The sequence below is a fragment of the Ovis canadensis genome, chromosome 3 (assembly GCF_042477335.2).
Source record: "Ovis canadensis isolate MfBH-ARS-UI-01 breed Bighorn chromosome 3, ARS-UI_OviCan_v2, whole genome shotgun sequence".
Classification (NCBI taxonomy): domain Eukaryota; kingdom Metazoa; phylum Chordata; class Mammalia; order Artiodactyla; family Bovidae; genus Ovis; species Ovis canadensis.
Window position 1 is genome coordinate 28816097 of NC_091247.1, and position 71527 is coordinate 28887623.

General features: G+C 45.9%; 1 protein-coding gene across 2 annotated transcripts; it reads right to left on the reverse strand.

Annotated features, from left to right (window-relative positions):
• Positions 1-17243: 17243 nt before the first annotated feature.
• Positions 17244-56942, reverse strand: APOB (apolipoprotein B). Of its 2 annotated transcripts, XM_069580259.1 has the most exons (29): positions 56707-56942; positions 56342-56380; positions 55203-55318; positions 53466-53611; positions 51052-51205; positions 49895-50050; positions 49089-49213; positions 48311-48396; positions 47117-47336; positions 46164-46391; positions 45826-45943; positions 45558-45704; positions 44227-44438; positions 43728-43965; positions 43005-43181; positions 41394-41585; positions 40348-40515; positions 39462-39673; positions 36630-36812; positions 35329-35450; positions 32747-32957; positions 32010-32185; positions 31697-31884; positions 30863-31008; positions 29739-30112; positions 21291-28865; positions 20420-20534; positions 20118-20304; positions 17244-19166 (listed from the first exon to the last, which is right to left on the reverse strand). In XM_069580259.1, exons 1-29 carry the CDS (start codon positions 56777-56779, stop codon positions 17526-17528), a joined length of 13725 nt encoding a protein of 4574 aa, XP_069436360.1. In that variant the 5' UTR covers positions 56780-56942; the 3' UTR covers positions 17244-17525. The 2 variants fall into 2 exon arrangements, 1 of the variants encoding a protein (XP_069436360.1); XR_011255125.1 differs by lacking the exon at positions 20420-20534.
• Between the last annotated feature and the right edge of the window lie 14585 nt (positions 56943-71527).

Here is a 71527-nt window from a genome sequence, read left to right on the forward strand (position 1 = left end):
AGGGGTGCAGACCTCTTCCAGACTGGTGGGTGGTCTCAGTGGAGAATGGCTTGGTCCAGTGGCAGCAGCTCTAGTGAATGACTCTCAGAGTGCAGACATTTGGCTGGAAGGCCCTCCAAATAGTCCTGTTGGTCTTGGCAGCCAGGCCGTGTGTGTTCCATTCATCAGTGTCACCTGTGAAATTCCCAGGAGCCCCTCTAGGTGGAGTGAAGCAGAGACAGTGTGTGTATGGCTGGAAGTGCATTTCCCAGCAGTCAGGGTCCCGGGAGGCCCTGGAATGGAGTTCTTGGGAGGTGGGAGGGGGTTTCGTTCTGGGACATGTTACTCAAGTGAGAGACACTTCCTGGAGAAAGGTGAGCCTGGGGCTGGTGCTGGGTGGGAGTGCTTTCTCCAGCAGAGATGCTTGTCTCCTCAGACCCTCCAGGCCTGTCCTTGGAGGCTCAGCTAGCTGCTCTCCTGGCCCCGAGAAATGAGCCATCTCTGGGAGTAACCCTGATAAAAGTCTGAGCTGGGAGGGACATGAGAGATCCAGATACCTCACAGGACTCAAAGGAAGTTTGTGGCCCCAATGGAAGGAGTCAGAGGCCAGCAGATGACCTGCTGCTGCAGGAGGTGGGCAGCTTTGCAGGCAGAGACCCCCCGGGGCAGAATGGAGAGAGCTCTCTCCTGGAAAAGCAGCAGGCACACAGCAAGTACTCAATAAGTGTCTGTTGCATGAAAGAGCACAGCCCACCTGCACTTCTGGGCCCATATCAGCGTCATGTGACTGGAGGAAGAGGCAGGGAGGTGAGGTGGGCCCGGATTTGTGCTCTGGTAGAGGTGTGTGGGCTGACCTGCACAGCTGCACCTTTGAGAGCAAAGTGCTGTGACATACTCTTCAGAAAATTCGAGAACTGTTCCAGGAGCTGCACCCCATGGGGAGTAACAGGCCAAGTGAGGACTGCCCCCACCCCTGCCCCATGGCCAGTGCCTAGGGGGCCTCACCTGGAGCTGGCAGAACCAAACCTTCTTCATCTATTTTCTGATAAGAGGCTGAACCTGTGGACTTAGCAGGAACTTGGAAGCTGTGGGCAATCAGGCCATCACCCTGGCCTGCCTGTAATTGTAGGATGTCTCTCCTGGGTGAGCTGACGTCTAACAAGGGGAACACCCAGCCAGTGTGACAAAGACCTTGTTCTCAGCTCCCTTTCTGTAGGACCAGCCCGCTGACCATGGCGTGGAGCTTCAGTCTGCTTCCAGGTATCAAGTGGCATGGCCCTGGGTTTCAAGGGAGCAGCTGAATGTACCATGGAACAGGAAAGGGAGAATTTCAGGAGCAGCAGTGGGTGGTGGGCCTGGAATGGGGCCTCTCTGGCAACTAAAGGGAGGCATTGAGGAGGAAGATGTGCTGGCGGGGTGGGGGGGTATGCATGGGGTACATCTGTTCACGTGTGTGGTCGCATTCATGCAGATGCTTATATCCACTCCACGCATGTTTGTGCCTGATGCCTGGGTATAGGTGTTGAAAAATACGCTGAGGCATACTAAACGTTTTAACGGTTTATGGGAGCAGAAGCTGTTAGAAGAGTTCCACCAAGAGAAGCTAGGGCGAGACTTCTGTAGAGAAAAGGCAGAAGCAAAGTGAGGACGTTATTTGATTGGCTTCAGCTGAAGCGTTTGCCGTGTTGGGGAGAGCCTAGTTGGCTGCTTGTATTTGGTTGCTCTTAGGTTTTGATTTTGGTTTGCTTACATGGGCTCCAAAGGCATTGGAACCACCTTGGCATGTTTACTTTTTCATATAGGCATTTCTGCATTCCTGTGTCCTGTGTTGCACAAGTGCATAGGGCCCTGGTCAGTCAATGTAATGGGTGTGCTTACACACCTGTGTATGTGCTTGGGTTAAGGTCACCAAGGGCCTGCACTCCATCCAGCACTGCCACTGACCAATCAGAACGGACACTGTCGGTAACATGGCCGTGGCTGGAGTCCAGGGGAGGCCCAGTGGGCCCCCTGGAGCGGGGGTATAATGACGGGGGCAAGAGGGAGGTGTGTGAAGAGGTATCCTTTGGTCCAGATGTAGTTTCACTCTTTTAGCTGGTGTGGCCTTCCTAATGCTAATGGAAAGAGCATCCGTTCTGCTGTTCCCCAAACTAAATTCCGTGAGTAATTAGGAAAATACATTTTGACTAAGATGAGTTAGATTTTCAACAAAGGGAGTGATAGGATTGGATTTACATGTTAGAAAGTGTCTTCTGTTGGCTCTGGACAAGTTACTTAATCTCCCTGTAACACTGGGATGACCACACCCACCTTTATGTAAAGTTGGTGTAAAGATGAAATGAGAGAAACCAATATAGGTACCTGGACTGGAAAGTTGTTAAAATTACTGATGGCATCATTTGTATTATAAAAATGGCCCAGTATCTGCTTCCAGGTATGGTTTTAGAGGTCACACAGATCTGGATTTAAAGCCCAGTTTTACAAGTTGTAACTTTGAAGTTACTCTGGGAGCCTCAGTTTCCCTGTCTATAAAATAAAGACCACAATGGGCTACTATGGATTTGTTGTAATAGTATGAATACTGTCTCGCACATAGAAAGTAATCTACTTCCATTAATATTCCTGATGATGATGTTGGTAAAAGAAAAGAGATAATCTGTCAGAAACTGAAGGCCTTTAGAAATTACCTGGTTCCTCTGTGATCTGGAGGAATGTGGCAAGGGACTGACCTCCCGAGGGGCCCACAGAGGCATGAGAAGCCCAATGGGCCTTCGGCTTGGATGGCTTTCTTCACTTTTCCTGGGACTTAGTGACCTTGTGAACTTTGTGACCACAGCTGACCTTGGGACTTTGTGAGACAGAGGTGCCACATAGGACTTTTATTACTTCTGATCAACTTATCAATGATCGCTTGTCACTGAGAACTTAGTCCTGTTCTTCATATATATATTGAGGCATCAGCCTCCCTGGAACCTGGGTTCCTAGTAACTTTGGTGGGCGGGGGGAGGAGGGCATGACAGAGCCCCTTCTTTGCTGGACACAGCAATAGCCCGGCTGGCTTACCCAGGTTGGTGGTGGGCCTGGCCCCATCGCCTGGGAAATGTCCTCTACATGTAGCGAGGCCCACATCGATGCCGTCTTTAAGTTAGAGGCCAAAGCAGAAACTCAGCCAAGACAAGGACTCCCAGTTCACTAGGTACCAAACGTTACAGAAGCTTATGGCTCCTTTTGGGGTTAGTGAAGGAGGGAGGGACTGATGGCCCAGGAGGCATTTTATTGGTTGTCCAGGAAGAGTGGGTTTCGGAAGTCAGATCATCTGATACTAACGACAGCAAGTATTCCATAGCCTTCACATTGCATCAGTCACCACTCTAAGTAACTGACACGTTCAGTTCAGTTCAGTCACTCAGTCATGTCTGACTCTTTGCGACCCCATGGACTGCAGCACGCCAGGCCTCCCTGTCCATCATCAACTCCCAGAGTTTACTCAGACTCATGTCCATTGAGTCAGTGATGCCATCTAACTGACACATATTGATGCCTATAATTTAACAAGAACCCTCTGAGGTAGGTATTTTTTTAAAAATTTATTTTTGAATAGAAGGATCATTGGTTTACAGAATCTGTTGTTTTCTGTCAAATGGGGAAGGCACCTTTATTATACCCGCTTCATACTTGAGGAAATGCAGATTCAGAAGAGCCCAGAGAGCGCAGGAGGTCAGAGCCCTGGCACACGAGGGAGCCGGAAATACATCTAGGTGGCCAGGCCCGGGAGCCTGTTCTGTGTCTTCCCCAGGAGGATGGGATCAAAGGACAAAGCCCCTTCCTCCCCCCTGAAGGAGATCCGGGCTGACTGTTGGGAAGCTGCAAGCCTGGGTGTTTCTGATGCACAGGAAGCTCTGGAGCGCCTCTCTGGCCGGCCACTCGGAAGCTGCTTGCCCTGCATTCCACGGTGGCCACGCGCGGTTGCCGGGAGAGCCTCTGGGAGCCTCATTAATCACAGCGTGGCCCCTCATGGGGACCAGCCCACTGTGCCCCACCTCTCCTCTCTCACATGCCGAATTCTCACTTTGAAAAGGAGCATGGCCTTCCCTTGGAGGGGGGCTCCTGGCCTCCCAAAGGTGGGGAGTAGGAATCACCTCTCCCTTCATGTTGAGCTTTTAGGTTTTGCTGTGTCCCTGCCAGGGGCCCAGACCTAGGAGGCCTGGTCGTGGGCTGCAGATTGGACAAGATGTGTGAAACCCAGGCCTGGCCCAGGGCACCCACAGGCCCCACAGCCAGGAGAAGGGAGGGCAGATGGCTCACAGGAGCATTGGGGGCCCTGAGGGTTGGGGCACTGGGTCAGAGAAGGCCTCCCAGAGGAGGGGGAGTCTGGGGGCTTTGTGGCAAAGAGGATGTCACTCACCCCTCTAAGCCACTGACACACATTAATGCCTATAACTTAGCAAGAACCCTCTGAAGTAGGTAGTATCACTATCCCCAAATAATATCTCCCAGAGCAGATAGGTGTGGCATGTCACTGGGAAGGGAGTGGCGGGGCTGGGGGGCTGCTGGTGAAGCCCTATGGCCCCACCTGCTGAGCCCTTCCTTTTCCTCCCAAGTCAGGAGGGATGAGCCCTCCTGGTGCCCAGCCCTGGGGTCCCCTGGTGCAGGCTCCTCTATTCACCCCTGTGTGCTTGCCTTACCCTTCTGTGTGCCCCATGGAGCAGGCCCCAAAGCACAGGGGGGGCACTTGAAGGGACAAAAGAACTAAGGACAAATTACCGGTTGGTGGCCCACCTGACCTTGGCGCCCTAGCAGGGCCACCTGGAGCAGATGGCATGGCCAAGTTGAGAGGACGTAAGTGCAGGCTTCCCCTCACCTTAGCCAAGTGCCTCCTCGGCCTGCACGAGCCCCAGATTCAGGTCTGGGGGCAGCTGGCCCTGGTGGTGCTGCCTTCCCCTCTAGGGTCCCCCCTATAGCCCGGGCCCCTGGTTGGGTGCCCTGGGGAGCGCTCAGCACCCTTCCCTCTCACACCTTGTTACCAGGCAGGACTGGAGGAGATGCCCTGAGGTGCCAGCAGTAGGCCTCAGCCCTGACCAGTCCTGACCAGCACCCCTCACTCGGCTTCTAGGGGTTGGGAGGCACCCTTGGCCCTACCTTGGTTTAAGCTGATCTCAGAGCAAACCCAGTCGCATCTCCTGGGAGCCAGGCCATGGAAGGAAGAATCCTTCTCCCTCATCACCAAGGGCTGATCAGAAAATTCAGGATCATGCTTTCCTGGTCCTCTCTGGAGTCTATGAATCCCTAGAAGGGAGCCATTCAGGATTTGCATAGGTGGCACTAGTAGTAAAGAACCCACCTGCAAATGCAGGAGACATAGACCCGCAGGTTCCATCCCTGGGTCGGAAAGGTCCCCTGGAGGAGGAAATGGCAACCCACTCCAGTATTTTTGCCTGGGAAATTCCATGGACAGAGGAGCCTGGTGGGCTACAGTCCATAGGGTCACAAAGAGTTGGGCATGACTGAAGTGACTTAGCACGCAGGCACAAGGACTTTTTAAGTTTGATTTTCTGACTGTGGGCTGCTGGGAAAGCCAGTGGAGAGTCTGCCCCGTAGGCAATGGGGTCCTTCCTCCTTGCCCCTCAGGAGGCCTCAATCAAACCCAATGACCCTGTCCCTGCCAGGGTGATGACATAGGGAGGAGGTGGCTGGATTCTTGGGGGTCAGAGAGCCTTGAGAGGTAATGCCTCCCAGGGCCGTTTTACATTCTCACCTCTAGCTTTATATTTTGTTCAGAGCTGTTCACATTACACTTCAGCACTTAATTCAACAGCCATAGAAAATACGCTCTTTTTACTTTTTTCATCTTTTTGACCTAAGATCATGTTGGTGCCAATTCCTTGAAAATAATTCATTACCTGTAGGCCCCTGGTGGGAAATCCCAGCGGTCACCCACACCGCCCCTCTCTCTGTAATTCCGTGGCCTCCTCTCGCTCACCCTCCCCTCGGGAGCCCTGGCCTCTGTGTTTATACACTAACGTTTTTTCTCACACATTCATTGTGCGGCTTTCCTTAATTTGGTGTCCCGCCGGGCACCAGCAGGAGGCCACTCAAACATTATGTCAGTGATCTCAAAATTGAACCCCAGGGCTTTCTTCTGCCAGCGGCCCGAGCAGATGTGTGGCACACTTTATTAACTCAAGTACCCACGAGTTGAAAATTTCATTAGTTTGAGGGGAGGGCTAAGTCCCATCCAGAGACCTGGTCTGGACAGATTCTTTGTGTCGACCTGACCCCTAGCAAAACGGATTATTGTTCTAAGTGAGACAAGCGACCCAATGTTCTGCCTGTTACACACACATGGTCTGTAACCTTTTAAAATACGAGTGTGGGAAAACAGTGCCTTCGGCCACGTCCCCGACTGCACATTCCTGACAGGTGGCAGCCAGACTCCTAGCAACGCCACCAGGGGCCTAGAATTATCCAGGGGCCACAGTGGTTCCCTTAGGGCAGGTACAGGCCAGAACAGGAAGAAGGGAAGGGGGAACCTTGGGGAACCTCCAGTGCCCCCAAGACTTGGCCCGGGTTGGGTTGTGGCCTTAGCCTGGGGTGCAGGACAGCCACCCTCCTAGGCCCTCTTGGCCTAGGTCCTATTTTCCAGCAGTAGTAGAGGAGCTTTGCCAGGGAGCATGGGAGACAAGCAGGGGGGCGTTGATTGGTTTGTTGTGTAAAGAGTTTACCAGGGTGCTGGGCATTAGGTGAACCACATCCCTGCACAAACCCACCTGCTCACCTGAGCCCCCCACCCCCATCTAAGTGATCTCATGTTCTACCTGTTAGGTGGCCATGCTCTGTAACCTTTCAAAGCATGAGTGGTGGTGGAGGGGTGGATCAGCACCTTCTGCCTCCTCCCTGATCACTGATTCCAGCTCAGGGGCAGCTGGCTCTAGGGGAGAAAGAGCTTGGTAAAGTCAGCAGCCCCTGACGTTCCCTAGCAAGGCCCCGAACTGTGTCCCGTGTGTGAGACGGGGCTGATCCTCAATGGCCTGATGAGTTGCAGGCAATAATCCGGCAGTCCAGGATGAAGCAGGGCTTCCCAGGTGGCATGAGTGGTAAAGAGCCTGCCTGCCAATGCAGGAGACACACAAGATGCGGGTTCAATCCCTGGGTCAGGAAGGTCCCTTGGAGGAGGAAATGGCAACCCCTTCCAATATTCTTGTCTGGAAAATTCCATGAGCAGAGGAGCCTGGCGGGCTAGAGTTCATGGGGTCGCAAAGAGTCGGACATGACTGAGCGACTGAGCACACCAGGATGAGAGGATGGATGAAGGGCCAGTCTGGCCAGGGGTGTAATCTCCATTTCATGATGTGGCAGGAGGAAGCGGGCAGTTCTGACCAAGGGACTCGGAGAGCAGGAATTGAGTGAGGCTTGGACAGGCAGAGGAGTGGGCGAGGGAAGGGTCCTGGGAAAGAAAGAGACAAGGTGCAGATCTTGCTTGGAGTTCTGGGGACACTGAAAGGTGGCTATGGTGGTCTACAGCATACTGGCTCTGGGCTGTGTGGCTCAGAGACAGGGAAGTTCCTGGGCTGAGAGAGGTTTCCACAGGGAGCCCGCAGGCAACCTTTCTGGTGGTACTGAGCTCTCCTGTGGGGCCTGTCGTGGGCGTCCACCTGTTGACCATCCCAGATTTGGTGGCTACAAGCCTTGAGGCCTAGGGACACGGCCCCCGCCCCCCCCCCCTGGGCTGGGGCTTGGCTCTCCCCAGAGGCTCCGTGACCCGGCCTCCCAGGGAGCTGAGGAGAGGGTGGCCCTGGCCTCCACCTTCTGACAGACATAAAACAGAGCTGGTTGTAAAAACTTAATTAAATGAAATATTTTAACAAGAAATTCCGAGAACAGAATGCCCTGCTCGTAAGCAAGCCCCCACCGAAATAAAAGCTGACGGGAAGCGTGTGTTTTGTCTGACAAGAGAAAGCTTCTGCGGGATCCACGCTGATGCAGAGAGGCAGGCTGTGCTGGGCGGGTGGGTGAGCCGGCCGCCTGGGTCAGAGCTGTCCGGGGCTGGCTTGGCGTTCTGGGAAAGCCCGGACCATCTTCTTCCCACAAATGCACAGTGCTCGGCATCTCCTGTGCGCCAGGCAGTGCGCGGATGGAGTGTGCGCCATTGTTCCTGTGCTCCTGTTGGAATGATCTTTATAAGATGAAGAAATGGAGGCTCAGGGTGGATACGTGACCTCCCAGACTTAGGTCAGAGGTGCGAGTGAAGGGGAGCTGCTATCAGAGCCCAGTCCGCCTGACCCCCAAATCCACTCTTGCTTCCACTTGACTTGCCCTTTCTTTCTTTTTCTAAATTAGTTTTTTTGGCTGCGCTGGGTCTTTGTGGCTGCCCACGGGCTTTCTCTGTCACAGCACGAGGGGGCTGCCCTCTAGCTGCAGTGGGCAGGCTTCTCGTTGCAGTGATTCTCCTGTTGCAGGGCCTGGGCTCTAGGGCGTGTGGGCTCAGTAGCTCTGGCACATGGGCTGAGTTGCTCTGTGGCAGGTGGGATCTTCCAGAATCAGGGATCGAACCCACGTCCCCTGCATTAGCAGGTGGATTTTTAAACCCCTGACCAGGGAAGCACCTGACCTGCCCTTTCTACCACAGAGAGATTGCTGGCTGGCCCGAAGAAGTAGGGCCACCTCCAGGGTGGGATGTGCCGTCATTCCTTCTCTTGGGGAAGCACAGCCAAACTTTCTCCCCACAGGGGGCTGAGAGGAGCAGGGAACTTCATTCCCACTCTGAGGAGAGGGCCCCGGGGCCAGTACGGCTGAGGCATCACAGTGAGATCAGACTGTGTCAGGCCCACTGGTCACATCATAGATGGAGACAGTGGGCTGCCCTGTGGGCAGATGGATGATCAAGGCTGACAGAGCTCAGGAGAGCACTGGAAGGTTCTGGAAAGCTTCCTGGAGGAGGAGGCACTCTAGGGGACTCTGAATAGTACTTATAGAGTCAGGGGAAAGTGTTCCAGACTTGGGGGAGGGAATGAGCAAAGCCTGGGGGTAGGTGGCAAAGCTCGCTGAGTAGCCAAAGGAACAGGAGGAGTCAAGATCCGATGACTGACCCCTAGGATAACCTTGCCCTCGTGTATCAGTGATGATGGGGCGCTGGGAACCATCTGTCTCCCTGTCAGTCTGGGGCCTCTGTGAGGAAAATGTACCATATCTACAAATCAAGTGACCCACTTGACTTTCTAGAATAGAAGTATTTCTGTAACAGTAGAAACAAATCCTTCCTGGCATAAGCTGGTATATTTACCACATGCCATCTCAGTGACCTCAGTAGGACCTGGCTGAGTACCACCCTGATTGAAGAAAGCTCTATAAAACCCTGAAAACTGCAAAGAACATTCATTTTAGGTAGAATGGTTTGCAGGACACGAGGACACTGCTTTACAAGAATCTTCTCCATCAGTTTCTCTTTTACTGTAAATTTAAAATATTCTTTGATTTATCAAAGTGAACACCTGCATTTTCTTGAACCTAGTGAATGTGTCAGAGAAGGCAATGGTACCCCACTCCAGTACTCTTGCCTGGAAAATCCCATGGACAGAGGAGCCTGGTGGGCTGCAGTCCATGGGGTCGCTAAGAGTTGGACATGACTGAGTGACTTCACTTTCACTTTTCACTTTCATGCATTGGAGAAGGAAATGGTAACCCACTCCAGTGTTCTTGCCTGGAGAATCCCAGGGATGGGGGAGCCTGGTGGGCTGCTGTCTATGGGGTCGCACAGAGTTGGACACGACTGAAGCGACTTAGCAGTAGCAGCAACAGTGAATGTGTACAGTGAGTCAGGAATGTAGTTGGTTTAGAAATCACCTTCCAACGAAAGTGACTTTTTTTGCAGAAGAAAAATTGCTTGCAAATTCCATCCTCCACCGTCCTCCACCTGTTTCTTTCCCTTAGACACCAAAAGGAAACGCAGAGAATATTCCATCAGGAACCTGCATCCACAGGACCCATCTCTCACCACAAAACCAAAGACTTGACTAAATCTCCCCTGTGTAAGGTTTTCATCTCAGCCTTTTAGGAGTAAGCAAATACATGCAGGCTTCCATTACCCATCTACCTTGTCCCAGGAAAACTGCATGAAGAATTCTTTTTTAAAGTTAATTTTTTTAATTTATTTTTCACTGTGCTGGGTCTTTGTTGCTGTGCGAGCTTTCTCTAGTTCCAGTGAACACAGGCTACTCTCTAGTTGTGATGCGAGGGCTTCTTATTGTGGCTTCTCTTGTTGCGGAGCACAGACTCTAGGGTGCGTAGGCTCAGTAGCTGTGGCGCACAGGCTCAGTTGCCCTGTAGCATGTAGGATCTTCCTGGACCAGGGATCGAACCCATGTCCCCTGTATTGGCAGGCAGATTCTTAACCACTGGACCACTGGGGAAATCCTGAGTAAAGAATTCTTGATAAACAGATTCTTTTAAAAATATGGTAGGATGAATCACTGCCCCATTTAATTTGTGAAAGGTAGAAAAAAATTTAATATTTTAAAGCTGGCTGCAGTTGGAGCCTGTTGGCCTAAAAAGAAGGCAAAGTGTTTCCTTATAAGAAGATGCCTTGATTTATCTTAAAGGAAAATAGGTCAAAGGACCTTTGGGTTATAAAACGGGAGGCCCTAGTGCCTCCCCAGACATAATCACAGAAAAGTCAAGTTGTTCTGCCCTCTGCAGTGACAGGAGTCTTCCTCTGTTGGGTAGGGCAGACAGGGTTTGGAGACCTGGGGAAAGTTGAAGGGAGAGGGGGAAAGAGCCCTAGAGTGAAGGGACAGCCATGTATTAGGGGACCTCGGGTGGGGTGCTGTGTGAGCTGGAGCTCAATGAGTTTCTCAATGTTATGTGGTAACATGGATGGGAGGGAGGTTTGGGGGAGTATGGATACATGTATATGTATGGCTGAGTCCCTTTGTCATCAACATTGTTAATTAGCTCTACCCTAATACAAAATAAAAATCTCAACAGAAAAAAAAAAAAAGGGAGACCTTGGAGGCTGGATAATGTGGGCACATCCAAGCAGCCAACACATGGTTGCATAGTGTTTCCGGCTTGTATTTTGTGTATATTGGATTTTCTCAAAGAGGGGCACGTCATTGTCCCATTCGATCCACAGCCTGGCTGTCAGTCCTGGAATGACCATGGGAGACGGGGCCAGGGACCTGTGCAGCTTCACAGAGGCAGTCAGGCCTGCAGCAAAGATGGAGCCAGGAGCCAGGCCTGCAGACCGCGTGGAGAAACTCTTGCAAGCTTGGAGATGGAGACTGCCTCACTGGCCAGATGGAGGACTTCTAAGGGGTAAGATTTCCACTGGGGGTTCCCAAGATATGGTGGCCTAGTGTGGAGCTTGGAGAATCTAAGTGGCCTCAGAGAAGTAGGGGGGGGTTGGGGTTGGTGTGTCCCATGTTTGGCTTATCCCCTTCCTTTGGTGTTATTGGGGAGTTGAGGCTTCATGTGCCTTCCATCCAGCCCCATGGCTTTCCCCCTACACAAGAGCTGAGGGGAGGCCCTTTACCCCAGCTTGCATCTCTGCCTGTTATAGAACAAGAGTCAGTCCTGCATGGTTTAGGGGACCGGTGATTGGGAAGGCTAGATGTCAGGGCCGGGGAGGAAAAGCTGAAGTGTAAAAGCACTGAATTTTGCATGGGAGCAAGAACCTAGAGGAAAGGGAAGAAGGTAGTCCAAAGTATTAGGCCCCAGTCAGTGAAGGTGACCTCCCATTATCCATCACCTGTGGTATTAAGATCGCTGACCAGAGGTCAAGATAACAAAGCAGGCAGAGGAAGTGATCTGAGACATCAGAGAAAGGAGGTTCAGTGGGAAATGCCACAAGAAATGGACCAAAAGAACTGGCTTGAGGATCAAGAGGCAAAGTGACTCTCCCAGGACCCCACATCTCATTTCCCTCCCTGCCCCTACTGTCCCCTGGGACCCTGGGGTGCCTGTGAGTCTTTCCCATCGGAGCCTCCCCCAGCCTCCCACTGCAGAGCCTTTCTTCATTTCTGAATGCTTAGGAGAGTGCCTGGCTTAGAGACGGGGCTTAACGAATAGCTGCTGAGGGTATGAAACAATTCTCTTTTGAAAGAGGAGGAATTTGTCCATCTGAAAATCCCAGGTTGATGCCATAAAGGGAACCACAAATTAAATGAAGTATTTAATATGTGTCAGGCCCTTGGAAATTTTTCTTCTCTCTCTAAATTTTTGAATAAAAAAGCAGTATATTTAAATTAATTAATAACATTAAAAAATAGTTGTTCAGTCGTGTCTGGCTCTTTGCAACCCCATGGACTGTAGACTCCCAGGCTCCTCTGTCCATGGAATTCTCCAGGCAAGAATACTGGAGTGGGTAGCCATCTCCTTCTCCAGGGGATCTTCCTGACCCAAGGATCAAACCCCAGTCTCCTGCATAGCAGGAGGATCCTTTATCACCTGAGCCACCAAGGAAATAGAGTAAATGGCCCTGAACTCATCACTCAGCATGAGTGAAAGCATGATGTAACTCACACCTACCTCTTGTGTGTCCTCACCTTTTGTGATGGTTAATTTTATGTGTTAACTTGACTGAGCTAAGGGATACCCAGTAGCTGGTAAACATTATTTCTGGGCATCTATAAGGTTGCTTCCAGATGAGATTAGCATTTGAATTGGTAGACTGAGTGAAACAGATGGCCCTCACCTCTACATGTGAGCACCATCCAATCTGTTGAGGCCAGGATGGAACAAAAGACAGAGGAGGGTGAATTTGCTCTTTTCTGAGCAGGGATGGCCATTGTCTCCTACCCTTGGACATCGGTGCTCCTGGTTGTTGGGCCTTTGGACTCTGATCAAGTCTTATGCCATTGGCCACCAGATTCTCAGGCCTTCAACAGACATTGTTGGCTTTCCTGGTTCTCCAGGTTGCATATCGTAGGTCATGGGACTTCTTGGCCTCCATTTTCTAGACAATTTCCTGTTTTATCTATCAATTCTGCTTCTCCAGAGAAGTCTAATACACCCATCCTTACCCCTGCCTCTCCACCATATGTTACCTCTTTTGAGTCTTGAGTTTACTGTTTCTTTCCTTCAAAAGTATAATTCCAGAAGATAAATTTAGTTTTAGTTGATTTTGACTTTATTGAACAGGTATCATGCTGTGTTTAATCTTCTGGGACTTACTTTCTCACTCCATTTATGTTGGTAAAATTCCTCTATATGCTTGTGTGTAACTGTAATTATATTTTGTTCACTTGCTTCTATCAAAGTGATGCAATCAATTAATTTACTCACCATGTGCCAGGTACTTCATGTACCTTATTTCATTTCATCTTCATTACAATTCTATAATGTAAGAGGGAACCACTGTATTCCTATTCAGAATACTTTTATGATTCCCATTTTAAAGATGAAACTAAAAATATCAAGTAACTTTCCCAAGGTTATATAACTCATGAGGAAGGAAGCCTGAATTTGGCTCCAGAGCTTAGCTTTCTTTTGAGACAAGGAAAGTAGTGGCTGGCTGCTGGACTCTGTCCTCTTTCTACTCTTCTTTCCATGAACTTCCAAGGCATTGTGTAGGAGTGTTCCAACATTCCAGGAGTGTTCTAATGACCTCAGCTCTGATCCATCTAGCCCAACCCTTGGGACAAGACTCCTGGAGCTGTCCTGGGGTCTCATTGCTCTATAGGGACCTACATGGCAGCCTGAATTGGACCCGCTTGATGGAAGAGAAGGAGTGGCGAGTCCACTTGAGGATCCAGGGGGAGCTGGGCTGCTGACCAAGCCACGCTTTCCTCAGTCTGCTCTCTAGCTGAGAGTCTGAAGTGTGAATGTCTCTGCTCCATGTGGTGCTCATGCTACACAGCTATGGCCCAGCCACAGCTTAGAAACAAGGATGGGGACACAGCTCCTGGGCCAGCCTACCTTCCAAGGCCATACTCATCTTTCTTGATTAAAACTGGGCCTCAGTGGTGCCAGTGGAAGTAAAGTTGACTCAAGGGTCAGAACTTAGTGCGTAGTGCCCTGGATATCACTGACGCAAGGCACTGCTCAGACTTGGAGGAGGAGTGAGCCAGTCTGTACAGGAGGAGGAGGGCAGGGCCCTCTCCTCCTAGAAACATGTGTACCTACTCCACCAGCTTTTACGAGGCCCTGGAATGTTATTTGTTGGTGACCACCCAACCATCCCACCAACAAACAGAGTGCTTGAAGGGAGTGCAGTTGACCTCTTAATGTGAAACAGTGAGACAAAGGGATGAGCTAAGAGGTAGGGTCTGTTTCTGCACATTTATCTCTGGTTATTAGACACTTTTAGAGGGAACATCTGTTTGTCCATCCTGGCTCCCATGTTACAGGCCCCATTTGAGGGCCAGCTTGGCCCCTTCTCTGACTGAATGGGGACTAAATCATAAATTAGAGGCAGAAAAGGGACCTAGAATAAAAAGTCAGAGGGGACTTTGCTCATCTCATAGGTAAAGAGCAATTGGGTCCCTCAACTGACCAGCCTTCACAGGAAAAGCAGAGAATGGACAGAGCTCCTGATGCTCCATGTGGTACCCACTCCCAAGAGACTTAATTATTACAAGGTTTATTCTGGGTACAGAGCAACTGGCAGGACCCAGGAGTCAAACTAAGTACACAGCTTGGTCATGCTTCCAAAGCTCCAGGGACCTGGGCTGGGTGCCATTATCTCATTTCTTCTTTGGTTTTCAACTTCAGATATTTGTTTTACGGGAGGAAGAGCTGGGTTTATAGTAATACTTTCCACATCATCTCACAGTATGTTCTCAGGACATGTACGTGTTGGCTCACTCTCAGGTCAATAGGGCAATTAATTATACAAGAGGAAAAACTCTGTTTTCTTGTTACGTTTCTAAAGGTAGGTATAAGAACACAAAATCAATACAATTGGTTAAAATAATCCCTCATTCCCATTTCGTCAGCAGCCGCAGCAGCAAACTGTCTAGTTCTCCTTGCCGCCATTCTCTCCTTGGCATAAACTTGCTTAAGTAATCATCTAATAATAAGGCACTTGGTTTCTATACAACAATAAAGGTTACAAAATTCTTTCACATTTTATTATTTCAACTGATATTCATGAACAGCCTTTCAAGGCAAGCAAGATAGATAGTATCTTTATTTTGTAGATAACAAAACTGAAGTTCACCGAGGGAAAATTAGTGGCCCAAAGCTCCAGACAAATAAGAAATGTAGCCATGAACTGAACCCAGAGCTGTATCTTGATATGCAGTGGAAGACAAAGGAAGAGGCAGGCAAAGTCCAAGTCACTCAAGAATCCCCTCTTCCAACTTCACTGAGCATGTTAAAGATATGCTAAGGCAGCCAGGGTACCTCATACAAGGGATACCAGTAAGGGACCTGGGAAGGTGGCACTGTGTGATTCTATGGTGATTTTGAATTTGTGTCTATTTTTTTCCTCCACTCATGGCCCAGACAAAGGTATCACCACATGAGTACCTTGGACTTCTTTCCCTTCAAATTAAGCCATAATCCCAGGCTTCCTTTCAGTTTGAACACTCAGTAGATTCTTGCTGCGCACAGCTCATCAGGGAAAGTCTCATAGCACTATGCTGGGAACTACTCACGTGATGTTCTGGGACCTGGGCCTAATTTCCCTCCCATCTCATCCTTGGAACTAACCCCTCATTTATTCTGTCATTCATTGATTCAATGATCTCCATCCATCCACCCACCCACTCATTCATCTGCCCACACATCCATCCATCCATCTATTGATCCACTGGCCAAAAGACTTTCTTTTAGCATCAGATCCAGATGTATTCTACCTCCCTGTGACTCTCTTTGGCTCCTCAGTTATAGACAGAAGAATCCTGCAAAGGTACCGAGAGGCTAATGTGTTTCTTAATGCTTGTGCATTTTAAGAGTAGCCTTCAAGAAGGAAATGTGAAGGCTTTATGAAAGAATGGTACAGGTTGCAGGTATTTGGGAATTAGAAGGGCCTTTTCCAAATAGGCCTCGTGTAGAAGGGGTGAGCGAAGAAGGCGATGGCACCCCACTCCAGTACTCTTGCCTGGAAAATCCCATGGACAGAGGAGCCTGGTAGGCTGCGGTCCATGGGGTCGCGAAGAGTCAGACACGACTGAGCAACTTCCCTTTCACTTTTCACTTTCATGCATTGGAGAAGGAAATGGCAACCCACTCCAGTGTTCTTGCCTGGAGAATCCCAGGGACGGGGGAGCCTGGTGGGCTGCCATCTCTGGGGTCGCACAGAGTCAGACACGACCGAAGTGACTCAGCAGAAAGGGTGAGAGTCTGCAATTTCCTGTTCTCCAATGGCCACACCCTTCCTCTGTCCTCAAGTGCCGTTGAAATGAATGTTATAGCCGCCCTTCCCGATGATATCAGCTTCTAGCCTTCCTTCACCAGAGCTCACCTTGGATGCTCTGGCTGGATGTTGTTGTTTAGTTGCTAAGTCGTGTCTGACTCTTTTGTGACCCCAGGGACTGTAGCCTGCCAGGCTCCTGTGTCCATGGGATTTCCCAGACAAGAATACTGGAGTGGGTTGCCATTTTCTTCTCCAAGGGATCTTCCCAACCCAGGGATCGAACCCATGTCCCCTGCATTGGCAGACAGATTCCCTACCACTCGGTCACCTGGGAAGTCCCTGACTGGATGTTAGCAGTGTTTAAGATCAGAGTTTGAGGTGAGTGGATGAAGCAAGGGAAACACTTGGGTTTTGATTACACTTAGGATGGTTGGATATGAACTTTGGAGAAATAAAGAAACTCAACAGCATAAATGTATGCTTTATGCCCATGCCTCCTCTCCTACCCTTTCCTCCTCAGCCATGAATGGGTCCTGGCCAAGCTTCAGGGAGCCTCTAGGGTCCCCACTTCCATGAGGTCCTTGGGGGCTAGGACTTCTTAGCCATTCCTTCTCCATTCCTGGCAGGTGAGTGAAATAAAGGGCCTGGTGATTTATCTCAGAGCCTAGCAGAGAGCCTTGCCTGGCAAATGCAGACTGATGGCTGAGGAAGACTGTGTATCACATAATGAGATGCTCCTGTGGATCAAATTATGTGAAAGCTTCTGCAAATAATTTTTCATTCTCACTTGGCAAATACACTCTCTGAGATCAGTTACTTCCTTTCAGGTGGCAAAATACGTCCCTTCTTAAATTCTCCTTTTCCCCTATCACTCAAAACAGTATGTGTTCCAGAGGTTTTGAAATGTCAGACAGTCGAATAAATACTCTCATTTCCTCTATCTTTCAATGTGAATGAATCACGATGAGTGTTATGATACACGATAAAGAATTTATTTGTTCTTACTCTCCCAGAGTTTAGCAAAATAACTCAGATCCTGGTTTTCTTGAACTTGCAAAAAATGTCATTCCCCAGAGTTCAGAGACTTTCAGAGAACTTATGTCAGTTTCAGTGCAGGTCCAGTTCATATGTGCTTCTGCTTGGGTCCAGCTGCCTGTTACAGGGCTGGCTTGGTCAAAAGCTATATTAATACATACGGTTTGAGTTTTTTCCCTACTATGTGAAAGTCTAATTGAAGAATTGCTATAAAAACTCAGAAGGTGATAGTAAACTCTCCTGGAGCAACCGTTATGTAGGGGCTCATGTCATTGACTGTGGCTGATTGTAGCTCTTGCAGTAACTCCATGATATAGTTCAGAAACATGTGGTAGTTTTGAATGGACAGGTCAATCAATCTTTTAGACTCAGAGATGAATTTTTCACAGTAATCAGAGAGCTGGTCTGAAAACTCCTGTAGTTTATATGTGAACTGCTGGTGGTAATCAGAAATGATTTCCTTCACTGCAACAGCCCAGCTTTTAATTACTTCCTGAGCACTGGTAGAAAGCTCTGTAATCTTCTCTTTCCCCCTTTCCTCTGCATTGGCAAGGATTCTAAGATACTCCTGCAAATATTTCTGTATCAATGTTTTAATCTGACTTGAGAGTTGGGAAGCAAAATCAGCAGCACCGACAGCGTATTTGGAATGGAAGTCCTTAAGGACATCTACTAGGTTCTTGATCAGGTTGATGATCTTTTCTTCAAATTCATAATATTTCACTGTCCAGCCAACCGTAGCTGGATCAAAATATTCTTGGTGAAGGGTCTGCACGTACTGATGGAGCTGCTGTAACTCTTGAGAAGCTACCTGAAGTTTGTTTTGGATTAGTTCATTAAACTCAACAAAGTTATAGTCTAGGTTTTCTTTCAGGAATCTAAAAACAAATGAAATGTATATGTCGAAGATTGTATTGATATTCTGTAGGGTTTGATTAATGAAATCAGCCAATTTCTTCTCCTTGAAGCGTTTAAGTTCCCTTTCTATCTCTTGGAAAGTGTCTTGTCGAGACCTCTGAAGATCACTTAGCATCTCTGTCATCATGGTAGATTGGAGGTAACTAAGTGCCTTTTGGATCTCTTGTGAGAAAAATATAGACATTTTCACATACTCCAAGACCATACTTATTAGTTGATTGTGCATTGATGTAAAAGAAAATTTATTGTTTAGGTCCTTGTATAATTCAGACTCTTCAATCAGGTATAGTAAATAGGAAAACAGTATATGTAACCCATTATGGATATTTGAATGTACCTGGGACAGTCGCTTCGCTATTTCCTGTATGACCACAGTGCAGAGCTCATCTGCAGTGTAGTTCCTGGCTCTTCCTGGGAGCTGGAATCTGGTTACACTCAGGAGATCAATGAGCAAGTCAGTTGCACGCTTGACTGTCACGTTGTATCCCTGAGTAACTCCTATTAAGCTGTCTGACACCTTCTTCTGGAGTCTCTGGAAACCACTGCGGTCCTCCTGAGCCAACAGTTCCTGGTACAGACTCTGGGCCTTGTCCTTCCATTGCTGGTAGGTTTCAGTGGTGCCTCTGGCCATCCTTTGGAGCTCCATGTCTACTTCATCAATCTGCCTCATGGCCCCTTGATACACCTGATCAGCGCTGTCCTGCAGGCCTCTCCTCAGTTTTAAAGAAGCATCTTTCAGATCAAGTCCCGTGTACTCTTGGTGGTACTTGTTGACATAGTCATAAAGGGCTCCCGTGGCCCTGGGCACACTGTCTTTGAGCGAGCTTAGCAACTCGGACACTGCTCCTTCTTCCCAGTTAGCTTTGATTTGAACTTCATCATCCAATTCCAGGACCCTCAACTCAATTTTGAATATGTTGAGTATTTTATCTGGAGAGGCCTATGACCAGCAGAAAAGGATTAAAGGAAAATGTTTTCAATTACCCTGATTACATAATACACTACATTAAAACTTCATTAGCAATTAAAAGTAAAGATCAGAGGATCTTTCATATTCTGATGGAGATTTATCTTTCACATGTCATATCTTTCATATGTGTTTGTCTTATGGTTAAGCAAATACACTCGTTAATTCCTCTTTAACACATGCCCCAGAAAGGATAAAATTATGTACAGCATTTGTACAGTGACATTTAACATCAAGGCTGTTCTAGGACTCAAGATCAGAAGAGGAGGAGAAAGTGGAGGAAGAGGGAGGAGGAGGAAGGAGAGAATGGGGAGGAAAAAAAAAAAACCCAGGAAAACACTAATTCAGAGAAGATGTAACAAAAATGAAAAATGTCCAGGGTCCATCTAAGAGAGACCTAGAAGACCAATATCAGGTGCCATCCATCCTCCAAGCCTATGACAAACTTTAATAATAGAACCTGATTATTTCCTCTTCTCTACTAATGGCATCTTTGATTTGGCCCCAGCAGAACTTGTATGGTAGGTGAGAGGGATTTGGCATATTTCACCTAACAGTCCTATTGTAGGGAAGAATTTTGAAGCCTCAAATACTCCAGATGCCCCAATCTGAAAAATGTACTCAGCATACAGCAGAGTTTGTCCATGATTTAGGTGATGAGGCAAAACTCTCATCTTTCTAGAATTACCCAAATGTAATAAAGTAATAGTAGTAATAGAAAGTCATATGTGCATTTCATACAATCAACGAAAGACTCCTAACACTTTCTGGAGAATAGTTCCTCAGAAGAGAAGTTTGACCAGTTCATTGCTTGTGTTTTACCTGGTTTTGGAAAGCCCAGGTAATACTTTGTATGGACTTCAATTTATCTGCCCATATTCCATGTTTGCTCTTGATAAGTGTAAACCACTATATGGGACTCACCTGAGGGCGGTAGTAGAGGTTCCATCCCAATAAGGTATCGCTAATGTTTTTCACGTCGATGACCACAGTGCCTATGGCTGGGGAGGCTACTGATGAGAAGAAGTGGTTCTCATTTTCTTGGTAGTGCAGACAGACATCAGTTAATGTTGGGCTGGTGATGTTAAGGTCAATCTTTCCATTCCAGTACCTGAAAGCAAAAACACCCCAAACCCCCCAAGAAACAGATGGGCCTTCACGAAAAGGAGGTGGAGATGGCAGACACCACAATGACTGGAAAAAAGATGAAATTAAAAGTTCCCTACCCAAGTCCTTGATATTTGCCATCTTCTTCATATTCTGCACTGAAGTCACGGTGTGCAAATGATGCGTTAGTCTTATACACTAACATGCCACCTTCGATTTTGTGTGTTCCTACAACTGTATGGGACAGATTTTATATTTCATTAGATTAGTAACTGCAGGATATAAATATTTTCCTTGTGAAAACAGAGAATTCTATCTTAAGTAAATGTCATATATGTTTGTAACATGCAGTCCTCATTTGAAAAAAAAAATAGGAGACCTTATTCGTCCTAAAATGATTACAGAAACACCTATTTTCTCTGAAACTATTTCTGTAGAATGTCAGTAGGTTTTCAACAGGATGGTTTTCACACATGGAGTATAAATGTATCTCCTTCCTGCCTCTTTTAAATTTTGCTATATAGAGCAGCTTTGCCTCAAGTCCTATCTAAATACATAATGATTTATTTACAACTCTCATTGAAGAAATACAGCATGTGCAGAGGGTGAGGGAGCTTCCCTGGTGGCTCAGTGGTAAAGAATCCAGCTGCCAATGCAGGAACCATGGGTTTGATCCCTGATCTGGGAAGATCCCACATGGCAAGGAGCAACGAAGTCTGCGTACTACAACTATTGGGCCTGAGCTCTAGAGCCCGGGAACTGCGACAACTGAAGCACATGCTCTGCAACGAGAGAAGCCATTGCAATGAAAGCCCATGCACCACAACTAGACAGGAGCCCTCACTAGCCACAACTACAGAAAACTCCAGGTAGCAACGAAGACCCAGCACAGCCAAATAGAAGCAAAGTCTTAAAAAAAAAAAAAAAAAAAAAGAAAGAAATACAGCCTGTGTGTGTGGGGTGGGGCGGGGAGTCAGGAAATTTCCTTACCATTTAGGTCATATTCCAGGAACTGAATGGTTGAGCTGCATGTGGAGTCAAGGAATGTTTCAACATGATCTCCTTTGTTTTTCAAACCAGCACTCCAAGTGGTGTTATACAAGGGCGAGGCCACTTCAAAACGTGCGGTCAGTGTTCCAAAGGAAGGAACAAGAATTCCAGCAGGTACAGAGAACTTCATGGAAGGAATCTCAAGAGTCTGCTCAGGCACAGTGATGGTCGGCAGCTCAAAGTCTGCGATGTTACTGGCAACCGCGTTTAGATCCAGAACAGTGCTGCCAACTGAAATACTTTTGGGAAGGGTGAAGTGGGACACAGTCAACTGAGATGCAGGCACAGTTATCTCAAAAAAGGGAACAGAGGAGGCTTCTGGTTTAGAGTATTGTATTAACACATCAACTCTGGGGAATTTTACTTTGGGTAGAGTTGATACGTTTAAGGTCAATGGAAGAGTACATAGCTTCTTGTAGATTTCTATTTCACTGAGGTCAAGTGTGTAGGATGGAAACTGAAGATCTGTAAAGGGGACTTGGAATGTAGGTGTGACATAAACGGAATTTTGATTATTTCGTTTCAGTCCAGGAATAATGAATTTATCATCCAATTCTTGCATGGGGATAGAGACAAGATAACCATTGGGGTTTTTGGTATATATGACGGCAGTTGCAGCACGGAGATACTGTTTCCTATTAAGGCTGGTGGTGACATCCAGCTTTAGGAGGTCCCATAAGCTCTTGTCATAAACCGGTAGGACAGTATCTTTGAGGAACCGTAGGTGCCCTTCTAAGGAGACTGCCATGTCAAAGCGAGCCACTTCTTGGTCATTAGAGAGTTGTATATTGTTCTGGAGAGACCCAGAATGAACCTGGACCTGACTTTTCCAGCTGATTTTCTGGTTCTCAGTGTTAACATTCAAGGAGACTTCCTGGCCAAGGTAATTGATTTTAAGGAGGGAACTGGGCTGATGTGCATGGACCTGAACAAGAGCTGATATTTTCCACAGGGAGAGCTCCAGGGTGGCTTTGCTTGTATGCTCTCCAGATGTTAAAATGAGGCCCCCTAGCTCTAAATGGTTTTTTATATTTTGTTCCCAGATGGTATATATGCGTTGGAGTGTGGTTTCTCCAGCAAAATTTTCTTTTACTTTGAGGTCCCAGAGACCATCTGCTTTGGAGGCTCCTTGCAGTATCACAGAAGATCTGGTGCCCTTGGAATTCAAGTAAGTGCTGGCTTCACTGGCAAGAGACCCTGAATATCCCTGTGAACCAAAAGAACCCTCAACACTTCCTTTTGTAGATGACTCAATGGAAAAGTAAGAGGTGAGGCTTTCTAAGGTGAGCTTGTGGGTAACTGCTCCCATAGCAGCAGAGAGCAGTTTGGGGGAATTGAAATTATACTTTAATTCAATGACTGAAGAGACAGCAGGTTTTGACTTGGTATTCCCATGAAGCTGTTGCTTGAAAGTCATTTTCAGAATTGGAATTTGGACTCTTGCTGTTGTCGTCACTGATGCGTCCATATTTTTCTTGGTGAAACTAATGGTACTGTCATGATTGCCCTCCACAAATCTGTTACTCAGGGACAAAGCTGCGGCTAACTTCAGTCCTCTTTTCCTCGTCAAACTTGAGGTGCCCTCTAATTTGTACTGCAGTGCGTCCATGACAGAAGATGATGAAGTAAGAAAATGAGCGACAATATCTGACTGGTTATAAAGACCAACATTGGTATTCAGTGTGATGACGCTTGATTTAAAGGAAAAATCATAGGTCATATTGCCCAGGGCTGGAATTAAAATTTTGTTTATACTACTCAATACCTTGAACTCTGGAAGAGAAAGCTCAGAAAGTTCCTTAGGGACATGAAGGGTTGGCAGCTCTAAGAATGGCAAGACTAACGTGTATGAGGGTACGTAGATGCCAGAACCCAGGACAGTGATGCTGGGGGTGCTGATCTCTTTGGGGATCATATACTCAAATGTTAACATCTTCACTGTGAAGGGAGACACTTCAATGTTGGCAACTGGAATAGCGTATCCAGGAATTTTATAGATCTTGGGTTGCTGGTTAAGGGATTTTTCAACTTTGTACTTATCAAATGTAGTTTTTGCTTCATTATAGGATTTGATAAAAAAATCTAGTGCCTGGTTTCTGACTGTCTCGAAAAGCCTGGAGAAGGAATTGATGTTACGATGGCTAAGTGCGTAGAAGGCATCCAGAGGAACTGGGATGGAGTGCTTGTCTTTGTTTTTCTTATACTGAGCTCTTACACTTAAATCAAATGATTGCTTTGTTGTTTTCAAGAAATCCTTCAAGCCTGTCTTTTCCCATAAGGAGATTTCTTTCATCTGGGGAGTTGTGAGCTTTGTGTAAGGTAGAGTCATTTCAGGGATTGTTAAAGGAATATTTAAGAAATCCAGGTTGGCTTCTCCATTTATTCCTATGTGGGCTTCGATGCTTTTCTCATTGTTGCCAGCAGAGAAATTTTGATGGTACTTATATTGATTGAACCTGCCACTTGCTTGCCAACTGGCTTGCTGGGTACTAGGACTCAGAAACAGTGCATAATTATTCAGAAAGTCTATCTTCCCTGTCAGTTTTAATGGAAAGCTAACTCTTAAGTTCCCTTCATTGTTTGTGGATGCAGTCATCTCATATGGCTGTGCTGAAAAGAAAAGAGAATTTTTCAAAGTTCCAACAACTTTCCCATTTAAATGAGCATCATGGTTGCCAGTTATCTCCGCCTTCCCCTCTTGAAGCAGTGCCAGGCCTTTAGCAGTTAGAACACTGCGACCCACATGCTGGCATTCAGCTTGTGACTGGATTTCAAATTTAGAGAAGTTGAGGAATCGAGACTCATACAGTATTTTTTGGTTCACTCTTAGGTGTTTGCTGTTGATCTTATTAGACAATCTGAAGGAAGTGATGGACTCTTCCACAGTAAAGCTACTTTGGGATTCATGTGTTCCCTCATCTGAGAATTCATGGCAGGCCAATTTCCAGGATGCTGTTCCAGAAGAAGCCCATGCTATGTGTCCAGCTTCCAACAGGGTCTTGAGGTCACTGTGCAGGTCAGCCTGGCTGGAGAAATCCAGCTGGGGGATGTTCAATTTGTGGAAGTACTTTGTGTTGCTGTCCAGGGTAAGCTGATTATTTATTTTGACGAGCACACCGTTACTGAGCTCCAGTGTATTTTTTTCTGTGTGTATACCTGCCATTGTGTTTGACTTTCCCTCGATAGCATTTCCAACCCAGAGCATCTCACTCTCATGCTCTGTCTTCAGGTACTTGCTAGAGAACCTCACGGATTCCTTCAGAACCAGTGGATTAATCGTAGGGTCTGAAAGTTGTGCTTTTGCTTGAAAATCAAAATTGAGCACTTCTAATCTGGATGCTCCTTTGGCGCTGATGGAAGCCTCGATCTCCGCCTGGTTTTCCGAAGCTGTTGCATTCTGAATGTCAGTATTTGCATCTAATGTGAAAAAGGGAGACTGGATTTTCAGAATGCCGTACAGCTTGCCAAAAGCAGGTATTTCAACTGTGTGTGAGATACGGGGAAGCTGGAAGTCTGGGATGTGAAGGTCAGAAAGTTGAAAATCTGTAAGGTTAAGATTTGGGATGACAAATTCTGGAATAGTGATTTCCGGTAAATGGAAGTCTGGCACAGTGATTCCAGCAAGAATGGCATCCACTCCGCTCAGATCCCCCAGGTACACTTCCGGGACTGGCCACTGCAGTTCACTGTTCAGCATCTGGTCAATGGTTCTGATGATCTTTATTTTTATTTCTACGAAGTCAATTGTAAAGGAAGGGACATGGAGAGCATTAAGGATGGTAAATTCTGGCGTGGAAAAGCTGGATGGGATTTTCACATCCTTTAGTGTTTTGAAGTTGATCTGAAAGGATGGGATCCTCAGATCTGTCAGGGGAATGGTGAAGTCAGGAGTCTGATATGTAGCTTCCTGAAGGGCACGGAGACTGATTTCAAAGGCAGGTATGGTCCCAAAGGTGGTCTGGATTTCGGGAACAGTGAACCCTTTTTCTACTAATGTTTTCAGGTTTTCAGCCCAGTCTTGTATCGAATACTGTTCTGCAAAGTCAGTAAGGTTCTTAGCAGCAAGAGCCCACCAGTCAGAAATGTAGGTGACAAGTGTGTTGTAAACCTGGCCCACTAGGAACAGGTACCGCTGGAGTTCCTGACGTACATCCATTTGATATACTCGGTCTCGAAAATCTTCCAGGGTCTCCTGAAATTTTGCTTTCATGTAAGTTACAGATGTTGAACTTAGAGCCTCCTGTAGCCGATCCAAGAATAAGGTGATTTTGGTGGTCTTCAGGTTTTCCAGATAGGCTGAGACCACAATCCTGGCATCCTCTACAAGCAGTCTGAGTGCCTTTGCTTTCTGTGGGAGTCCCAGGGCCTGAATTTCATCATTGATTCGCTGAGTCACCTCATGAATTTTGTTATTGGTTTCATCTACAAACTGGTGGTAATGAAATGACCTTAATTTTTTTACCAACATGTCAAGGAATTTGTTTACTTCTTCAAGGAATTGATTAAAAGACAATGCTTCAAGCTGCTTGAGAGCATTGTCGGTAAGCCCGATCAATTTTTCAACAATTTCTGCCATCTTGACTTGCTGTAGGACACTGCTTAGCTTCTGAACAGTCTCCTGCAGCTTATATTGTTGGGCCAACTGCACTGATTTATCCATTAAAACCTGGATGTGTTGATCTATTTTATACATCTCAATGAACTCATGGACCATGACTCTGAAAGCTTTGATTTCCTCAGTTACTTCAAAACCTTCAGAAAGACTTGTAACACGGTATTTGACATGCTCAATAATTTCCTTTATTCTTTGAAATGGGATTGTAGTTCTCAACTGATCTAAAAGCACTCTGATGTCAACAGCTTCAACCTGCTGTTTGAACATTTCAGCAAGGTGATGGATGTCTACAGTCTGAATCTGTACCTTGAGCTGTTGCAATTTTTCTTGTATCTGGATTCTTATTTGATACTTAGTATCCATATTTTGAATCCAAGATGCAGTACTACTTCCAACTTTGTTAAAATCAAAATTTTCAATAAAAAAATACAGATCACGAATTTTTTTTACTAAATTGGCACGGATATGATAATGTTCATCAAGAATTTTCAATTTTTCAATGATTTGATCAATAATCTTAGCAACAGTTGTCTTAAAATCATGCAAATCATAATTATCTTCAATATACTGATCAAATTGTATCACATATGTCTGCAGCTGAGACAGTTTTTCATTAAGGTTGATTTTGGCATTGTCTAATGCAATTTGCAGGTCATTTTCTGTCATTCTATAATTTTCTGTGAAAGCAGTTAGTTTCTCCTTGGCACTCAAAACTTGTCTCTCCCAATTGAACATGCTCAGATAATCACTAACTTGCTGTGAGAGTCTGTCCAAGGCTGCCATGCATTTCCTCATGTGCTGATCAATATGGGTGCGCTTCAGTTCTTTCTGTACAGCCCCCAGCGCACCTATAACTACTACCCGAGTTTTCTCAAAATATTTTGGCAGGAATTTGAAGAATGGGAGATGGATGGTGTGAGCATTTTGGTTCTTATCGTATTTTACAGAAGCAACAAGAGTGAATTCTTGGGGCTGACCAACAGAGTCCCTCATCTCTAAAGTGTCGATGACGTTGATGGACTTGCTGAGTACAAGAGGCACTGCAATAGGGAAGTCCAGCACAGTGAGGTCAGCCAGGGCTCGTCCACTGAGCTCAACACCAACTTTGTCCTTTGTGTTGTAAGCACTGAAGTCCTGGCTGTATTCATTTTGGTTCAACCGGGTCCTGAGTTTCCAGTTGCCTGTCTGCTCGGCCAGAGTGAGCAGGGCACTGACTTTGTGATCAAGAGCAGTGGTGACGCTCCTCCTGGACGTGAGATGGTGACTTGTGGATCCTCTGTAATCATGGGAGAAAGTAAAGGCCAGAGGTTCTGCTTTCAACAGGAATTTGCTGTACAGCTGCCCCGTGTGTTGTCCCCAGAGAACCAGCTTCCCATTGCCATTTGTGTGTGTGTCGATGGTCATCGTAAATGGGGCCACTGCAGAGCGGAATGCATTGCTGAAATGCAGGGAGTCTGAATTGTAGCTTGTACTGATGTCCACAGTTGAAGCAAGCCCAGCAATGTTCGTGTTGAGCCGATGGCTAAACTCTGTTCCCTGTACCTTAGCTACAGTGTCTGCTTTATAGCTTGCAGATAAGTCAGCATAAGAAAGAGTGTAGATGTGTTTTATTTCATCATTTTGGTAGGCTCCTTTTATGGTTCCACCCACATTCAACTTCAGAGGTTCTAGCCTTAATTTTCCACTGTTGGTCATATCCAGAGCATTGAATTTCAAGTCACTGTTTAAAGTAGTTACCAGAGAATAGGGCTCTAACTGTAGATTAAAATTTTGCTTATAAAACTTGTCGGAGCTATAAATGTTGTCAAGTTTGGAAGAGAAGTCCAGTGAGAACCCTACAACGTTCAGATTGTTTGTGTAGTCAAGCTTCATTTCATCATATGAACCCATTATGTCATTTGAAAGCTTGAGTCCTTCCTGGCTGATTTTGAAGTAGAAGATGTTTTTGCTGTCGACACCCAGAATCATGGCCTGATAAGCACTTCCCAGCGACACCTCTGTGGGGGCAGCTTTTCCATCTAGACTGAATTTCGCATGGTGTTCTCGAAAGCGGCCGTTTGATGTTAATTTCAGAGATGCCCCAGAGACGCTGACTGCCGCGTTGAGTTCATTCTCCAGCACCAGGGGACTATACTTCAAGCTGGTCGTTGCACTGGTGGACATTCCATCCCGGGCAATCCTGAGTGTTGCCTTGTGAGCACCACTATTAATTTTGTCAGTGCCCATGATGTCGGCATTTAACTCAAGGCCGTGAGAATTTAGAGATCCAGAAAGCAGGGTGAAGAACCTCAGTGACTTGTAATCAGCCTGATACTCAGAACGGAGCAATGCATTCTGCTTAGAGAAGGTCAGATCCACTTTGTTTGAAGTGGCAAAGTCCTCATACTTCCCGTTGGTGTCAGATTTCAGTGTCAGCTCATAGTTCTCATATTTCAGGGAAGCAGTATTTTTCACAAGGCCATCTTGCAGATCCGAGGTGGAGGTAATGGAGACAGTGCCATCATCGTACCTTCCTGTTATCTGGTTGGTGCCCTGGACGTAGGAGGAGTTAAACCTCAGGTTGGATTCTCCAGTGAGCTGGCCCGTGGCAGGATCTCTCTGATAAGACAGGTCATATGCACCTTTAGCATAGAATGCAGAGGCTCTGAACTGTCCGTCAATCTTGACTTCCTTGACATACAAATGCTCTTTCTTCTTTGAGTCCAAATGGACTGACGCAGAGATTTGTGGGCCCCAGGCGCTGGATGCATCAAATGTTAGCAGACCTTTTGAGGCCGGACTGTTTCCCCTTTTCTCTACGTGATTGAATTTGACATTTGAATCCAGAAATTTGTGGTGTAGAGACCCATCACCTGATAACGTGAGTGTATTCCTGTGGTCATACGCTGTTTTTCCAGATCCTAGCATAAAAATCAAAACACACTGATTAAATGAAGTCATGCATCTCCAGAACAATTTCTATGGTGAAAGGCTTTCAGTAATAAAGTCCCACTGGTCTGGGTCAGTTGTGCCACAGTCTCCTCTATCTGTAGTGTGAGCATAAAATCTGACAGCAAAAGGCCTTCCTCCCAGAAGCCCTCCCTGACTACCATAGACCTTGCTGGGTTTCCCTTTCAAGTGCCTCCACTTTATACCTAGACTGTATCACAGCATCTTTCACACTGAAATCTAACTGCTAGTTTATCTGTTCATTTTCTCTCTTACTGCCTAGTAGGATACTTGATACATATGTGTTTAATAAATATTTCCAAAAGAAGAGAGGCAGGGAGGGATAAAGGTAGGAAAGAAAAAGTATAGGGTTCCCTATTTGCAGGGCAGCAGTGGATACACAGACATAGAGAACAGACTTATGAACAAGGTGGTGGAGGGGGAGGAAGGAGAGGGTGGGATATATGGAGAGAGTAACATGGAAACATATACATGACCATATGTAAGACAGACAGCTATGGGAATTTGCCGTATGACTCAGGGAACTCAAACTGGGGGCTCAGTAACAACCTGGAGGGGAGGGGCGGGAAGGGAGCTGGGAGGGAGGTTTAAGAGGGAGGGGACATAGGCATACCTATGGCCAATTCATGTCGATGTTTGGCAGAAACCAACACAATATTGGAAAACAATTATCCTTCAATTAAAATAATAATAATAATAAAAGAACAGGGTTCCAAGTAGCAAGAAAAATATCTGTAAGGAAGTTTTTCCCTTCCTAGAGGAGGTTCTCCCACTGGGACATGCAGCGAAGCTGTTCTGTGACCCTCCCCATGAGCATGGCTCACCTTGCACGTGGTAGGAGAGCAGGTCGACCACAGAATCCGCCTTCACGTGGTACTGAGCCTGAAGGCTCCAGTGGTCCGTGCTGGTGTTGCCGCCAGTATAGGAGGCAGACCAGTTGTACAAGTTGCTGTAGATACTTGTGGAGAGGTCTAGCACACCCAAGAGGGGCAGCCGCAGCGGATACAAGTGGGGGATGGTAAAAGTGGGGATTTGGAACTCTTGCGACGGCAGGCGGAATCCCAGAGGCTGGAAGTTGAGGGCTGGAGTCTGAATCGTCTTGAACATCTTTAGATCTTCAGAGGATCTGCCACCAAAAGGCAACGGGATCTCAATTTCCATACTGTTCTTGTTCAAGGTGTATTTGATCCGACCGTCACTGAAATGAAGAGCAAAGACAGTGCCCACAGTCAGACGGCAAGGACTTCGCTGCCTCCTGACCTTTCAAACGGTGCAGGTGTCCTGTTCTCAATCCAGTACTGCACGCTGCTCAAGACCTGGAGTCCTTGATCTTAATCCCTACCTATCAAACACTCGGATTCATTCAAATCCCTTCCAAGAGCTGTGTCCTTATGACTGCCATCCGTCTAAGTCATAGTTGTGTGGGCTAGGTTGCTTCAGTCGTGTCTGACACTTTGCGACCCTGTGGACTGCCAGGCTCCTCTGTCCATGGTATTTTCCAGGCAAGAATGCTGGAGTGGGTTGCCATGCCCTCCTCCAGGGAATCTTCCCGACCCAGCGATAGAACTGGAATCTCTTACAGCTCCTGCATTAGCAGGCAGGTTCTTTACCATAAAGCCCAAGTCATAGATTTTCTTGTCTTTACAGTGACACAATCACTTACCTGCAAATGCGTTTCATAACCTGTGAAACATCTTAGGGACAGAGTACTAGAATCTCCTAATTACTTTCTTAGGATTTTTTTTTTTTTTAAACTGGGTTGGTGCTCACATTCTGACCTCATATTTACTAATGCAAAAATGCCATAGCATTTATGCTACAGTTACTAATAAAATGCTCACATCACTTCCATTAAAAATGTAAATTGAAAAAAGGCCTAAATCATGCTAAGTAAAATCTTCCATTTATGTCTCATGGTTCAAGAAATTTTTCTGGTTCATTTTTTCACCTTTTCAAGAAGAGGTTTTCTGGGATGTAGAAGTTTGGCAATTTCATTTTCTGGAGGCACAACTCTTGCAGGCCACTGAGTTGATCTTGTATATTCTGGGCATAAGGAAGACTCCTGGATGTCTCCTGGAGCCAGGTGCTTGCTGCCTACAAAATAACAGGAGTTTTAAAAGCAGTAGGTATGGACAGGCATCAAACTCAGTTCACATTAGGTGATAATCCAAATTTGACACTTCTATCATTAAGCAGGATGATATACTCAAAGTTAAAATATAAATCATAAAAATTATTTAATTTTGGTTGGCAGTAATTCATCTCTTCCTGTATTTTATAAAAGGAATGCATAGCATAGTCAACCCTCTAGCCAGTATGCTGAAGTTCCCTGTGATGTCTTAGGCACAGGTAACTCTTCTGCTTAGTATTCATTTGGTATTTAAAACATACAGCCTTATGTAACTGGGTAACTAGGCGCATATTAAGGGCTTCCCTGGTGGCCCAGTGGTAAAGAACCTGCCTGCCAATGCAGGAGAGGCAAGTGCAATCCTTGGGTCAGGAAGATCCCCTGGAGTTGGCAAACCACTCCAGTATTCTTTCCTGGGAAATCCCATGGACAGAAGAGCCTGGTGGGCTATAGTACATGGGGTTGCAAAACAGTTGGACAAGACTTAACACCTAAACAACAAGAGTGCGCATGTCAATGCTTCTTTTTCTCCCCAGGAATTCCCTGGAGGTGGGAAGCATACCTTGTCCATCATTGGATATTCTCTTTCACCTAATGTAGGGTTGACTATGTAATTATCACTGTGTATTTATTGACTGGCTGATGTGTACTCACAGCAACTAATTTGGAACCCATGTGCCGAAAAGTCAGGTCTGTCTGAGGAACTCTGCGATCCAGGAGAATATTGGCATACGTATGCAAGCTTTTAGGAAGAGCAGAGAGATCCACAGGGAAATTGGAAGTTGCTTTTTTAGTATCCACATTGGTGCCTGTGTTCCATTCAAATTCAATCTTCTCTCCATCTGAAAACACACATGGGAAATAGCTGTCAAGAGCACCAGGTCAGTCCCTACCTACGGCTGTCAGCACTGCCCTCAAGTACACGGAGCTCTTCTTGGGTGTGCTCACGTAGGAGAGACATACACACCATAACGCCACGCCACCTTCTTGGATATTGTTGAGCCGTAAGCCGTGGCAGAGGAGTCCATCTGAAGGAGCAGTTTTGAGGGAGACCAGAGGCTGAGAATCTCACTTCTGGCTTCCGCTTGCAAACGGGGTATGGAAATCACACCTTTGATTTTGCCTTCTTCCCTCCTGTCATAGCTGTTGAAAAAGAAAAGGTACATTAATGATTCCATTCATTCCAAGGAGATACGCAGGATGAAACATGGGTTCTATTTGTGGTGATGAAAACAAGATACACGAATGGCTCAAAGAAGTGACCAGAGATTAAACTCCTCAGCTTCTAAAGCTAACTCGGCACAAATTCAGGACTTTCCAGGGAGGTAGGGGAGAGGTTTTCAAAAACTGAATCCTGCTCTACCCTTTACTATCTCTGCTGTCTTGGCCAAATTATTTAACCCCTCTGAGCTGCCATTCCCTCATCTATAAAACAGAGAAACTCATACCTACCTTGCAGTTTATCACGAGGGCTGAGATAATTAAAGTGCCCAGCACAGTGCCTCATGAATAGTAATACCAGTGAATGTCAGGCCAGTCCAACCAGACATGAGCAGAGAGTCAGAATGACGAGGGTTCTATCTGTCCCTTGCACTGTGGACTGTGGGTACCCCTGGCCTGGTCAGCTTTAAAGCTGAAAAGGAAGAAAGGGCAGAGCCAGGAGGGTCCATAGCTCTGGCCAGACCCCCCTGGAGAGTTCCTTACCTTATGTGGCCAGTGAGGGTGACCTCAGTGATTTTCTTGTTCTGAAAGTCCAGGGTGAGCTTGTAAGACTTCTTTTCCTTAGAAGGGTCATAACTAACTTTGAGGACTGTCCCAAGGTCAACATCAAAATCTGGAATGTGGAGTTCACTGGACAAGGTCTTACTCTGCCGATTGTATCTGAACAGCAAAGTAGCCTCGGTCTGCTTCACACCTGGGAGAGCATACAAGAGTCAAGATATGTATTCATCAGCTCCGTATAGGAAGAAAAGAGAACAAGGCAGAGAAACCTTCAGAACTTAATGCACTCAACTGAGGACACAGTTCAGGGATTTTACCTTAAATTTTTAAGTCTAGGGTACCTGGATATGTGTTCAGCTTGTAAATATTTACTGATTACTTATCATGGGCGAGGCACTGCTCTTGGCACTGGGATTCCCAGTCCTCATGGAGCTGACATTCCAGTGGGAAGTGTACAGACAATAAGCAAGTACATATGTTCAGTGGTAATAAATGTTAAGATGAAAAGTAAAACCGGATAAGATGATAAAGGACAGACAAGGACAGAAGAGGTGCTGTTTCATGCGTGGTGGCCAGAGAAGCTCTGATAAGAGGATATGTGGGCAGAGGCTTGAATGAAGAGAGAGGGTGAGGGACTTCCCTGGTGGTCCATTGGCTAACATTCCAAGCTCCCAGTGTAGGGGACCCAGGTGGCATCCCTGGTCAGGGAGCTAGATCCCACATGCCACAACTTAGAGTTCGCATGTGGCAACTAAAGATCTTGCATGCCGCAGCTAAGACCTGGCACAGCCAAATAAATAAAAATGAGAAAGATGCTGAGCCAGGCTGTACCCTATGGGGAGAGCTGTCCAGGCAGAGGAAATCAGAAGTGCAAAGGGCCTGACATGAGAAACACTTAGCATCTTCAGGGATCAGTAAAGGCTTGGCTCTGGCAGGCACACATCTCCGTATGAGGATCTGCCTATGACATCCTTCCTGGCTCCCTGCCACTATGCCCTGCCTGCCTCTCTCCCAGCTCCTCCCTTCTTTGTCACAAGATTCCCAGGTTTCCTTCAGTTCACAGGTTTACCCATTTTACATCTCTTGTAAAATTGTTAAATGACTTTTTTTCCCATCCATATTCCCTGTGAGTACCCCCTTTCCTGTGGGTTTTGTTTTCCTTTTGTTTTTAAACTACAGTGAGATGTCATCTCACACTGGTCAGAATGGCCATTATCAAGAAGTCTAAAAATAATAAATGCTGGATAGGATATGGAGAAAAGAGAACCCTTCTACTGTGTTGATGGGGCTATAAATTGATGCAGCCACTATGAAGAATAGTATGGAGGTTCCCTAAAAAACTAAAAATTATAAACATATGATGTAGCAATCCCACTCCTGGGCATATACCCAAATTAGACAAAAAACCTAATTTGAAAAGATACATGAACCCCAATGTTCATAGCAGCACTATTTACAATAGTGAAGACATAAAAGAAACCTAAATGTCCACAAACTGATGAATGGATAAAGAAGATCTGGTATACACATACAATGGAATACTACCCAGCCATAAAAAGGAATAAAACATTGCTATATGCAGAAACATGGATAGACCTAGAGATTTTGTTCTAACTGAAATAAGTCAGACAAAGCAAGACAAATATCATATGATATCACTAACATGTGGGATCTAAGCAAATGATGCAAATGAATTTACTGATAAAACAGACTCACAGAAAAAAAAACTTATGGCTACCAAAGGGGGTGGATGGGTAAATTAAGATTCTAAGATCAACAGATACGCAGTATTATATATAAAAGAGATTAAAAAAGGATCTACTGTACAACACGGGGAACTATAGTCAATATCTTGTAATAATCTATAATGGAAAAGAATCTGAAAAAGTATATATATATATAACCGAATCACTTTGCTAGACACCTGAAAGTAACACATTTTAGATCAAGTATACTTCAATTTAAAAAAATAGTAGCTTACTTCACTCATTGTAAAAACTAACATCCTTACACAGCCTACATGACCATCCTTTGCCTTGCCCCTATTTCTCTGACTTCATCTACTATAGTTTTCCTCCCTGATCTCTGATTCAGCCATACCAACTTCCTTCCTTTTCCTCAAACAGAGGCCATGCACCTGCCCCAGGACCTTTGCACCAGCTGGCCCCTCAGTCTTTACATTATCCCCTTACCTCTTTCAGGCCTCTTGTTTATGCTCCCTTTACCAGTGAGAGCTTTCCTTTTCATTCCAAATGGCACTGGCTTCCCCTACCCTTTCTCCTGGCTGCCACTCCTGACCTCCCCTAGGCCCCTCTGTGCTATTCTCCCCAGCAGAAATCTGACCTTCTGAATATTTACTTGTTTGGTTGTTTACTATAAACTCCACAAAAGACAGTGACTTGATCTCTGTTTACTATTCTATCTTCAGCTCTTAGATCAGGCCTGACACTTAACCAGCACTCAGTAACTATCTGTTAAATACATTAAATGAAATGTGTTCTCCTTGTGAGTCCTGGACTTGAGACTGAGGGCGGAGATGGAAGGGACCTTTTCTGCATACTTGCCTTCAGTCTGAGTTACAAGCTTCAGCATGTCCACCAAGGCTTCACCATCTCTCCGGAGTTCGTAAAATGCCTTGGCAGAATACTGTTCCACTTCTCCTGTGGGCTTCAGTTCCAGTTCAAATCTAAAGATGTTACAATGCATGTGATGCATAACGTTAGAGCCTTCGTGATGATAATATCATCGCCAAAACAACTCGGCCCCAGTTGCAACAAAAATCTGGTCCTTATTTAACCCTGTCTCTTGTCCTTAACTAATGATGATCTTTAAGGTCCCTTCATTTCCTCCAAAAGCCCAAGGCAAGGGCAAATCCCAGGATGCCTGGGGTTTTTGGACCAGCAGGGGTTGGCTGGTTAAGTCAGCAAAGCTGAGAATAAGGAGTGGGAAGTGAAGTGAAAGTCGCTCAGTTGTGTCTGACTCTGCGACTCCATGGACTATAAGGTCCATGGAATTCTCCAGGCCAGAATACTGGAGTGGGTAGCCTTTGCCTTCTCCAGGGGATCTTCCCAACCCAGGGATTGAAACCAGGTCTCCCACATTGTGGGCAGATTCTTTACCAGCTGAGCCACAAGGGAAGCCACGGAGTGGGAATGGCTTCAAGAAAGATCTTGCCAGTGTGTCTGGAGGTAATGGGAACATGGATACTGAACTGGGAGGAAATCAGCATATGTCTATGATCTCCTCCTCTAATGCATGAGGGAGAAAAAGGGGGCACCACCTACAAAGAGATGCTTTTAAAGGAGTGATTCTCAGTGGCAGTGGGTACAGTTTCCTTGAGGGAGTTTGATAAAATTTCCTTTGTTTATTTTTGGAGCTAAGACCTCCCTAGGGGTTATGACACCTCACCTTCCAACACTGCCCTCTCCTCTCCACCTGTGGAGATGCCAAAACCTAGCCACAAAGGTTAGGTAGGTACCCTTCTTGTGTGTAGGGCAAAGGACCACAGTTCTAAATAACCAAGGCATAGAGCAAGTTCCTGAGGCTGGTCACATGGCAATACAACACACAGTGTTCTTCCTTGGCCCTGCTTGCATGTGAACGCTCAGTCATGTCCAACTCTGGGTGACCCCCTGGACTGTAGCCCAGCAGGCTCCTTGGTCCATGGGATTTCCCAGACAAGAATACTGGGTTGTCATTTTTTTCTCCAGCGGATCTTTCCCACCCAGGGATGGAACCCATGCCTGTGTGTCTCCTGCACTGGCAGGCAGATTCTTTATCACTAGCACCACACGGGAAGCCCTGCGAGGTGGTCATAATCTAGGAGGTGAGCAGATGCTGGGCAGAGACACTGAGCATTTCTGACCTGGTGTCCCCAGTCAGCGGGTAGTAGGAGGAAGAGTCTGTGGAGCTGGCATTGGAGTAAGCACCCATGATGCAATAGTTCAGGCCAATGAAGAAAGGTTTGCAAGTTGACCAAGACTGCCTGTTCTCAATGAGAGGTGGGATCGCTTCCGTTTTGGTGGTAGAGACCAAATGCAATGTGTTACTAGTCGAAGAAGGGGAAAAAAAACCTAGTTATTTTCAAGCCATTGAAATGAACATCACTGATTCTCCCAATGCAAATGCCCCCTTACCCTGCTCCCTATCTTCCCTATGTTCATATCCACCTCAAATGCTTTGATTTACTCAGAAACCCAGAACTGTAAGAAGAACATCAATAAGGCGAACAACCCTGTGACTCTTAACATTTCCCAAAACAATTTGCACTAAGACACTGCACTAAGTTGGTCACATTTCCTATCTGTAGTTTCCATGACAGTAGGAATTAAGAGTCTCCTTTTACAGATGAAAGAGACTCAGAGAGGTCAGTAATGGTCACTGGGACCTGACTTCATGGCTGCCCCTTCCTTCCTAAAGTGCAGATTAAAGGTGTCCGACTTGTTTTTCACCTGAAATCCCTCTCCACTAGCTTTTCTCCACCAGCGTTAAACATACTCAAGTCTCTTTTCCCACTGTGTACACACACTCCACACCCCTTTCCTGCCCTTCTAGCCCCCTCTTGTCTCCCTCGCAATCAAGAAATCTGTCTGCCTCTGTAGTCACCACTTTCATTCAACACCCTTCTCCTGAACAGGGGTCTGACGGCCACCCTCCTGCTGCTTCTGCAACTGCCTTCATCAGCATCTCCAGTCACCTCCAATGGACACTTTCCGGCTTTGTCTTCTTTGATCTCTTGGGAACATTCAGCAGAGTTGCTCACTAATGGCCAGATTAAGACTTTAGAGTCTGAACTAGATCTGAAAATATCTGGTATCCTCCTCCCCAGGATGCTCTTAAAAAATCAGTAAGTGCAAGAGTACTTCATAATGTCCTGATTCCACCTAAGGATGGTCTCTTTGATATATCATGTTCTTTTCTCAGGGCTGTTTTCTCATTTTAGGGGTGCGCTGAGACCAACCTTTGCTGGTGGGCTGGAACCCTGAGTGCCAGTGATGCCCCGTCCGTGGGGTGATCCACCCTGTGGCTGCTCCCGGGCTTCTGTGACCGTTCATGGCTTTGGTCACCCCTTATCACTCTCTGCTGCATATGCGTCTTTTACGTGTGTATATTCTATCTGTTCCTGTCCTAGTCCCTCATGCCTTACTCTACATGAATCACTGTTTGATTTCAACAACCTCTATGTGCCAGTGATGCCCAGATATGTATTTATAGTTCAGACCGTCGCACTGAGCTCAGACCCATGGATCTGACCACAGCTGGGTATCTCAGTCTCCCAGGACTTCCAAGCCAGTGTGTTGAAAATGGCATTTGTCCTTATCCCCCTCACCAACTGCTTTGCTTCTTTAGTCTCTATTTCAATGAAGAGCACCTCTGACTCCTCCTGACTCCTTCTTTTTCCTCATCCTGCCCCCCTGCTCACTCCCTGCATCCAGTCAATCACCAAGTTCCCACCTCCTAAGGATTTCTGGGGTCAGTTCATTGCTCTGTCTGTCTGCCCTCCTCAGGTGCAGCACTACCATCTCCCCCAGCATGCGGTTGTAACCAGGCTCCTGACTCATCTTCCTGCTCTGGCCATGCCTCCTCTCGACCCATCTCCGACTCCGGAGTCAGAGTTTTCTAAAACACCAACCTTATTTCATTTACACACCCACTTTCAACCCTTTTGCCTTCAGAAGAGCCCACACTCCTGAAGATGGCTCACAAGGCTGACCCCTGCAGCCCCTCATGTCCTCTTTCACTGTATTTCCCATGCACTTGACCACATGGAACTTTTCTTGTAGTTCCTGGAACCACATTTTTCCTTCAGGTCCCTGCACGTGCTTTTCTCTTTGCCTGGGAACATTCATTCTTTTCTCTTTTGTCTGGGTAACTCCCACACGGCTTCCAGGGATCAGCTGCAGTGTGGCTTTCTCCAGAATGCTTTCTCTAACTGCCACAGGCTCCACAATACACAACGTCATGGTCCTCTCCTGCTTCCTCTAACTCAGCCTTCCCTTGACAGTCCCTGCTTATCTCACTATGTTTGAATTGATAAATTAATGTGTCCTTATATAAGTTTTATTGTGTAGGCAGAAAGAGAATGAGAGTAAAATGGTCTCCATTTGTCTTATATTTGATAACACTCTTGCAAAGCATTCAGGGGGTTAGAGTTCAGTGAACATAATAATTATTAATTAAAAAGTGTCCAAAATATGGAAACACTAAGGTAAATCCATGTTTGAGGATTTTATTGACCACGGAGCTCTAATAGGAGGTTGCCTCCATAGTCAGTAGATTAGGACTTTCATGCTTTATCCACTGTAGATGTCCACTTTTGCCGTTGTAGATCAGTATGTCCTTTGGTATTTTTCTTGGGAAAAATGTTCATTTCCCAAGGATGTTTTCTCTATACCTAGTGTGTTTTTTTTTTTTCATTCTCAAAAGAAATCACACAAGAAAATAAAATCTAATAGTAACTAGTTAATCAGTAGGTCTGAAGTCTCAGCTTAGTGAAATATGAAATGTCTAGGAAACTGTAATTATGCAGTGAGTTTAGGACAGGTAATCTAGTACCTTCTCTCACCCCATTCCCCACCCCTCCCATCAAGATCCACTGGGGCCTGAATTTTCTCAATCAACTGTGTAGCTTGGCCAAACCCTGCAGTCATAATTTCTTCTATCAAGCTGGCTGGTCAGACCTAAATGAAAGAATTACCTGCCACTGAACAGCCTGACTGGCCTCTTGGGAGAAGGAATGATGAACTTCAGCTGCCCGGCTTTTAGGACTACTCGCGCCTCCAGGCCTGTTTCATGGAAGAAGTTGGTGTTCATCTGCACCCCGCTCCTGGCAAAGTCTGGGATGACGATGCCCATGTTTGTCACAAATTCCACAGACACAGATGGCTTTGTCACCAGTTCTGCCTGCATCTGTAAGTCAGACAATGACCTAATCAGCTTGGTTCAATAACCTCAGTCCCCTGCAGTCAGATCACCAGTCCCCCAACCAGCTTCCCACTTCTGGGAAGAATCTCTGGATGGCTCACACCAGAGGAAGCATTACTGAGATGTGTTTGTGGGAGGAAAAGCCATGTTCTCAGTCCTTCAGGGCCAGACTGATACCCAGGACCAGGAAGTGCCCAAGTTAACATTAAGCATAACAGGATACAAAGATGACCGAAACACTTAGTTCTCACGTTATGGCCATGCCTGAGCGGAAGTTGCTAGGTGCAACCTGGTGGAAGCCTAATGTTCATCAACACATACACACTACCATGTGTAAAATAGATAGCTGGTGAGAAGTTACTATATAATAGGGAGCCCAGCCTGGTGCTCTGTGATGACCTAGATGGGTGGAGTAGGGGGAGGGGAGAGGGGTTCAAGAGGGAGGTGATATATGTATAATTAAGGCTGATTCACGATGTCGTATGGCAGAAACCAACACAACACTGTAAAGTAATTTTCCTCCAATTAAATTTAAAAATAAATTAAAAAAGAAAAGTTAATGAGGTGATTCCAATGATGACGCACTTCACCTTGAATTGCAAACACCTTTTAAAATTGCACAAGACATCTGCCCTGGAGGAAAGTGAACAGATTCTTACATTGGCTACTTCTAGTTTCACTCCAGCTTTGAGTCCAGGAGTGATGATGCCGGAGGAGGACACTTGCAGTTGTAATCCAAGTCCAGTGGGGAGTTCAAAGGCATTGTCCATGAAGATGTAGTGAAGGAACAAGTCACTTGTTGAACCTTTCCTTACGAGCTCTTTAATCTATGTATCATAGAGGAGAGAGTAAAAGTAAGCCTCATTGAAGCAGACTTTCCGAAATGCAGCCTCCCCCATGTCAGACAATAGTTATTCTTCTTTATCCAGAGTGAAAGAGACCGGCATATTTTAATTAGCTGAATAGCTTAAAAAATAAAGATGAATGATTATTGATTTCAACAAATTGGAATATAAAAATTTTCCCTGGGTAGACATGTCATTTTCAACTGGGGATTCAAAGAGCATTTCAGACTATTTCTGGGCCTCTGAGATTTGTGAACTTTAAGTATCAATGCATGGCGTGACTTAATTCTGATTATTTGGTGTTGGAATACTTGCAGCACAATTTATTATGGTGAAACCAGTTTTCTAAAACTGACGAGCTATTTAGATGATGGACATATCAGTATGCATTAGTATTTATTCTTTATAACACCTCTGGAAAATAACTCGAGATCTCTTTTATGTATATCCTAGGGAGTATATTTGGATATTTTCTCCCTTTTAAATAAACTAATAATTATGAATATTTAGACAAGGGACTGAAGTTTTCTACATACTTTGTTTCATAATCACTTCATTTAAATATTAAAGGGAATATTTAATATTAAATATTAAAGTGTATCTCTCTAGGTAGAGAGATACACTGTTTTCCACATGAACAAATGAATGCTGTTAATAGATACATGATGAATAGCTTAATTTCTAAATGTTATCAATTCCTTAGGAATCCAGGAATTTTCTTCACTGACATTTAAGACAAACTTGCCTCTCTGAAGGAAGCGCAAGCACTTTCTCTGGTCTGCATGACTGGGATCATAAGGGAGTCTGGGAGATCTCAAAAGAGCCCAGGCTAACCCATCACCCTATGACGGTCCACTTACCATCTGGGGGATCCCCTGCAGGGTATGAACACCTTTCAGCAGCAACTTCCCCAGGAGTTGGAGGTCGTGGAGTTTGACAAAGCCAAGCTCTTCTCCCAAGATGCGGAGGTAGGCTCTGGCTTCTGGGAAGTCTTTGGATTTCAGATCTTTGACCAGCTTCTCAACATTGAACATGATTCCATTGACCATGTCCTGGGATTTTAAAAACAAAATGTCTAGTGAGGTGTGAGTGCTGTCAAACACCCTTAGGTTAAGGTGTGGGACCTCCCTATTACAGCTGTGATGAGCCTAAACATAAACCCTCATGGTGGGGACGTGGGGGCAGACACTGAAACCAGGCCCCCACCTTTTACCAAAAGATAGACAGCTCCTCCAAACTGACATTAAAAAAAAACCAACAACAAAAAACAAAAATCTAAGGTCTCGTCAGGGACAATGGTGCTTCCACACTGTTCTTGAATGATGGAGGCATTCAAGTGATCTATAATGTAGGCATAGGTGATCTCTGTTCTCCAGCATGCCAGGATCCCTATGGCTCCCCAAGATTAGAAGATCCTCTGTCCCCCATCCCCTCCCCTGCTTACTCCTTCTCTCCTCCAACAAAGGAAAACACTAGGGATTTCCTGGGAAAGCACAGCTGATGTATACATTGGCCAAAAGCTTGAAACACATCTCATCTAGGGAAGCTCTGATCTAGGTAAGTTCTTAGAGATAAGAATTCCATAGACTGATGCTGAAAGAGGGATTGAGAAACCAAAACAGATCAAAGACCCTCAGCCTTAAGTGGAGGTGAGTAAATTAGGAGATGGAGGTGAGCATTGGGGAGTAAATTACCACCCTGCTTCTCAAATTGAAATGTGTATACTGGTTACTTGGGGGTTTTCATTCAAATGCAAGTTCTGATTCCGTAGAGCCCAGTAGGGCCTGAGAACCTGCATTTCTAACAAGGGTTGCTGTGATGCTGATGACTGGACCATGCTTTGGACAACAAAGAGTTAAAGAATAAGATGGTCCAGATCACACAATCTATTTTCTGCTCCTTAAGTGGAGGCTTATGCCAACTTCAAAGAGGATTCTGCCTGCATTAGCTAGTGCACAGATGTGGGTGAGAGCCAAAGAAAGTAGTTAATAATAGTGAAAATATGAATTTGAAAATTATAATAGTATCTGCTTCTTGAATAATCAACACAAGAGTCAGGGGCTTTGTTTACCTTTTTACATACTTTAATTCATTTAGTCTTTAAATATCCTTGTGAAGGATATAAGTTTTTATTAGCATTCTGGGGATGTGGAAACAGATATAACATCAAGCAACTTGCCCAGGTATGCAGAGCTTGAAGAGAGTGAGGTTAGATTTCAAACCCATGCCCCAGAGTTCACACTGTTAATCATTATACTAGTGAGCCTCTAATGAGCCTGGACTCTGGGTAGACTGAATCTCCAAAAGGCCCGTCACTGAAGAGGATACTGCCTCTTATTCCCACTGGACTGGTTAGCAATAGCCATAGTTGTCGTTTTGGTTAGATAGTGTTTTGATGATTTCCAGGCTTAGATAAGGACATTTTCGCATTGAGACCCAAAGCTTTCCTTGAAAGGATAAGTAAAACATACCTGCTCATGTTTATCATCTTTGGTGTAGCCAAAGTGGTCCACCAAGACCTTGGAGACACGATCAGGAACTCTACCATTAACCCAGTACAAAGCCTTATTGACACTGTCTGGGAAAAATCCTTCCTTCCCAAAAAGAGCTTCAAGTGTTGGTTCAAAACCTTTTCCTTCCAAACCAATCTGAGAGAGAAAATCAGGCAAGAAACACCATCAGGTTTCTCTGTTTGTCCATCTCCCATTCCCCTATTTATGTTCAATTTATTAAACAAGTACTTGGTGAATGCTACTGGGCAGGAGCTGACCTGAACACTGGGCAGGAGTTGACCTGAGCACTCACAGGAGTTGTCTTATTTAAATCTCACCAGAATCTTGCAAGACAAAACCTATTATGTGCTTGTTTCCTGGAAGAGGCAGCTAAGGTTCAGAGGGGATACATAGTTAAACTGAAGATTCTGGTTTGGGGGTGAATTTGGGGTTTGAACCCTTGGATTTAGGGTGTAAGGGCTTCTCTGAGACATCGCACTTCCATTCATATAAGGAGTCGTGCTCCACACGGCCCCTAGTGGAGAGGCAGGAAGAAGAGGGTGGAGGGAAGAAGTGACGGTATCACTGCCTGATGATTCTTGCTCCTCTGGAGCTGGCTCACGGCTCCCTTGACTTGACTATTTATGACGTAGGCCAGAATGGGCTAGAAGACATAAGACTCTGCTTCAGGACCACACATACCTCAAAGAGGTCAGCTGAAGCAAATCCAAAGACTTTGAGGGTCGTTTTCAGCATGCTTTCTTTAGGAAGGTAATTGTTTGGATCAAATATAAGATTTCCTTCGATTTTGGCTGAGACCAGGTCAAGGGATGGAAGAGAAATTGATTTGGAAAACTGATAGCTCTGGGAGAATTTCTTGAAATCCATGATAGTTGGAAGCTGAGATTTTTTCAGAGCTTCTTCCACTAAGCTTTTCAAGCTAGACAAAAAGAAGGAGAGTATTTTGAGCTGACATACATCATGTTACTCTCTCATTCCCAAGTCAATGTGGATTTCCAATCGCTACCAAACTCTTTGGGTTTTATTTGCCCCCAAAGCTTGGCTCAGATCTGCTGCACTTTCACACAGATGTTGGTTCCAGAAGAAAGAACAGCCTTAAAGGGCAGGCAGTGGCTGAATCAGAATTGAGGTTTGGAATTTCAGCCCCTTGCGGCAGATGCATGAAAATGACTTTACTTACTCCTGGACATACAGATCTTCTGAGTTTAAGATGTTGGCGATGTGGGAAGCCACAAAATTCTTCACTTGCTCATTCTGTTCCCGAGGGAGAAGTTGGGTGATCTTGCTAATATCCGACTGGGAAGGACTCCCCATTAGCATGAGATAGGCAGCCAGCCGCTTATCCCCTGGAGAGGTGTCATCGAGGAAAGTCTGAAGAAGGACTTCCCGGACCTGTAGTCCAAAGATGAGACTGTCATCACTGTCAGAACATGCAACATGTCTGGTAAACATGCCTGATCTTATTTTGCAAGTGGAATTTCTCTCTATTAATTCTTCAAATGCTGTTACTGAACCTTCTTCACCCAGAGCAACCAGCTCCAGGAAGGGTTCTCAGAAGACACATATCAAATGCATGTTGAGGGGCTTCCCTGGTGGTCAGTGGTTAAGACTGTCTTCCAATGCAGGGGGTGTGGATTCGATCCCTGGTTGGGCAGCTGAGGTTCCCAAATGCTTCGTGGCCAAAAAACCAAAACATAAAACTGAAGCAATATTGTAACAAACTCAATAAAGACTTTAAAAATGGTCCACATCAAAAAGAATTTAAAAAATCTGCATGCTGAATTCAATTGCATTAAAATATACAAATCATGGCCAAGTTATGACTTGTTGGAGATCTGCCACTAACTGAAGATAAAGATATTTTAACATAAATTATTTCAATATGAGGGTTAATGTGAGAAGGAATCAGGAGAATTTGATGCTAATAAGTAAGTCAGGTTGTCTGCAAAGCTGTGGAATCACCATCACCACCTTTGGGGGCCAGTTTGACTCTCTTAGTCTAGGGAAACAGGGGGAAAAAATCAGACATGTTTTCCAAAGATGGGAGTGATGGTCAGTCTGGTGAGAGGACAGCAGGTAGTGAAAAAAATCACACTTCGCCTGCTGAAGTAGCAGGAAGGCCAACTATTTTTCTCATGTCTGCATATGGCTAGGCAGTCAATTGTTTAGTTGGTAAGTCATGTCTGACTCTCTTGTAACCCCATTGACTGTACCTTGCTAGGCTCCTCTGAAAATGGGATTTTCCAGAAAAGAAAGGGTGCAGTGGGTTGCCATTTCCTTTTCCAGGGGACCTTTCCCACCCAGGGATCAAACCTGTGTCTCCTACATTGGCAGGAATATTCTTTAGCACTGAGCCATCTGGAAGCCCCAGGCAGTCAATAGGTGTATTGAAATTTGCAATTAAAGAGCAGTAGAATAAAGTCAGTAGAATGGTGAGATTTAGAATCTCATTCCAAATCTTTGTCAGTCTGAATCAACTCGTCATTTTCGGCCCTCTTCTGTGGCCCTTACCTCATCACTAAGCTCCATTTTCCGCAGGGCCTGGATGGCAGCCTTCTGAATCACCAGGGATGGCTGTTCACTTCTGATACATTTCAGGACTGAAGATGTAAGTTTTGGGGTTAGTTGCTCCATGGTTTTACCAATATTTCCTATGACCTACATTGAAAATAAACAAGAGAGAATCAGGGCTCAGAAGGTGCAGTGAGGGGCAGACAGAAAAAGTGTGTCTGAAATGATGCCTATTATACAAAACCAACAAACAAAAAACTGAAAATACCCTCAGAATCAGGTAGGTGAGATCTTCATTCCCAGTGCAGTCATTGCCAATCTGTTCTGACAGGTAATCAGCAATTTCCAGCAGGTCCTGTGTCCATGTAGGGTTTGTCTTATGATAGCTACAGAAGAAGAGTTAGGATTCAGCAAGCATAGCCAGGCTTATCTTAAAATATACACTGATGTTCGCTGATCTCTCATTTCAAGTCATTACTCTCAAAATTGACCATTAGACAAACGAAAGGGTAAGCATCAGAATTTGCAAGTGGAGGGAGGGTACAAACAACACTGACATGCGGGGTCTTCCTTTGCTCCTATGAGGAGAACCAGTGGAAAACTCACTTGTTGATCATGTGACTCAGAGCATAAAACGTGAGCCGGCTCTGCTGCACTCTTGCGGTGTTAAAGACCTCCCGCAGCCTCTCGGCCGAGGGCTCTGGGATCAAGGCCACCAGGTAGGTCACAGCATCTATCAGAAGGGGGTTGGCTCTCTCATTTTTCAGCCACTGGAGGATGTGAGTGTAGCACTGGGGCTGTCCACACTGAATTAAGGCTTGTAAAGTGATGGGGCTGAGAAGAAAAGGGCAGAGAAAGAAAGATCACCTTCTAGGCAGCTAAAACCTCCTTGGCCCCCAGGGTTCCCTCTGTCAGGAATTCCCTTATTCAAGATCCAAATCCAACCATCTTCCAAAATCTAACTCAGATCCCTAGAGAATAGAGAAGCCTTCCCCATAAGTAGCATCCACTGGAGAAGCACCATGGAGCAAAGTCCGAAGAAGGACCCCCTGGACTCAACACCCAGAGAGGACTGTTACCCTTTGGTCAGAAGATGGAACATGCCACATAAACACTCGCCCAGTCCCTTCTCTGACCTTCACAGCACTAAGACGGCACTGAAGTAAAGAGAAGTCACGGTATTATTTTGTTTGCTTGAGTTCTCTCTCCTCTAGCCTACAGGCTTCCAGAAAACACAGACTTCTTATCCTCTCTCACTTCCCAGGGTACTCACAGAACAAGGGATTAAAGATACCCATCAAAATGTGGGAAAGATTTCCCTCCTATCTCAACATGTAAATATTTATCTACCTTGGATGCAATGTACGTGTGTGTGTTACCCATGGAACTCGAGACACCTTAGCTGACATTTCTCTATCGAGCAAACATTTACTGACTGACTCAATTGATTAAATGGGTTGAAATTTCAATGGTTCCTGAGATTCTCTGGCTGAGGTCTCAGCCAGCTCCCATGGGCTCATAATCTATGAAGGTTTGAGTTGTGACTGCTCAAGAAATACCTGGACACCTCGATCAGCTTTGGCAAGAGGGAGGTGACCGCCTCACTGCTGAGGCCTCGCAGCTCGGTCACTAGTTTATGGAAGAGGTTGGCTCTCTGGGCATTCTGCTCAGAGACGTGCAGTTTCTGCAGCTCCTGGAGCGTCTTCACAATGGCCTCAGCGTGCTTTGGAGGTGATGTGGACCTGGTGCTCTCAAAGGCAAGACCCACTGCCTCAGTACCTGGAAGGAGGAGCGTGTCAGAGGGATTCCAGCTTACCCCTGCATCTCAGCCTCATCTTTCTTCTAGAAGCTGGAGATCCAGGAGGGGTCAGCAAGAGGAGGGTGGAGAAAAGAAGCCTCTCTTGTTCTGTTCTTAGTGCCTGTTTTGTGACTGGCTCTGGGCTAGGGGTCTGACTTCAGTGTTTCCCTAACTTGCCACTCTCTCCTTGTGATTAGCGTGAATATTGTGCACACCTGCTGTTGCTTCAGTCCTGTCTGACTCTTTGCAACCCCATAGACCGTAGCCTGCCAGGCTCCCTTATCCATGGGATTCTCCAGGCAAGAATACTGGAGTGAGTGCCATGGCCTTCTCCAGGGGATCTTCCCAACCCAGGGATGGAACCTGAGGCTCTTACATCTCCTGCACTGGCAGCCAGGTTCTTTACCATGAGCACCACTTGGGAAGTTCAGCGTTAATATTATTCCTCAATTTAAAGATAAGGGAACTAAGACCCAGAGGTGAGCCACTTACTGTGCCCAAGAGCTTAAAGCACATGCTGCTACCACCTGACATCACAGGTGGCTGAGAATGAGGTAGGGCACATGACTCATTGACATAAAGATAGGTGCAGCGCTGAGGTTGGACTAGAGGTTTCTCTAGTTCCCTTCAGCTCTAAAGACTGATTCCTGACCTTTCCCATTTGCCCTGCCTCGCTCAGGCCTGGCTGTCCGATTTACCAAAGGTGGACTTGGGAGGCCAGTTTCCTATTTCCAATATTATCCTATTTCCAGGGAGTGCTAGGAGAACTCTCCCCTTTCCTTTATCCCATTGCCACCTGACATTCTGAAATGAACAGGCTTTCTCAGTAGAACGGCCCATGGCCAGAAGCCCAGAGCCCAGGACTCTCACAGGGCCCAGCAAGGAGCTAAGCCATGGTAGGTACCTCATGGGCAGGTTTCCCAACCCTGGCAACCATGTGTACATCACACCTTACCTTCCTCAAAGAAGCGGCTGTTGATCTTAGGTGTGTCTTCAAGTTTCAAAGTCTGTGTGACCTGTGCCGTCATCCCGTATTTGTTCCTGGCAACACAGGAATGACAGCATGTCGCGGATGGCCAGGCTCCCCACAGCATCCTCTGCTCTTCATGTTGAATGTCTCCCCTAACTCCGCTCCTCCCCAAATCCTGCTCCCCTTTCAAACCATACTTATTTATATCCAGCTGTCCTTGACCGCCTGTGAACAGCAACAGCTCCTTCTGGTCATGCTGGCTGTCCTTCCATCAGAAGGACCCCTATACCTTATACTCTCCACCATTCCAGAGTGCCCAGAGGGAATGAACTAACACTAAGCTCCAAAATTCTTTTGTGATCTTCCATAGTTCAGTGCCAAGAATATAGATAGCAGTTACTCAGTCAACACTAGTTGACTGACCAGTTTTCAAAATGGATATGTAAGTCTCTAGGCCAATTCCAAAATCTTCTGTAAAGCCTTTCTAACCCGATCAGCTAGTAATGGTTCCAGTTTTTCCTGATCTCGAGCCCTTAAAGCCTGGATCTCAGATATCTTTTGTTGGTTTTGAATTGTTCCTCATGCCTAAGTCTTTCCTACCAAACGGCCTATTAGCTTGAGACAGGAGGATAGAAATACATTCTGCTTTGTACCTTTTCATACCTCCTCCCAGGCACAGCCTAGCTTGCAACAGGGCACCGAGAAGCATTCAGCTCTTAATGGCCCCATAAATAAGGAATCGGGGCTACAGCCAGGGACCTACTTGTAGGAGAAGGGCAGGAATAGGTGTTGCTCATTGCAGATGGCTTCTGACACGTGCTTCCTCCTTGGGTCCAGGGTGTACCGGCAGGACTGGCTGCTGCCAATCAGTGTTGACAAGGGGCGGGTCTGTGAATGGGATCAGGGGAAAAGCATTTTCATCAGGCCCTGGGGCTTGAACCTGAGTCTTCTCCCATGTGTATTTCCCTTCAGGGAAGAAAGTGGGGGAACAGGGGTTCTGTACCACTAGATAAACTCAGCGAGAGAAGAGAGCTTCATACTTGACTTTTAGTCAAGGGGATGAAAACCCAAAAGCTGAGTCCAGCTGTAGACTTTTCTTATTTCACTCCAGGAGACTTCTGATCTGTACAAAGTATTTATAACCTGGAATCCAGCAGATGGGGCTTCCTAGGTGGCACTAGTAGTAAAGAACCTGCTTGCCAATGAAGGAAACACAATGAAACACGTGTTTGATTGTTCCCTGGGTTGGGGAGATCCCCTGGAAAAGGGCATGGCAACCCACGCCAGTATTCTTGCCTGGAGAATCCCATGGACAGAGGAGCCTGGCAGGCTACAGTCCATGGGGTCGCAAAAAGTCGGACACGACTGAAGCGACTTAGCATGCATGCATGCATCTGACATGACTCCCTGTCCTGCCACACATGAACACTTGACACCTGTTCCTACTGCTCCTTATGTTTTCTCTGCCTGGAATTTTTTCTCTGGAATCCCTTCTAGCTCTAACATTCCATAATGTTAATAATGAAGAGGCTGCTGCCAGTGTGCATAGCAATGCTGATGTGAACTTACCATGCCTCTAATCAAAGCGAGTGGGCTAACTCCCGTGCTAATGGGCTGGAAGTGATCACACTTCCCCAGGTTTCTTTCAATGGATATTTCTGTTGCCACGTTTCCCTTCTTCGTTTTAACAGTAAAGTCTGTGGAGCAGTTTCCATACACGGTATCCTAGGGCAGCAGGAGATACAACAAGTGTACTCAACACAGGGAACCATCTTTAGGTGCTTGGGGTGGGGCTGGGAAAGAAGCCTGTAAGAAAAGCCTGTGAGAAAGAAGTCTGTAAGAAAAGAAAAGAAAAGAAAAGCTTTCTCCCAGATCTCCCATGGGTCTGGGAGAAAGCTTTGTCCTCTTGGACAGAACGTGGGTGCGGTTGGTTCCTGGGCAGCCAGGGTGGGCATGAGAAAACCTCTTAAGGGTGGTCCTGGCTCTTTGGCATGTACTCCAATCCGTTTTGTGTTGTATATGTCTTGGTTCTCCCCCCAGATCCTGAGACCTCCCGGTGCAGGGGCCCCTGCAGAATGCAGCAGTATCTGCTCCCCGTGGAGTGCAGCACAGAGCTCAGAACGTAGTAAGGGCTCAAAAGTGTTCACGGGACTGAACTAAACTGAACGTGTCCTCAGAGCAAAACCTGGGATTCTTAAAAGAGGCTAGCAAATAGTCAGTTATTTTCTGTGTTTAAAATGCACACAGGGGACTTCGTTGGTGGTCCAGTAGTTAAGACTCTGCCTTCCAATGCAAGGAGCACAGGTTCAGTCCCTGGTCGGGGAACTAAGATCCCACATGTTGCAGAGTGTGGCCAAAAATTACACACACACACACACACACACACATACATACACATACATACACACACACACACACAAAGAGAGGCCTTACTGTGCTCTACCTTGTGGAAACATAACAAAATCAAACAGAGGGTAGGGTGGTCAGGACTCCTCAGAAACTGCTATAAAACTAGATCCAACCTGCTCAGGCTGTGTGGGCTGGGCCCTCAGTGAGCCCAGAGATCAGGGGAGCTCTGAGCAACGTGCTTCACACCAATACAGGGCCTCCTGTGTAACTAGCCACGCAGCTGAGTCAACGATCCAGTTGATGTATAAGTGGAACCCAGCTCCACTATGTGAGGAGGAGTTCAAAGGATCACTGTTATCAGCTTTTTAAATTCTCACCAGAAATAACACTTGCTTAGCCTCTTCCGTTTCTGGGGGAAGCAGGAGGGCAGAGATGATGCCTCTCTTGATGTTGAGGATGTGTTTAGGCTCTTCTTTCTCTGGGTAAAGTAGAACTTGCTTGCCTTCAGGAACAGCCAGCTTGAGGTCGTACCTGGTGCAGAGAGAGTATGGTTACCAGGGGTTCCTTCTCCACCGTGAGCCATAGGCTAGATGGCTTTGCAGCCTCCTTTTTACATCATTTTTTGATAAATATCAGCACATATACACATATTTTCAAAAAAGTATACAAGTATGTGTATGCTTCTGGTATTCTTTCTTTTTCTTTCTTTCTTTCTTTCTTTTTTTTGCTTTGCTTGGCTCACCCAGTCCCTCTCTCTCCCCATATGAGTCTCTGCAGTCACTCTCCCCACACAACACCCCACTGGGCCTTCCATTCATATCTCCACACTCACATGATCTTACACAGAAGCATGGGAGTGAAAACACCTTCATAGAAATAGTTTGTCATTGCTGGTTTTATCCAAATGGCATGGCATCACGCATACTTGTCTTTATCTTGTTCTTCTCATTTAATTCTACTCCATGAAAATCCTTGAGTCATCTGGCAGCACCCTAACAGATTCTCTTTACAAAGCTGCGTAATAGTCCACTCTGTGGTTATATATTCTTTATTCAGATCGTCTCCTATTTGATGGCATTCATCTTTTCTCTTCCTGGATGTTTAAACTTTTTTCCCCACCAACAACACTGATACAAACATTTTTATGCATCTATCTTCACATGTCACTACTTTTCTTTTTAGCTATGTCAAAGGCTCCAAGTATTTTTCATTATATTTACTAAGTTGACTAAAGGCACTCCTTCGCAGCAGCAATGTGTGAGGGTATGCTTTGCCTCACAGGCTTGCCAGCAATAGGTACTATTGCTGTTTAAAGTTTCTGTAGTCTTATGGGTATAAGTGAGTATAACGTGATAAATATCTTGTTGCATTAATTTCATCTCCTGACCACCAGCGAACTGGAGCTTCTTTCCGTACATTTGTTGGACATTCCTTCGCTTTCATATGATCTCAGGCTATGGTTAAAGCCTGGGTCAACTCTGATCGTAGGGACCTTTCTTTGGGGACTTCCCTAGGGAATTTCAGAGAGCCTGGCACCCCCTGCTCTAGCTGAGTCAGAAGAAAGAAAAAGAGATGAGGGTTGCTTCCCACAGCCCTACATCCTCTCAGAAAATTCCAGACACTGTGACACAGGCTCACAGGAGAGCCTCAAGGTGGCCAAAAGCAGGAGTCTCTTTTGTTTGGAGGAGGGTAAGGACCAAAGCAGACTTCCCTGGTGGCTCAGATGGTAAAGAATCTGCCTGCAATATGGGAGGCCCTGTTCTCTGGGTTGGGAAGATCCCCTGGAGAAGGGAATGGCTACCCATTCTAGTATTCTTGCCCGGAGAATTCCATGGATAGAGGAGCCTGAAGGGCTATAGTCCACGGGGTTTTAAGTCGAACATGACTGAGCAACTAACAGACCAGAGAGCAACTCCTATTCCCTTCCATCACTGTGGCCCCACTCCCTCTGATGCTTCCAAGTCTTGGATGCAATAAGAGGCGCTGGTAAGAGACAGAAGCACCAGGGCCTATTTTGGCTTCCGAGTCTAATGTTTAACAAATTGAAAGACAGGCAGGGAAGGAGTGTCCATTGTTACCAAATCAACAACCCCATGACTGTATTTGCACACACTTAGGACAGTACAAGGCCTGCTGATGGTTCAGATGGAAAAGAATCTGCCTGCAATGCAGGAGACACTGCAAACTGTGATCTGGAGATGAGGCAGGGGTGATGTTCAAAAAAATCTAACAACCAGCACACTGTGAACACTGATCAGTCAGAAGCGCTGCCAGCTGTAAGCAACAGGAAAGGTCTGGTCAGTGTGCACTGGCAGGACGCTGGCCCTGGAGGGGGACCCGCTCAGGCCGAGGCTCTCCCCGGACCCCCTGAAGCTAGTGTTCTCTGCTGAGCCGAGCCATGTTTGGTCACAGCAAGCCCTGCCCGGACCCTCTCTGAGGACCACCAGGCACAGTCTTGTTTCATTCTTTAAACATGAATTCACTTGTTTAAACAAACCATCTCAGCTTTATTGTCTCAAAGAGTGCGAGATCTTTTAGAACCATATTTAAATGATAATTAGGGAAACTTCAGTAGGGGAGGGTAGAGACTGCTTCCCTCTTTTTGATTGTTGTGAAAACTCAGCAATTTCCTGTTCTATGGTGAATAGAGAGTACAAATACTTGTACTCACATATGTGCCCAACAATAAACGCATGCTCCTGTTTCCCTTGGACACACACACACACTCGTGTGAAACACATGCCATGATGCCCGGAGCTCAGAAATTTGAACGCACAGGCCTACGTCTTACTTGGACATGGCAGCAGCAAACTCCTCAGAGTTCTTGGTCTTCTTCAGCAAGGCCTTGCCCTCAGGGTCAAGGCCATACACCTCTTTCAGGGTGCAGTGACTCGTCTTCAGGATGAAGTTGCAGAGTTGGGGGACCTCCAGCTCCACCTGAGAAGACAGGGTACATTAAGACTCTCCACCAAGAACACAACACTCCTCCCCAGCTCAGGGATTTCTGACCTTTCCCATGTTCCGCGGGACACCATACTTCTGACTTTTTCCCCTTTGTATGCAAAGGATGATAACTTTTAATTGGTTCTAAATGTACTCCCTTTAGTTATAAAGAGGTACAACTGGCTGGAAGAAATGCAGCTGAGGAGCGAGGATTTGGAAGAAAACCAGGAGGCAGGAGGAGGGCTATCATTGGTTTCAACAGCAAATGCTTCCTTAATGTCAGTGGAAAAACCAAAAATCCAAGACCATGTGTATCTATCAGGGCCTATTCCAAGCTTCACGTACAGCTGAAGTTTAAATAGTTCCCTCTGTGTTATCCAGCGTGGTTTAAAGAACTTTCTGCAGTGCTGGAGATGTTCTGTTTTCTCACTATCCAATATAGGAGCCACTAGGTATGGGGGCCAACAGGGCATTCGAAATACAGTTAGTGTGACTAAGAAACTGAATTTTTACTTTTATTCAATTGATTTTTATTTATTTAAACCTTTTTATTTTATATTTGAATACAGCTGAGTAACAACTTTTATTCAATTTAAATAGTCGCATGGACTAATGGCTACTTACCTGACAGCACAGATGCTGGTGCCTGAAAACTAAGAGGGCTGCCCAGTTTGACTTCTCTTTCCCACAGGAGCCCCAATAGCTGCCCTTAGATCTGTTCCGCAGAACATGGATACGAGTACAGTCTGTCTCAACAACTGGTGAAGTTTTATTTGAGAACAAACTGCACGTTTAAAATTTTCTGTTCTGTTTGTTTTTAGTAGTAGATCCTATTTCAGTTAGATGATAAAAGCCACACTCCAGAATGCTTTCCTGGGATGCTCACCCATTGGACATCTCTTGAAATGTTAACTCTATTAGTCTGCACAATTTTGACATTGTAGATCACATATTTTAATTACATCTTGGAAAGAAAAGTGAAAGCGAAAGTGAAGTCGCTCAGTCATGTCCGACTCCTTGCAACTTCATGGACTACCAGGCTTCTCTGTCCATGGGATTTTCTAGGCAAAAGTACCGGAGTGGACTGCCATTTCCATCTCTAGGGGATCTTCTTGACCCAGGGATGGAACCCGGGTCTCCCACACTGCAGGCAGAGGCTTAACCCTCTGAGCCACCAGGGAATGGAAGCTAATAGCAAAATAAACCTGGTAGGTAAAAATATTGTTTCTGTGGCAGACAACTTAAAATTTTTTTTTTTTTTTAACGTGAACCATTTCTAAAGTCTTCATTGAATCTGTTGCAATATCGCTTCTGTTTTATGTTTCGGTTTTTTGGTGTCTAGTCATGTGGGATCTTGGCCACCCCAAACAGGGATTGAATCCACAACTTCCCGCATTGGAAGGTGAGGCCTTAACCCCTGGACCAGCAGGGAAGTCTCTGTAGCAGAGAGCTTCTCAGCAAAGAAGCTGACTGGCAAACTGAGGGCCAGTCCAGCACTTAGAGGTTATGACGGTCCTGGCGCAAGCTGGGTTTGCTCAGCCCTGGGCTCCAGGGTCCTCCAGTGGCCTTCCCTCTCCCCTCGTACCTTGCAGTTGATCTTAGTGGAGCCTCTTGAATCAGCAGTCCCAGGGACACCACTGGAACTCTCAGCCTCATAGTTATAGACGTATTTCCTGAGGTGCTTGAATCGCGTTGCATCTTCTACAATGAGGAGAAATCCATCAGCTACATGGCAGAAATAACTCGCCCAAGGATACTCCATCCTGGGCATAGAGGGACAGTGGCACAGATAATGAAAAACAGTAATTAAACTCCAATTATTTTCAATTAATTTTGCCTTATACTTAATTTTTCTTTATAGATTTAACTTCTCTGTTACGACAGTGCTGAGGCTAATATTTAAATTAACTTGTATTCCTTGAATATATAATCTGAAGCACAAGGCAGGGAGTGTCAAGTGATGAGGCTCAGACAGTCTACAGGAAAGACTCCTTGGAAAATTAAGAGTGACAGAATAAAGCAAATATATCTTTCACTGACTTTTCAGAATGAAAATACTCTAACTCTATGGCTCTTTTTAGATTCTACCAAATATCTGAGGCAAAGTTCACTAAGCGTCAAGGATATCTGGCTGACTTAAGAAACCCCCAAGAAGGAATTTCTGGAGGTTTCCGCTGTGCTTGAGAGAAATTTCCTGAACAATTTGAGAGAAAGAACATCTGGGTCCCGAGTCCAGATGCAGTGATGCCAGATGCCCACGAGATGGCAGTGCTGCCCCATCAGAAGTTAGCATCCCGTTGTCTCTGGAGAAAACAGGGTACCACTGCAAGGCCAGCTCTTTGACCCCTAGGGGTCAGGTAAATACAAATCCCAGGGTGAGCATCTACAAAGGTTAAAGTCAGCATTTCTTCACCCTCTTGTGCTTCAGATTAATGATTAGTCCCTGACAAACAGTCTCTTTAAAGTGCCCATGGATCAACAGGTCCCTTCCCCACCCTATCCCCAGGCTGAACGTTTGGGACAGAGGGGAAGGGTGGGTAAAAGAGCTGAGATCCCCTCGCGGGGGCAGAGGCTCCAGGAACTGGTTTCTTGGGGTCAGAGCGGTGTACACCAATTACAGCATCACGGTGTTTCAGTGATCCGAGGTGCAGAGGGAGGGGTCGGGGGTCGAGGGTTGAGGGGTGGGGTGGGGCGCCCTTCTCAGCTCAGGGGGAAATGCCTTACTTGGACAACTGGGGCTGACATTTTCCAGCACTTCATCTCCTGTAAGAAAGGGAGAAAGGCAACTGTAGGTTTTCCCTTTCTTCCAGCTGGGGCCTAGGGTCTGGCCAGGAGGACCACTGCTTTAACCTCTAGCAGGGAAGAAGGCTTTGAAGAATCCTCCGTCCCTCCCATCACCTCCCCTACTCCCACCCTGAGTCTAGAGGAGCCCCTCGCAGCTGGTCCTGTGCCCCTGTCCTTCCATCCTCGGGCTGCCCTCCCTCTGTCCCAGGACCAAGCTGCCCCAGCCACCACTCCGGCCCTGGCTTTGGGGCCCCTGGTCCCCCACCCCCAGCCCTGCACCCTGGCGGCTGGGTGGCCTCACTCACTGGCCTGGGTGCTGGCGGCATCCAGGAACAGCAGCAGCAGCAGCAGCAGCACCGCGGGCCTCGGGGCGCCCATGGCCAACCTGGGCGGTGTCTCCCTGCCGCCTGCTGTCTGGGCCTGGCCTCGGCGCTGCTCGCTGGCTCCGGGGGACGGGCGCCCACAGGCAGCCCCGCACCCACACTTGCACCTGCAGTGGGAATGGACGGCCGGCGCCCGGGGCTCTATTTATACGAGGCCTGAGGCCGCCTGCCCAGGGCCCCAGCTGAAGGAGCACCGGGCAAATTGCACAAGGTCCAAAGGGCAGCGACCGGGGCCTGTTTGCTTTTCCGCACCAGGCCGGGCTCTGAGCCCTGAGAAGGGGCCGGCGAGGGGGCTCAGCCCAGACTCCTCCAGGGCCACTGGGGCCTGGCCTCTCCCCTGGCTTGTCCGCAGGGGTCTCAGAGCCCGAGGGGCCTGCTCTGACCCAGGAAGACGACCGAGCGCAGGATGAAGCCTACCCCTGCTCCATGCACGGACTCTGTAGCCACTGGATGGCTAGTCCTTCCCAGCGTCTAGGTGAAGACCTTCCCCCGACCCCCACTTCCTTCCTACCTGGGTGGACTTTGAGGTTGCCTGGGGGCCTCTAACCCAGATCAGTACCCAAGGCTCTGGGTCGCCTGCCCTAGACTCAGTTCATCTGGAGGAAGCAGAGAGAGAAGAGAAGGAGAGAGGGGTCTGGAGAGGGACTGACCCCCCTCTCGACCTGAGGGACCACATCTCTGTCAAAGCAGAAATCCAGGGGCCGGAATCCTGTGGAAGCCCCAGTGAGGAGGGGCCTTTGGAAAAGGCCAGCTTCCTCCCTCTTCTCTTCTGCCCACCCCAAAGGTCCAATTTCTTTTTGGGAAGTTGAGGGGAGGAGGCTTTTCTCTGCATGAACTGCCTTTGGGTTTCCTCAGGAACAGGGGAGGCCAGTGAGAAGTGAAGTAGTGGGTGGATGTAGAATATTTCTCCTAACACATCCCAGAACCTTCTCCACGAATTGGTCCCTTCCTCTCTAGGTCCTGTCCATGTCCCACAGGAAACTTTGACCAAGGCTCTCCTCCCACTTTTCCTTGCCTTGTCATAGGCAATCAGGCACAGCATAAGTATTTCAGCATCTTACTGATGTCTTGAGCTTCCCAGGTGGGCCAGTGGTAAATAATCTGCCTGCCAATGCAGGAGACAAGGGTTTGATCCCTGGGTTGGGAAGATCCTGTGGAGGAAAAAATGGCAACCCACTCCAGCCTTCTTGCCTGGGAAATTCCACAGACAGAGGAGCCTGACAGTCCATGGGATGGCAAAGAGGTGGACACAAACGAGTGACTGAGCCTACACACTCATACACTGATGTCTTACTGACCCAGAAACAATCATAAAGGGTGATGGATGGGGTGGTTTTGTGATGGGATGGATGAATGTCTGAGACTGGCCATGTCTACAAGGCACCTGCAATCTGACTGGGGAGAGAAGCCGCGTAGACGGGAGACAGATGGTAAGCAATGTAGGCAGGCTGCAAGCAAAGCTCAAGGATGTAGACCCGCTGGAGGAGAGCCAAGGGAGGAGTCGGGGGTGGGCAACAAGCAATGAAGTGAGACTATAGACTGAAGGGGACACGGAGCACCCGAGGTGCAAGTCAGTATATGTTGTTACAATCTGTTATTTATGAGATGCATCCAGAGGTAGCGAACCACATGTGAAGTCTTTTAAATTTTCTGGTGCTAAGACTGACAGTTCCAGAAGGGTCATGTTCTGAAACAGTTCAGTTCAGTCGCTAAGTTGTGTCCAACTTTTTGCGACCTCATGGACTGCAGCATGCCAGGCTTCCCTGTCCTTTACCATCTTCTGGAGTTTGCTTAAACTCATGTCCATTGAGTCGGTGATGTCATCCAACCATCTCATTCTGTGTCAACCCCTCTGTCTTCAATCTTTCTCAGCATCAGGGTCTTTTCCAATGAGCCAACTCTTCACATCAGGTGGCCATAGTATTAGAGCTTCAGTGTCAGTCCTTTCAATGAATATTCTTGGAAGGGTTGATTTCCTTTAGGATTGACTGGTTTGATCTTGCAGTCCAAGGGACTCTCAAGAGTCTTCTCCAGCACGACAGTTCTGAAATAGTGTATGCTGCTGCTACTGCTAAGTCGCTTCAGTCGTGTCTGACTCTGTGTGACACCATAGATGGCAGCCTACCAGGCTCCCCCATCCCTGGGATTCTCCAGGCAAGAACACTGGAGTGGGTTGCCATTTCCTTCTCCATAGTGTATAAAGACCCCCATTTCCTCAAAGGACACTTGAAGGTTTGTCTTGTTCCCAGAACCTGGGCCTTTACATTTCTCCTCATTCATGTATTGTCCTTAGCTGGGAACTCTCTATGAGTAGCTAAACTCCCTTCAGTGATTAGCTTCTTTGTATCCAAGGTATATTCATATCGTTAAAAGTGGGTATTACAAAGGCTTCAACCCAAAGCTGGTCATACCTACACCACTGAGTTGTACAAGATCTGGAAAAAAAACTGCCCCCAAACCCCATTTCTCTGAGTATTTTATTTGAACTATTTTATGTGGAGTGTCGCTCCACAGGAGGAGCTGCTGTCAGAATTTCAGGAAATGGTCCTGCTCCTACACATTTTTACTTTAAGGAGAATGGGCAAACATATGTAGGTACAAGGAAACCAAAAGGAGATGGTTAACTTCAGTTTATGAACACAAGTCCAGGCTTCCTCTGCTGGATGACAAATGAAGCCACTGTCTTATAGTGTGTCAGTGGAAAACATTAATAAGTCTTGGAGATTAACGTACAGCATTATGAATGTGGTTAATAGTACTGCTTTGCATATTTGCAAGTTGCTAAGAGAACAGATGGGACTTCCCAGGTGGCTCCCCAGGTGGTAATGAACCCTTCTGCCAGTGCAGGAGACATAGGAGATGCGTATTCAATCCCTGGGTCCAGAAGATCCTCTGGAGGAGGGCAGGGCAACCCATTCCAATATTCTTGCCTGGAACATCCCATAGACAGAGGGCCCTGGAGGGCTACATTCCTTAGGGTCGCAAAAAGTCAGACATGACTGAAATGACTTAGCACACAAAAGAGTAGATTATAAAAGGATCACAAGAAAAGAAAAAAAAATTTGGTAATTGTGTACAGTGTTGAAGGCTGACGTTTTGTGATCATTTTGCAATGTGTACAAACACTGGATTACTCCATTAGAAAAGGTAGAGAACATAATTTTTATGATTTGAGACTAAATAAATGAATCTGCTGACTTGGATACAGGAAAACTCTGTGGGTTGTTTCTATGCCCTGAGTTGACTGTCACCGTCTCTAAAGGAAAAACCCTAAGACTTGGAAGCATTGGGCTCAGCTTCTGTTTCTTTCCCCGATTTTCTCTGTAAAGTCACCTCAGTTCTGGGCTTCAGCCAGCAGTACCCATGCTCTGACAGGGTCAGGGACACAAGCACTACAGAGGGAGGGTTGACTGTTGAGTTGATTTGGGTACACTCCCCGGTGGCTCAGAGGTTAAAGTGTCTGCTTGCAATGCAGGAGACCTGGGTTCGATCCCCTGGAGAAGGAAATAGCAACCCACTCTCATATTCTTGCCTGGAGAGTCCCATGTACGGAGGAGCTTGGTTGGGCTACAGTCCAGGGGTCACAAAGAGTCGGACACGACTGAGCGATTTCACTTTCACTTTTCACAGGAATACTGTAAGGATTAATATGAAGACTTTTCTGAAATTACTAAATCCATTTAGACCTTGTGTAAAACACTATTTCATTTTTTAAAAATTACTTATTTATTTATTTTTGGCTGTGCTGGGTCACATTGCTGTGCAGGCTTTTCCCTAGTTGCATGAGTGGGGGCTATTCTCTAGTTTCATGAGTGGGGGCTATTCTCTAACTGCATGAGTGGGGGCTGTTCTCTAGTTGCAGTGTATGGGCTTCTTGTTGCAGTGGCTTCTCTTGCTGCAGAGCCCAGGCTTCGGTAGCTGCAGCATGTAGGCTCAGTAGTGGCTCACTGACTCTGGAGCACAGACTCAATAGTTATGGTGCACAGGCTTAGGTGCTCCAATGGCATGTGGGATCGTCCTGGACCAGGGATCAAACCTGTGTCTCCTGCATTGGCAGGCAGATTCTTTACCACTGAGTCACCAGGGAAGCCCATAAAACACTATTTTAAAATACAGCATTATCTGTGACCATAGCTATCACTCTTCATCTCTTTAAGTAGAACATTTCTCCGTTTGCTCTCCTAAACATGAAGTTTCAAAGGACAGCAAGCTGTTTTCACAGACATCAAATGGTGTCAGGAGTCAGACAATCTTCTAGTATAAGCTATTCACTGAATGGAGAAAACCCAGGTCCTGCGAGGTCAGTTGATGTAAAGGAAAGCAGTGTGTGTGTTAGAGTCAAGAAGACCTGGGATTGAGTCCTATCTGGGTTTCTTGTGGGGTTTGTAACCTTGGCTAAGTGACTTCACTTTCCCAAGTCTCTGTTTAGTCATCCCTAGAACAGGATTAAAAATATACACCTCCCTCAGAGGAATCTTTGTGAGAATTAAGTGAAACAATTATGTAAATGATTGCATTGATAGCAGGATGTCCCGCGAAAGGAGACAATACATGGTAAATTATCATTTAATATGTGTGTGCATTGGAGTGGAAATATATTTGGAGGGTACCTACTGAGCTAGCTAACCACAGCAGATATAGAGACCGAAATAAATAGAACAAAAACAGGGAATCAGGCTAAGGAGAGAGAGCAGAAACAAAACAGGGCATCCTTGAGGGCGATGTACAGCAGACACAGAGCGCCTGTTGGTCACTGATGATTCCTAACTTCTCTGGGGACCTGAAATCACTGTCTTTTCTGGAGTGAACAGAGTTCTTCCTCTAGCAAGCAGACAACTGAGTGACTAGGATAGACACACATTCTGAAGTTGTGGAGATTAATCTCAGCTGGCAGCTATGATTTGCCAGTTTGTGAAGGCAAAGTCCCATTGGGTGAACCATTGGTCTGAGTAATCACAGAGCGCAGGGTCCCCATTAGAAAGCCATCTGATGAATGGAATTTCAAGGAATTAGATAATGCTGAATATCCCAGTTACAGTCTTCAGAAACGAAACTATGCATTCTGTTTATCTGCAGGTGACCAGAAGGGTCCTGGTCAAGTTCAGGGACCTATAGGAACTATTCAAGGCCCCTCGGCAGCCCACTATCCTGAGTTCAGCATAGTTTATATACTGAAATGTGTTCAGTATATATTTGCTGAAAACGAATGAATTTCTGACATTCGGTTTTACCTCTGTTGCTTCCAAGACATTCAGGGACAGTGACCATGATGTTAAATATATCTTTTCAGGGACATAAAACAAGGAAATACAATCTGATACAAATTATTCCCAGCTATACTGTTCAAATAACTCATCTGGCAAATAGGGACCAGAATTGACAATGATTAATTGGCTCATTTCTTTTCTGCCTATGACAGCATTATAATTGCTAAATGATGCCCAGGAGCTGAAAGTAAACTTCAAGAATTATAGATGGAGGGATTTCCCTGGTGGTCCAGTGGTTAAGAATCTGTCTGCCAATGCAGGGGATATGGGATCAATCCCTGGTCTGGGAAGATCCCACATGCCACAGGGGATGAACCCACATGCTACAGCTGCTGAAGGTCGAAACCATAGAATTTATGCTCTGCAACGAGAAGCTGCAGTAATGAGAGACGAGTGCACCACAATACAGAGTAGCCCCTGCTCGTCACAATTAGAGGAAGCCTACACAGAAATGAAGACTCAGTGCAACCAAAAATAATAAATAAATAGATCAATTGAAGAAAAAGAATTGTAGACAGGGCCATTCCCAGTATGGTCTGTGCCTGCTGATAACAGAGTGCAGCCACACATATACACAAACACATACAGAAATGATAAATGTCAAGGAAAAAAAAAAAACAATGCTAAATGGTGTAAGTGAAAGATGGTGGGAAGGGCCAGCATCAGTCAGATGAAGACATGACTGATGGATGATTCATTTCTGGTGAAGAGGCAAAAAGAAACCTTCCTACTCAGTTATTCTGCTATCCAAGAGATAAGGTCAGACTGTTGAGCAGCAGTGCTTACCGAGGAGAAAAGTCCGAAGTCAGCATGGTTCAGCATGCGGTCAGGTCGTATGGGTGTGTAGCTATCCCTTCCATGACCGTGCAGATCTCAGCCCTCCACACTGCCAGGGCAGCTCCAGCCCCACCTACTTCCAGGAGCCTTTCTCTGGCTCCCATTGTTAGACCTCCTGGCTTCTGATCCTGGTCTCTCAAGGGTCAGTTTCTTTATAGGGCAACAGTTCCTAAAGGACCTCCATACAGACATCCTGTTGCCCTGAATCTGTATTTGTCTCTGGTGATATTATTTAATTTTTTATGTGTTTACATATTATCTTGCCAACTGGAGAGATAAGCTTGGAGGACAGGACTGTGTGTTGTTTTCACCTTTGTATTTCTTTTCCCTCTCCCTTGCCAGCACCTCACAGAGGGCCAGGCAGGTAGGGCCAGTAAACCCTGTGACTGTTATGTGAGATGGTCCTTGTGAGACAGGTTTTTTTTCTTTTAATTTTTCCATACCTACAACTCAATTTTACTCTTGGGTGCTGCTGTATATGCTTATATGTTAATTTATTGGGTTGGCCAAAAAGTTCATTTGGATTTTTCCATAAGAAACCCGAACAAATATTTTGACCAACCCAACCGAATGAGTGGTAGATCTGAATCAGCATTAGATAGGCAGGATCTCAGAGCCGGGATCATGGGACAGTCTCAGACTGAGTATTGTCCCTCACCTGTGAGATGAGTAAACACGATTAGGTGACCTTTTAAACTCATTGCAGCTCTGACTACTTGATTCTGTGGACACTTTGGAACTTAAGGAAAACAACCTACAAATGATCCTGGGTTCCGACCTCACTGTGATGAGGAACTGGGGCTGAGGATTTGGAATCACTGAGCAGGATGTATTTCCAGGAGACCTGAACTCATACTGTGCAAGAAACTCTTCATCTGTTTTAAACAGATTTCCAAATAAGGAGAGGTCCTGCCCTCCTGGGGGTAGTGGGGGCTCTTAGGAAGTCCTTCCTCACGTATAATTTTAGGCTTCATCCTTGCCTTTTATTTTTTTAAAATTTTGACTACACTGGGTCTTCATTGCAGTGCATGGGCTTCTCTCGTCGTGGTGTTTGGGTTCAGTATTTGCAGTGCATGGGCTTAGTTGCTTAGCAGCATGTGGGATCTTAGTTCCAAAACCAGGGATCAAACCGACATTCCCTGCGTTGGAAGGCAGATTCTTAATCACCGGACCACCAGGGAAGTCACTTGTCCTCTTTAGATATACCTTAGTTTTTCCTTTGAAAGGCTTTTTGCTGGCTTTGGTCAGCTGCTCTTTACTGATTTTTTTTTTTTTAAGTTTTGTGTTCTCACAGGACCAAGGTTTAAAACATGTTACCCTCAAAGAGCTGACCAGCACTAATGATAAAGAAATGGCTGGATAGCTAAACTAATCCCACCTCCCCCACCCACACAACTGCAGGTTCTCGTCAAGTATTCAGGGAGCCTCTGAGCACTTCACCTTCTGAGAGCTTACAGGTGAGGAGAAGGGCCTGAATGCACATCACAGGTAATGAAAAGAAAGAAAAAGCTAAAGTGTAGGGTCTACACAGCAGGCTACAGTGGTCCAGTGTGGGTCTCTGAGGTCCAGGAGGAGGTGGGTCTTGAGTAGATCTTGGATGATGGACAGGATTTGGGTTCCTTGACTGTGGGATACCACTGAAAGTACAAGGGCTAGAAGCTGAGTCTCTGATGTGGCTGACAGTCTGTAACCCAGCCAGCCAGCTGAGTTCTTAGAGAAGGCTGGGGAAAAGTGGGATGCGAATCAGGACGGAGGACAGGGCACTGTGCCCGGGACACAGACAGCTGGCTGGCTAATTCAATCTTTGATTTAACTGTGAGTTACTATATAAATGGAACACTATATGTTTGTCATTAAAAACGGTACTTATGGCGTTAAGTGGGGCTTCCTTGGTGGCTCAGATGGTAAAGAATCTGCCTGCAATGCAGGAGACCCTGGTTTGATCCCTGGATCAGAAAGATCCCCTGGAGAAGGAATGGCTACCCACTCCAGAATTCCTGCCTGGAGAATGCCATGGACAGAGGAGCCTGTTGGGCTTCGGTCCATGAGGTCGCAAAGAGTGAGACACGATTGAGTCACTTTCACTTCACATGGCATTAAACCTCTAGCTAATGAGAATGCAATGATTATATTGGGCTGGATTCTCCTTGTCCACAGCTGTGAAGGGAAATGGAAGAACAGGGATTCCTAGAGTGTGAAGGCACAGAATATATTAGAGGGTGACTCCAGACAATATTGTTACTCTATAGATAGAGAAACTGAGGTCTTGACAGCCTGAGGTTCTTTTTTGTTTTTCTTTTTTCTTTTTTTTTTTTTCCCAGACAAGGGCAAAGATGGGGTAAGAACTTGGATCTCCTAATTTATAATCTAGAATATTCATTATTCTCTAATTGCATTATATCTATGCTGACTACATAAAATTGCTTGCAGACACTTTATGAAAATGAATCTTCTATCTCAGTGTTATTTCCTTGTAATCTATTGCTCATTAAAAGCATAAAACTTAATTAATATTTTTGTGGGTTTGTGTTCAGAATAAATGTTGTTATGTAACAAAGTACACAGAGTCACAGAGATTTAGGGTTTCATAGGGCCATTACAGTCATTGCATCCAGCTCATCTCCCAACATGGGTATCTCATCAAACTCAAAATACCTGGGAGCCCGTTAGCAAGCTGCCTAAAAATGCTCTAGTTAGCAGAGCAATTACAATTAAAAGGGACACTCCCCCAGCCTGCTTATCTGCAGAGGACCAGCTGGACCCTATGTATGGACAGCAATGCCTGTGGTCATATCTCAGGTCTCTTCTATTTCTGGCCTTTGCCCGGGTCAGACCGTCCATCACTGGGAAAACTGAGAAAGATGCCCATTTGGGGATGGAAGTTTCTCTGATACAGTCTTTATCTGTGTTTTGGTGTAAAGAGCAAATGACTGTCAGACTGACTGATATTATTTTCATCTGCACCTCCTTTGCTGTCTATTAGCTTAGGGGGAGGACTCAGGCCATTCCCAGAACTCAGTCTGCTTTGGTGTTTTGTTATCCAAAACAGAAAGTGGGTAGACACGTGTGCTGTTTAGTATCTGGGGTTCTTTGCCTTTCTTCTTTTTAACGGTGGCACTTCGCTTTTAATTGTTATTTTAAAAAATAAAGGTCACCTTCAGCTATTTTGAGATCTATGTTGGAAAAGAATTTTTTAAATCAGGTTTATTGAGATAAGATTCATACCATAAAATACACCCATTTCAAGTGTATAATTCAATGTTTCTTAGTGTAATCAGAGAATTGTACTACCATTACCTCAACAGGTTTTTAGAAAAAAATTTAATACTTCTGAAAGAAATCTTGGTCCAATTAGCCAGCAACCCCCTAAACTCTCTATTCCTTCAGCCCTGTGTGTGTGTGCTAAGTTGCTTCAGTCGTGTCTGACTCTTTGTGACCCTACAGACCAGAGCCAGTCAGGCTCCTCTGTCCAGCCACAAACTGCCTATGTTAGACATTTTGTACAAATGGGGTCATAAATGCATTGTTTTTTTTGGGACAGGTTTCTTTTACTTAGCATAATATTTTCAAGGGTTATCCATATTGTAGCATCATTCCTTTTTAGTGGCAAATAATATTCCATTGTTTAGATTTACTACAGTTTATTCATCAGTTGATGGGCATTTATGTTGCTTCTACTTAGTGGCTATTATGAATAATGCTGCTATGAATATTTGTGTACAAGTTTTTGGGTGGACATATATTTTCATTTCTCCTAAAAATATGAACAACAACACTTGTTGATTACAGCCACTCTAGTGGGTGTGAACTGGTATCTCATTGTGACTTTCATTGGTATTTCCATGGGGGCTAGGATATTGAGCATATTTTTTGTGTTCTCACTGGCAATTTGTATATCTTCTTTGGAGAAACATTTATTCAGATCCTTTGGATTTCAAACTTTTTAATTGAGTTATTTTTATTACTAAGTTGTAAGAGTTCTTTGGGGCTTCCCAGGTGGCTCAGTGGTAAAGAATCTGCCTGCCAATGCAGGAGATGTGGGTTCAACTCCTGGGTCAGAAAAATACTCTAGAGAAGGAAATGGCAACCCACTCCAGTATTCTTGCCTGGAAAATCCCATGGACAGAGGAACCAGTGACCTGCAGTCCATGGGGTCACAAAAGAGCAGGACGTGACTCAGTGACTAAACAACAAAACAAGAGTTCTTTACATATAATAGACACAAGACCTTTATTAGACATAGGATTTGCAAATATTTTCTCTCATTTTGTGGACTGTCTTTTCACTTTCATGGTGTCCTTTGAAGTACATTTTTAATTTTGGTAAAGTCTGCTTTATTTATTTTTGTTACTTGTTCTTTTGGTGTCTTACCTAAAAATACTGCCTGAAACAAGGTCAAGAAAATTTACTCCTATATTTTCTTCAAGGAGATTTATAGTATTAGGTATTATATTTGTGTGTTCAATCTATTTAGAATTAAATTTTGTACACAGAGGTCACCTTTCAAGCCTTGCTTTTGGAAATGTCTGAGTTCTGTGAAAACAGAAAAGTTATGACCAACCTAGATAGCATATTCAAAAGCAGAGACATTACTTTGCCGACTAAGGTCCATCTAGTCAAGGCTATGGTCTTTCCTGTGGTCATGTATGGATGTGAGAGTTGGACTGTGAAGAGGGCTGAGCGCCAAAGAACTGATGCTTTTGAACTGTGGTGTTGGAGAAGACTCTTGAGAGTCCCTTGGACTGCAAGGAGATCCAACCAGTCCATTCTAAAGGAGATCAGCCCTGGGATTTCTTTGGAAGGAATGATGCTAAAGCTGAAGCTCCAGTACTTTGGCCACCTCATGCGAAGAGTTGACTTATTGGAAAAGACTGATGCTGGGAGGGATTGGGGGCAGGAGGAGAAGGGGACAACAGAGGATGAGATGGCTGGATGGTGTCACTGACTCAATGGACGTGAGTCTGAGTGAACTCCCGGAGTTGGTGATGGACAGGGAGGCCTGGCGTGCCGTGATTCATGGGGTTGCAAAGAGTCGGAAACAACTGAGCAATTGAACTGAACTGACTGAACTGAGTTCTGTGAGCCTGCACATGACTCTGCATAACCTCTCCCTCCTCCCTGCTAACAGGGTGTGTCTTGTTCCCGATGAGAATGACATCAGGCCCCTTGCTCAATACGCAGGGTCAATCCCTTATCGGGTGCTGCTCCTCCCTGGTGCTTTCCAGGCAGTGACCAGTCACCAGTGCCCGAGAGCCACAGTCTCTGAGGGGACAGGCCTTGAGCCCTTGTCTTCTCAAAAGGAAAAAAGATGTTTTTGGTCTCTGAAGCTGAACCTCCAATCTCCTTTTCAAGTCCATGAGGCTCTTTGATAACCATGCTTCCTTTTTCCTTCCAAAAGTATCCAGTGGTTAGAGAAATGAGGTGTTTCTGCACCCAAGATGGCTCAATAAGTTCTACAAGGAAATATACAAAACTAGAGACAAACAAACAAATTAAATGAAGTGACATCAAACACATCAGAATGATTGCTTAGGGGGTAAAGGGGAGAAGAGCAGGAGTTGTAGGTGGGAATGGGGAATTAGGATGGGAAATAAATAAACCAAGAGAATGAGACAAGGATCTCTGCAGACCAATAACTGTGTGTCAGAGACTGGGAGGGGGAACAGTCATGTCTCCTCCTGAGTGATAACAGAACAACACTCCTAACTAAAAATGTTAAAAAAAATAGTATTTCTCAAGTACCCAAAATGTACTAATCACTGTGAGAATTAACTTTCATAAATCATTCAACATTCAAAAGAAGAAAATCTGCCAAACAGGTATTTTTAACCCCTGTTCCTAAAAATAAGGAAGCAAGGGCTAAATTCTACAAAAAAGTGAAAGTATTAGTCGCTCAGTTATGTCTGACTCTTGGTGACCCCATGGACGGTAGCCTGCCAAGCTCCTCTGTCCATGGGATTCTCCAGGCAAGAATATTGGAATGGGAAGCCATTCCCTTCCCCAGCAGACCTTGCTGAGACAGGGACTGAACCCAGGTCTCCTGCAATGCAGGCTGTGGGAGCCACCAGGAAAGTTACAAATTTCAGTCTTCCTTATGCAAATCTTCCTCATGATCCCTAGAAGAGGCAACCATGGATGCACAATAGGATCAAATGAACACCAGGGTTCATCTCAAGCCACCTGGGTACATATACTCAAGTGGCTCTTTATGGAGTATACTACTGTCTTATTAACAAGAGCTGCAATTGCATCTTGCTTTAAGTTTTGCTAAAGTCTTTGGTGTCCATCATTTCTTTTTTCTAATAATCTTTTGACCTTTTTTTTTTTTTTTTTGGCTGTGCTGCCTGGAATACATGATCTTAGTTCCTCAACCAGGGATTGAACCTGCGCCTCTTGCAGAGGCAGCACAGAGTCTTACCCACTGTACTGCCATGGGATTTCTAACCCTGCGAGTTTTATTTTAGATATTACAGGTGAGGCTCTGGAGGCTCCCTGGAGTTAAATGACTTTCTGAGCGCACCTGGCATGTCACCAGCTGAGCGAGAACTCAAGATTAGGTGTTCTGACTTCACATCCCTAGGAATTGATACTTATTTCACCATCTTGAATCTTAATGAGAGAATTAGGGAATCCAGGACTTTTTATGGAATGTGATAGAGGAATAAGGCACAGAGGTTCCGAGCCTCTGAGATGCTCAGAGAGACAACATGAAAATACACGAGCAATCCACTGCCACAGGAGGACAGGGGGTTTGGTGGTACTTCCGAGGGGCCGCCTTTGATAACATCCAGCTTTCTGTTGAAACTCACTTAGGTGAGAAGCAACAATGTGCTGAAACACCTGTGGTCATCGCTCCTTTGATGTGTTCTTAATGTAAATGCTTTTTCTTGCAATTTTCCCCTTCTCAATGCCTTCATGCATTTCCTCTAAGTAGGTAAACAAGAAGCTGGCTCAGACACCTCAGTTCTTTTTTCATATTTATCTTGCACATGATGACCTCACATGGTTACTCTTATGAGTGAGAATGTGAGACACTGTCTCATACTCAGAAAATCTGAGAATGAGTCAGTATGACATGATGTGTCTGTCCGCTTATTCCAGACCAGGTCTTGGGACTGGAGAGTCCCTTGGCAGAACACTGACCTAACAACATTCTCCATCACTGGCCAACCCATAGGCAAAGCTAATGGTCAATGAAATAACTTAATTTGGAGAAGTCCAATATAAAATGGTCCAAGTGCTGGTGCTCAGTTGTATCTGACTCTTTTGTGACCCTATGGACCATAGCCCACCAGGCTCCTCTGTCCATGGGATTCTCCAGGCAAGAATACTGGAGTGGGTAGCCATTTCCTCCAGGGGATCTTCCTGACCCAGGGATCGAATACATGTCTCCAAAGTCTCCTACACTGCAGACAGATTCTTTACTGTTTGAGCCACTGGGGAGGCCTTGAGGCAATTAACTCAAATCAATATATTCCTTTTGACTCTTATACCATTTTTACCTGGACTTCTTAGTTAAATATGGTGATAGATGTCTGAATTACCCAGATAATTACTTCATCCTCACTTCATTAACAACAGAACTGTGTCTCCTTGTTAGAGGGCAGATGTGCTGTGTGCCTCCTTACTGCTCAGAGAAGCTAGAACCTTCCTGAAAAGAGGGAGGTTGAGGGGTGGGCAATGAGACAACTTAGCTTCCAGCGCCATCCCATGGATGAGAATGCCACCATCTTTAGCTGCCCTGCTTCTACCTCTCTGATCGTCCGCTCCCTGAAATCCTTCCGTGGAGGGAGAGGAAGCTCTCTTGGGAGCAACTTCCCTCTCCTCCACTCTCCTCACTTTCTTTCTCACTCTTGCCTCAGCAAATTCACTCTCTTGCCCTGGTCACCAAACCCCAGCCCCAAATTCCATTTTCTTTATTAAGGTTGTCTGTCACATTCTTCGTCCTCTTTCACATTTGCTTTATGATTACCACCAATTTAGCACCTTGTTATCTCTGAATTAATTGATATTTTGAGTTATTTTATGGACCGAGAGGCTGCCATATAAGTGAATATGTTTCCATGACTCCCAACATAGCCTGTGTATTAGTTTGCTCAGGTCACCATAACAAAGTACCAGAGAATGGGTGACTTAAACAACAGCAATTTCTTTTCTCAAAACTCTGGGGGCTGGAAGTTCAAGATCAAGGTGTTGGCAAGGCTGGTTTCTTTGGCTTGTGGATGGCTATCTCCTCTTCCCTCCGTTTTCACATGGTTTTCCCTCTCTGCCTGCCTGCCTGTCTGTCTTACAAAGACAGCAGTCTTATTGGATCATGCTCACCCTAATGGTTTCATTTTAATCACTGGGCTAAAAGCCCCATCTCCAAATACAGTCACATTCTGAGATACTGGAGCTTAAGATTTCAAAGTATGCCTTCGTCTGCTCAGACTGCTATAGCAAAAACCATAGACTGGGGCCTTAAACAACAGAAATGTATCTTCTCACAGTCTGGAAGCTAGATGTTTGAGATGAGCGTGCCAGCATGGTCAGGTTCTGGTGAGAGCTCTCTTCCAGGACTGCAGATGGCTACCTACTACCTGTGTTCCCACATGGTAGGGGGTGAGTGGGAGCAGGGGTAGGAATTAGAGAGAGAGACA

What these genes read in the sequence shown, in the direction of transcription:
- APOB (XM_069580259.1), bottom strand. Translation starts at nt 56,779, where the DNA reads ATGGGCGCCCCGAGGCCCGCGGTGCTGCTGCTGCTGCTGCTGCTGTTC. An exon ending in GTCAGGCTGTTCAGTGGCAG is followed by an intron (nt 36,813 to 39,461) that starts GTAATTCTTTCA and finishes TTCTTCGACTAG; the next exon opens with TAACACATTGCATTTGGTCT. An exon ending in GCTCTCCTACCACGTGCAAG is followed by an intron (nt 28,866 to 29,738) that starts GTGAGCCATGCT and finishes TTTTTATGCTAG; the next exon opens with GATCTGGAAAAACAGCGTAT.